At 36.5% G+C, this 72,089-nt stretch overlaps 1 pseudogene; it reads left to right on the top strand.

The window, feature by feature from the left end:
• The first annotated feature begins 1,569 nt into the window (after positions 1 to 1,569).
• Positions 1,570 to 34,115, top strand: LOC136125360 (large ribosomal subunit protein eL6-like; annotated as a pseudogene).
• The last annotated feature ends 37,974 nt before the right edge of the window (positions 34,116 to 72,089 follow it).

Below are 72,089 nucleotides of genomic sequence, written 5' to 3' on the forward strand. Positions count from 1 at the left end.
CTAATTAATTTTATTATTCTTAATGCAACTCTGATGTGAGAAGCTGTGTCTTGGGAGGAGGGAAGTCTGGAGGTAGGTTCATAAAAACATGTCAAAGATCACTGGAAAGGAAATCACTTAATGTTCTTTCTTTGTGTGTTATTTTTATTTCTCTTGTAAAAGAAAGAATGTTAGTCACTTGATTTCTCCTTTTCTGAAGAGAGGCTTCCATTTGGAAAGAGTGATGTTTTCCCAAAGGGTGGTGGGGGGAGGAGTTAGAAAGGAAGATACAAAAGGGAAATAAGTCTATTGTTTTGTTTTGTTTTACCTTCAGAGAATGTAGAGCATTAAATCCCATGCTTTCCGAATGTCCTGGGAATCTTACGTAAGCCCACCATAAACTAAGGTTCATACAAGTAAACATCCATCCCTTCCTTAAGCATTAGATTAAAATGCATTAAAAAAAAAAAAAAAAAAAAACTTTGTCAGCGGTTCTAATGGTGGAATGCTATGGATCCCAGCCAGTGGGTCCTTGGGAATGCCATCACAAGGGGACCCATCCAGCTGAGTAACAGAGCAGTGGAATCTGCTCAGAGTAGTCTTGTTTGGACTCAAGCTTGAGTCCAACTAAATGTGTGGGGGGATAAAATAAATAAGGCTCCCCTCCACAGGAAGAAAGAAAGGAAAGAAAGAAAGAAAGAAAGAAAGAAAGAAAGAAAGAAAGAAAGAAAGAAAGAAAGAAAGAAAGAAAGGAAGAAAGGAAGAAAGGAAGGAAGGAAGGAAGGAAGGAAGGAAGGAAGGAAGGAAGGAAGGAAGGAAGGAAGGAAGAAAGAAAGAAAGAAAAAGAAAGAAAGAAAGAAAACCAGTAGGGGTTCAAGTTAAAAAGGAAGGCCAAGGGGCTTCCCTGGTGGCGCAGTGGTTGAGAGTCCGCCTGCCGATGCAGGGGACGCGGGTTCGTACCCCGGTCTGGGAGGATCCCACGTGCCGCGGAGCGGCTGGGCCCGTGAGTCATGGCCGCTGAGCCTACGCGTCCGGAGCCTGTGCTCCGCAACGGGAGAGGCCCACGTACGGCAAAAAAAAAAAAAAAAAAAAAAAAAAAAGGAAGGCCTTATAAACACACCTGATTTGGTCAGCAGTAGCAGGATTCGTGAGGGCCATGGCTAGGTAGAAATGAAATAGGCCATGAGTTCCCCACCAAATTCCTGTGCAAATAGGATTCTGGTGTTTCTACTAGGGCTTTCTTTGTTCTTCAACATCATGATAGCCAAGCCACAGGATTCTAGAGCCCTCGGTTAAGAGAATTAACACAAACCTATGAACATGCCAGACCCACACTTAATAGTAAAAGGCATCCATTGGGCTTCCTATTAAAGCACTAGCGCATGAACCGTTTTGTTACACATTTTCCCACAGTAAAAAAGAAAAATGATGTATTGTCTACGTTTTTAATAAGGTGGAGAAAATCATCCCATCTTTCCATGATTTGGGCTTTGGGACCAGTTCTGAAAATGTACTACAGCCAGTCTTCTTAAAGTCAAAGTGAGGTTGAGGAGAAGCAAGATGACATTGCAGGGTTCCTCACAGGCATAGATGAAGCAAAGCTGCCAGAAGGAGACTGTCTTAGTAGGTCATACAGGGTGCCTCACAGAGGGACTGCAGGAAGAACCAGTGCTAAAAGCCCTGCTGGATAAGGTGAGTCCCCATGTATGAAATCTGACTTTGACAAACTCAAATTCTTCAAATTGCTGCTGAATCTATCCCATTCAGCTGCAATTCAGATCGATGATTCCGAAACTTAAGAACAGATGCACATTTCTGAAGATTCAGGACTTTTCTGCATTGCTCCTCATCAAATCTGATTTGAACTCATAGGAAGATTGTTAAAAACTCTTCCAGTTTAAAACTATCCCTCTTAGAGATATTTTAAGATAGCATTGCTGAGCAACTTGGTAACAGTTTTTACTTATTTTGCGAACCATTATGTATGTAGGTGAGCTAAAGGTCATTTAAAAGCAAGATACTATGTGATCTCATTTTGCATCCCGAATCCTTATTTTTACCTGCAATGCCATCTATCCTGGATCCACCCCATCACCTGGCAATTATTACCCAAGGGTCTCATTTTTTAGGACACACAAGGCTACTTCTGTTATAAACATACCAGTGCGGACAGACTAGAGACACTGAGGAGAAATAAATGATAAAATGGCTGATGTCCCCACCTAAGACTAGAAGCCCTGCCCTTCTGAAGTGGAAACATTTAAGATTCATTTTAAACCTACTGGTAACCTCTGAAGATATCTGTGTATGTTGTCTCTATATAAAGAGAGTTCCAGGAATAGCCTGGACTCATGTCAAACATTGTAGCAAAAACTATTTCCTACTAAGTCCTCCTTGAGAATCTGAAATATGCCTCCAGAAATACCTCAGAGGCTTTTTCTATAGGAAAAAATCTTCCTCCCAAACTGCCAATAAATTGTTTTAATAAGTAAACAAATGCTGGGATGTAACCAAGTTGTAAAATTCTAAGTATTGAGTTGTTTTGCCTTTAACTATCCATGATTACTATCAACTCAAAGGAAGAAAAAAGTAAGGGACTAGATGTTCCCTCAACATATAGCATCTGTGAAATGGTCACATTGGCCAAAACTGTTGGAACAGAGCTGCTCATTTCTGAAGAATGTTGAGGCACAGAGGGCCTGGCAGGAGGTATTGTGTCAATGGAGTCAACGAGAAACCTCCTTGAAAACCTAAGATCAGGTCTGTGCTCTGTGACCACCTAGAGGGGTGGGATAGGGAGGGTGGGAGCAAGACGCAAGAGGGAGGAATTATGGGGATATATGTATATGTGTAGCTGATTCGCTGTGTTATAAAGCAGAAACTAACACACCATTGTAAAGCAATTATACTCCAATAAAGATGTTTAAAAAAAAAAAAGCTTTCCTATTTTCAGGGCTGCCTCTATGTTCTGTGTGTGTCTTCAGTGGATATGTGGCCAAGACTGAAATGCTCTGTCGGTACCCTCTCAAGAGGGAAACCCTTTAATTTTTTCTTCCTTAATTTTTTCTTCACCTTTTCCTCCTGTGCTTCCTGCTTCTCCTCTTCTGCCTCTGTATAATCCTTCTCTTCCTCATTAAACTTTCTGGGATTTTAAAGACAAGGCTGAATGTGGTTTAGATATTTGAAACTTGAAAAAGATTGCTTTTGTTGACTTTTATTTTCTCATATGTTTGGGGTGATCCATGGCCTTGCAAGGGAGTGTCACTGTGGGTAGGAATGGAATGAAGAGAGAAAATAAACATTTATTACCTGTTAGCTAAGTGCCAGGAATAGACTTAGTCATTTTACTATTACACTGAATAATCACACCAACTCCATGAGGTAAATATTATTTTTTTCCTTATCGAATGAGGGAAAATTTCAAAATAACGATGCCCAAGATCATGCAGTTTGTAAGTAACAGAGGTAGATATGAATCCACTTCTGTCCAACTCTGAAGTGCATGCTCTTTCAAGTAAATATACATGGGAAGATAAGGCTTATATGAGTTTTCAGACAAAGGAATTTGGCGGGGGGCAATTCCATGAAATATGTCACTTTGTATTTCTCAGTATAATAAATATCTTAAGTTCTGCTTATATTCTGTGCTTTGTGCTAATCATTAATGTAGTGTTGAAATTACGAGCTTACATACTAGTAGGGTAGGCAAAGAATTAATCATTTAAAATTTAATTATTAGCAATTAATTGATCAATTTTTGATCCTAATAGGAAGTAAACAAAGTGAGATGCTAGACAGTAATTGGGAGCGGAGGGCAACCTAATTATATTCAGTGTCCAAGGAAGGCTTCTTTAAGGAAGTAACATTTAAGCTGAGACCTGAAGGATAAAAAGGAGCTGGCTTTGCCAAGAATGGGAAGATGAGTGTCCCAGGCAGAGAGAACAGAGACTAGGGTGAAAGGAACATAGTAAACTAGGGAGAGAGGTGAACACAGAGATTGGAGAAATTGGTGGGAGTCTGGTGATGCTGAAATGTATGTGTACATTAATACACTTAATTTTTATTCAAAATGTAGTGGAAAGCCATTGAAGGGTAAGATACAGAGGAGTGATATGATATGATTTACATTAAAACAGAATCTATTTGGTTGTTGAATGCATCTCTCCATCTAGTCTGTACTCTAGGAAGTGAAAATGTATCTAACAGCTCCATACTATGTCTGAGAGGACGGGGCCAGATAATTAGTTTTACTTTCTTTCCTTATTCCAAATCCATTGCTTAATTAGAATGCCATTGCTTTTCTCTTATCTATAGGACAGTGGACAAGCAATAGTTTTATGACATTTGAGATTACAAAATTTAGTTCAGAATGTCATTGTCTCTCTCTTATTTGTGTGAGAGTGGATAAACAAGAGAGATCACCTTTCTGTTGGTCAGGGGCTCTGCAGGATCCATGGGAAAGAGGCCCAGGAGTTGTTTAGTGCCATGGTCCTGCCAATAACATTATTCAGTGGTTAAAACATTATGAGGCATGGTTGGTAAGAGAATGGTTCTGGAACTACACTGTTTTATTTTGAACCCTGGCTCTACTATTTACCAGGTGGGAATCCTTGGGTGACTCACTTAACTTCTCTGTGTCTCAGATTTCTCACCTCTCATGTAGGGATGATAATAGTATCTACTGCATGTGATAATTGTGAGAAGGAAATTAATTAAAACCTACGTAGCCCTTAGAACAGTGCCTGGAACATACTAATGAACAAATAAGGGCTAATTGTATCTAAAATTGTCAGATTAGAGCAGGGATTAAGTTTAGTCTTAGAGGTAGTCTACCAAAATTTGTTTCATCCATCCCTTTGCAAGTGGGAAAGAAGGTAAACACCACACTTCTAATATGTGTGTATTAATGAAGTATTCGTAGGTTAAGGAAGTTGCAGATATTGGGAGAGCTACTTGAAAGAAAGAGAATAAAAAAAAACAGGATTCTTGAGAACATCAATATTTAAGAAAAGAAAGAGGGGCAATAAAACTAGGCCATCAGAAGGAATGCTAACAAAAACTCTACAGACAAAAAGTGCTGGAGAGGGTGTGGAGAAAAGGGAACCCTCTTGCACTGTTGGTGGGAATGTACATATTTTTTTTTAGAGTTTTATTTTTTTAATTTATTTTTATATAGCAGGTTCTTATTATTTATCTATTTTATACATATTAGTGTTCATAGGTCAATCCCAAACTCCTAATTCATCCCACCACCACCCCCATGCTATCCCCCACTGGTGTCCGTATGTTTGTTCTCTACATCTGTGTCTATTTCTGCCTTGCAAACTGGTTTATCTGTACCATTTTTCTAGATTCCACATATATGTGTTAATATATAATATTTGTCTTTCTCTTTCTGACTTACTTCACTCTGTATGACAGTCTCTAGGTCCACATCTCTACAAATGACCCAATTTGGTTCCTTTTTATGGCTGAGTAATATTCCATTGTGTATATGTACCACATTTTCTTCATCCATTCATCTGTCAATGGGCATTTAGGTTGCTTCCATGACCCAGCTATTGTAAACAGTCCTGCAATGAACATTGGGGTGCATGTGTCTTTTTGAATTATGGTTTTCTCTGGGTATATGCCCAGTAGTGGGATTGCTGGGTCATGTGGTAATTCTATTTTTAATTTTTTAAGGAACCTCCATACTGTTCTCCATAGTGGTTGTATCAATTTACATTCCCACCAACAGAGCAAGAGGGTTCCCTTTTCTCCACACCCTCTCCAGCATTTGTTGTTTGTAGATTTTCTGATGATGCCCATTCTAATTGGTGTGAGGTGATACCTCATTGTAGTTTAGATTTGCATTTCTCTAATAATTAGTAATGTTGAGCAGCTTTTCATGTGCATCTTGGCCATCTGTATGTTTTCTTTGGAGAGATGTCTATTTAGGTCTTTTGCCCATTTTTTGATTGGGTTGTTGGTTTTTTTCATATTGAGCTGCATGAGCTGTTTATATATTTTGGAGATTAATCCTTTGTCCATTGATTCGTTTGCAAATATTTTTTTACCATTCTGAGGGCTGTCTTTTCATCTTGTTTATAGTTTCCTTTGCTGTGCAAAAGCTTTTAAGTTTCATTAGGTCCCATTTGTTTATTTTTGTTTTTATTTCCATTACTCTAGGAGGTGGGTCAAAACAGACCTTGCTGTGATTTATGTCAAAGAGCATTCTTCCTATGTTTTCCTCTAAGAGTTTTATAGTGTCTGGTCTTACATTTAGGTTTTTAATCCATTTTGAATTTATGTTTATGGTGTTAGGGACTGTTCTAATTTCATTCTTGTACATGTAGCTGTCCAGTTTTCCCAGCACCACTTATTGAAGAGAGTGTCTTTTCTCTATTGTGTATTTTTGCCTCCTTTGTCATAGATTAGTTGACCATAGGTGAGTGGGTTTATCTCTGGGCTCTCTATCCTGTCCATTGATCTATATTTCTGTTTTGTGCCAGTACCATATTGTTTTGATGACTGTAGCTTTGTAGTATAGTCTGAAGTCAGGGAGTCTGATTCCTCCAGCTCCATTTTTTTCCCTCAAGATTGCTTTGACTATTCAGGGTCTTTTGTGTCTCCATACAGATTTTAAGATTTTTTTGTTCTAGTTCTGTAAAAAATGCCATTGGTAATTTGATAGGGATTGCACTGAATCTGTAGATTGCATCAGGTAGTATAGTCATTTTCACAATATTGATTCTTCCAATCCTAGAAAATGGTATATCTCTCCATCTGTCTGTGTCATCTTTGATTTCTTTCATCACTGTCTTATAGTTTTCTGAGTACAGGTCTTTTACCTCCTTAGGTAGATTTATACCTAGGTATTTTATTCTTTTTGTTGCAATGGTGAATGGGATTGTTTCCTTAATTTCTCTTTCTGATCTTTCATTGTTAGTGTATAGGAATGCCAGAGATTTCTGTGCATTAATTTTGTAACCTGCAACTTTACCAAATTCGTTGGTTAGCTCTAGTAGTTTTCTGGTGGCATCTTTAGGATTATCTATGTATAGTATCATGTCATCTGCAAACAGTGACAGTTTTACTTCTTCTTTTCTAATTTGTATTCCTTTTATGCATGGCTAGGACTTCCAAAACTATGTTGAATAGTACTAGCAAAAGTGGACATCCTTGTCTTTTTCCTTATCTTAGAGGAAATGCTTTCAATTTTTCACCATTTAGAATGATGTTTGCTGTGGGTTTGTCTTTTATGGTCTTTATAATGTTGAGGTAGTTTCCCTCTATGCCCATTTTCTGGAGAGTTTTTATCATAAATGGGTGCCGAATTTTGTCAAAAGATTTTTCTGCATCTATTGAGATGATCATATGGTTTTAATTCTTCAGTTTGTTAATATGGTGTATCACATTGATTGATTTGAGTATACTGAAGAATCCTTACATCCCTGGGATAAGCCCCACTTGATCATGGTGTATGATCCTTTTAATGCACTGTTGGATTCTGTTTGCTCATATTTTGTTGAGGATTTTTGCATCTATATTCTTCAGTGATACTGGTCTGTAATTTTGTTTTTTTGTAGTATCTCTGTTCGGTTTTGGTATCAGGGTGACGGTGGCCTCATAGAATGAATTTGGGAGTGCTCATTCCTCTGCAATTTTTTGGAAGAGTTTGAGAGGGATGGGTTTTAGCTCTTCTCTAAATGTTTGATAGAATTCACCTGTGAAGCCATCTGGTCATGGACTTTTGTTTGTTGGAAGATTTAAAATCACAGTTTCAATTTCAGTGTTTGTGATTGGTCTGTTTATATTTTGTATTTCTTCCTGGTTCAGTCTCAGAAGGTTGTGCATTTCTAAGAATTTATCCATTTCTTCCAGGTTGTCCATTTTATTGGCACAGAGTTGCTTGTAGTAGTCTCTTATGATGATTTGTATTTCTGCAGTGTCTGTTGTAATTTCTCCTTTTTCATTTCTAATTTTATTGATTTGAGTCTGCTCCCTCTTTTTCTTGATGAGTCTGGCTAAATGTTTATCAATTTTGTTTATCTTCTCAAAGAGGAAGCTTTTAGTTTTATTGAACTTTGCTGTTGTTTTCTTTGCTTCTATTTCATTTATTTCTGCTCTGCTCTTTATGATTTCTTTCCTTCTACTAACTTTGAGTTTTGTTTGTTTTCCTTTCTCTAGTTCCTTTAGGTGTAAGGTTAGATTGTTTATGTGAGATTTTCTTTTTTCTTGAGGTAGGATTGTATTGTTATAATCTTCCTTTTTAGAACTGCTTTTGCTTCATCCCATAGGTTTCGGATCATCATGTTTTCACTGTCATTTGTCTGTCGGTATTTTTTGATTTCCTCTTTGATTTCTTCAGTGATTTCTTGGTTATTTAGTAATGTATTGTTTAGCCTCCATGTGTTTACGGTTTTTACATTTTTTTTTCCTTGTAATTGATTTCTAATCTCATAGCATTGCAGTCAGAAAAGATGCTTGATATGATTTCAATTTTCTTAAATTTACTGAGGCTTGATTTGTGACCCAAGATGTGATCTATCCTGGAGAATGTTCCATTTGCACTTGAGAAGAAAGTGTAATCTGCTGTTTTCAGATGGAATGTCCTATAAATATCAATTAAATCTATCTGGTCTATTGTGTCATTTAAAACTTGTGTTTCTTTATTAATTTTCTGTCTGGTTGATCTGTCCATTGGTATAAATGAGGTGTTAAAGTCCCCCACTATTATTGCATTACTGTCGATTTCCTCTTTTATAGCTGTTAGCATTTGCCTTATGTATTGAGGTGCTCCTATGTTGGGTGCATATATATTTATAATTGTTATATCTTTTTCTTAGATTGATCCCTTGATCATTATATAGTAACCTTCCTTGTCTCTTATAACATTCTTTATTTTAAAGTCTATTTTATCTGATATGAGTATTGCTACTCTGGCTTTTTTTGATTTCCATTTTCATGGGATATCTTTTTTCATCCCCTCACTTTCAGTCTGTATGTGTCCCTAGATCTGAAGTGGGTCTCTCGTAGACCGCATATATATATATATATATATATATATATATATATATATATATATATATATATATATATATATATATGTGTCTTGTTTTTGTATCCATTCAGCGAGCCTGTGTCTTTTGGTTGGAGCATTTAATCCATTCACATTTAAGGTGATTATCAATATGTATGTTCCTATTACCATTTTCTTAATTGTTTAGGGCTTGTTTTTGTAGGTTCTTGTCTTCTCTTGTATTTCCCACTTAGAGAAGTTCCTTTAGCATTTGTTGTAGAGCTGGTTTGGTGGTGCTGAATGCTGTGAGCTTTTGCTTGTCTGTAAAGCTTTTGATTTCTCTGTCAAATCTGAATGAGATCCTTGCCGGGTAGAGTAATCTTGGTTGTAGGTGCTTCCCTTTCAACACTTTATATATATGGTGCCACTCTCTTCTGGCTTGTAGAGCTTCTGCTGAGAAATCAGCTGTTAACCTTATGGGAGTTCCCTTATATGTTATTTGACATTTTTCCCTTGTTGCTTTTAATAATTTTTCTCTGTCTTTAATTTTTGTCAATTTGATTACTGTGTGTCTCGGCATGTTTCTCTTTGGGTTTATCCTGCTTGGGACTCTGCACTTCCTGGACTTGGGTGGCTATTTCCTTTCCCATGTTAGGGAAGTTTTTGACTATAGTCACTTCAAATATTTTCTCGGGTCTTTCTGTCTCTCCTCTCCTTCTGGGACCCCTATAATATGAATGTTGGTGCATTTAATGTTGTCCCAGTGGTCTCTTAGGCTGTCTTCACTTCTTTTCATTCTTTATTCTTTATTCTGTTCTTTGGCAGTAAATTCCACCACTCTGTCTTCTGGGTCACTTATCTGTTCTTCTGCTTCAGTATTGATTCCTTCTAGTGTATTTTTCATTTCAGTTTTTGTATTGTTCATCTTTGTTTGTTTGTTCTTTAATTCTTCTAGGTTTTTGTTCTTTAATTCTTCTAGGTCTTTGTTAAATATTTCTTGAATCTTCTCGATCTTTGCCTCCATTCTTTTTCTGAGGTCCTGGATTATCTTCACTATCATTATTCTGAATTCTTTTTCTGGAAGGTTGCCTATCTCCACTTCATTTAGTTGTTTGGGGTTTTATCTTTTTCTTTCATCTGGTACATAATCCTCTGCCTTTTCATTTTGTCTATCTTTCTGTGAATGTGGTTTTCATTCTACAGGCTGCAGAATTGTAGTTTTCCCTGCTTCTGCTGGTGGGAATATAAACTGATATAACCACTATGAAGAACAGTATGGAGGTTCCTTAGAAAACTAAAAATAGAACTACCATATGGCCCAGCAATCCCACTACTGGACATATACCCTGAGAAAACCATAATTCAAAAGGACACATGTATCCCAGTGTTCTTTGCAGCACTAGTTACAATAGCCAGGACATGGAAGCAACCTAAATGTCCAATGACATATTAATGGATAAAGAAGATGTGATACATATATACAATGGAATATTACTCAGCCATAAAAAGGGTCGTTTGTAGAAATGTGGATTTGCCTAGAATTTGTCATACAGAGTGAAGTAAGCCAGAAAGAGAAAAACAAATGTCATATATTAACGCATATATGGGGAATCTAGAGAAATGGTACAGATGAACATATCTGCAGGGCAGAAATAGAGATGTAGATGTAGAGAATGGACATGTGGACACAGCAGGAGAAGGGGAAGGTGGGACGAATTGGGAGATTAGGATTGACATATATACACTATCATGAGTAAAATAGATAGCTAGTGGGAACATGCCATAAAGCACAGGAATCTCAGCTTGGTGCTCTGTGAAGACCTAGATGGGTGGGATGGGGGGGTGGGAAGGAGGTTCTAGAGGGAAGGGATATAGGTATACATGTAGCTGATTCACTTCATTGTATAGCAGATACTAACGCAAAGTTTTAAAGCAATTATACTCTAATTTTAAAAAAGAAGGAATGTTCTAAAAATGTAGAAGAATAGGTGAAAGTAGGTAATAGTGGTAAAGAGATCAGCAGAATGAATAGTGAAAACAGATCCCCATTGATTGTGCCATTAGGACAATATTCACCTTTGTTCAGTTGGTCTTGGGGTAGACTTGGAACAAGAAGTTGGTTTGTAGCCAGTGGTTAAAACCTATTTATGAAGTGAATTATAAACAACTCTTCTAACAGGAAAAATGAAGAGAGGGGAAGTGATAGCTTTGAAAGGAGGCTGGAATTGTGTGTGTGTGTTTGTGTGTGTGTGTGTGTGTGTGTGTGTGTGTGTGTGTCTGTGTGTACCCCCAAAATATATGGGGGAATGAAAACTTGTTTGTAATATGTGAATATAATGTAATGGAAAAGAGAATGTATACATCTAAATTTAAAGACATATTGAATTGAATGAGTTTCCTAAAGGAAGATATAATAGACTCATTATAAAAGAGGCAATTAAGAGCATCCTGACTGAGTTTGTATCTTATCTCCAGCATTTCCTAGTTGTAGCCATGGGCATATTGCTGAAGCTCTCTGTGCCTCAGTTTCCACATCTGTAAAATTGGGCTAATATTAGGACCTACCACAGGTGGCTGGGGTCATGTGCTGTGCCCATATGCATCCCAAGCATATAGTAAGTGCAATAGAAGTAACAGCTATTTTTGTGAAGGAAGGGAGGTAACATCTTCTTTGAGATTGAAGAGTAAGTCGGGCAAAGTAGTAATTGAATTGTGAAAGATAAGGGAGGGAATTAGAAAAATTTCTTAGAAACCCTCTACTTCCTCAATAAATGAGAAGAAAAGTTCTCTTCTGAAAATGAGGAAGGCAGGCATGGGGTCTGAAATTTAGAGAAAGTGGTAAATTTTGAGCATAGGTTCTGGAAAATGGCAAAGAAAGATGAAATAAAAAGATGATCAAGAAGGACTTAGGGACTAGCTAATATGAATACACTTGTCAAAGAATCAGTGTGCCTCCTCGTGAGATTTTCTCCAGCAGGTTTTACCAGCTGGTAGATGCTGTAGTTACCACCCTACACAGACTCTGCAGGTCAGAAGGAGGTAGAGATTTAGTAAGGGATCTGTTATCACAGTCATTCATTAAGTCATTCCATCAGGAATGCTACCATGTTTAAAAATGTTTTATTATTATCATTTTCAAATATTCTACTATTTTTAGTATTTATTTTTTTCCTTGTAGAAAAATATATGCAATATAAAATTTAACCATTTTCAAGCATACAACTTATTTGTATAGTACAAGTAAGCTATAAATGTAGCATTTCATACATTTACACTGTTGTGCAACAATTACTACTATGCATCTCCAGAAATTTTTTTATCATCCAAACTAAAACTCTGTACCATTAAAGAACTACTCTGCATTACCCTCTTCTCCCAACCCCTGGTAACCACTCTTCTGCTCTCTGTCTTAATCAATTTGACTATTCTAGGTACCTTATATAAGTGGAGTCATACAATATTTTTCCTTTTGTGTCTGGTTTATTTAACTTAGCATAATATTTTCAATTATTTTCATAATATTTAACTTAGCATGGTATTTTCGGATACCATGTATCCGAATTTCATTCCTTTCTTAGGCTGAATAATATTCCATTGTATGTATGTGACATATTTTTTTATGTGTCACATCTGTATCACATCTGTCCATGAAAATACAGGTTGTTTCCACCTTTTGGTTATTGTGAATAATACTGCTATAGATCTATATCTATATCTATATATCCATCAGGAGCAATTGGACTTTATCACAGAAATGCAAGGTTGGTTCAACAGCCAAAAATCAATCAAATCATTTCACCATATTAACAGAAAAAACAAAAATAAAAACATATGGCCCTTTCAACAGATGCAGAAATAGGCTTTGATCTAATTCCATACTCATTCATGAAGGAAAAATAAAAACATAGGAAACTAGGAATAGAAAGAAACATCTTCAATCTGATAAAGAGCATACACATAAAAATCAACATCATTTTTATTGGTAAAATATCGAATATTTTCTACTAAGATTAGGAACAATAAAACAATCTTACTTTAACTATTTCTATCAATGTTTTTTATTAGAGGTCAGAACAAGTGTCATAAGGCAAGAAAATAATAGAAAGTGTGATGACTGGAAGGGAAGAATAAAACTGTTTCTTTGCAGATTATGTGATTGTATTGTAGTAAGTCCTAAGGAGTCTACAAAATTTTACTAAAAATAATAAGTGATTTTAGCAAGTTCAAGAATACAATTCACTAAAACCGATTTTATTAATTAAAAAATAAAATATAATTTGTATTAATAATTATTTAAAAATTTGGAATAAAATTAACCAAAGACAAGTAAAACCTGTACCTCAAAATCTCCAAAATGTTGCTGAGATAAATTCAAAAGGATATAAAATATTGAGAGATATATTGTGTTACTGGATTGGAAAACTCATTGTTGTTAAGATGTCACTTTTCCTCCAATAATTTGTAGATTCACTTCAATCCAAATAAAAATCACAGTGGGCTATTTTGTAGAAATTAATAAGATGATTTTAAATCTTGTATGGAAATACAAATGATGTATCTAGATTAGTTGAAACAATCTTGAAAATTGTGAAGAAACAATCTTGAAGAACAAAATTGCAAATTTCATATTATCTGATTTTAAGAATTATTTTAAAGCCAACCTAATCAAGATTGGGTGGAATTTGCATAAGAATAGAGTCACAACTCAGCTGAACAGACTAGACAGTCTAGAAATAAATCTACACATAAATGTCAATTGATTTTAGACAAAGGTGTGAAGGAAATTCAATGGAGAGAGAATATTCTTTCTTTTTTTTTATGGTTGGGCAACCATCACCACCATCATTTTAGCATATTTCTATCATCCCCAAAAGTCTGCTGTCAATCCCTGCTCCTACTCCCACCATCAGGCAATCACTAATCTTATTTCATAAAGGAAATTCTTTTTCAACAAATGGTCTATAGCATCTGTATAAACACATGGAATGAAATTTACCATGTCTACTTCGCAATATGCACAAACATTAGAAATGGATCATATACCTGAAAGTAAAATCTAAAGCAATAATCTTAAAAAAAAATGTGAGAATACCTTTATGACCTTGGGTTATGTGAATATTTCTTGGCAAGGAAAAAAAAAGCAATAGACATAAAGAAGATTAAATTTTAAAATGAATTTCACCAAAGTGATTTTTTTTAAAGTGTCCATCAAAAGATACCATTATGAAAATAAAAATGCAAGTCACAGGCTGGAGAAAATATTCATAATCCGTACATCTGACAGAGGATTTGCATCCAGAATACATAAATAATTTCTACAAATCATTAATAAAATGTTAACTAGCCAATATAAACAGGCTAGATAATTGAACAGCCACTTATCAAAAGATATGTCAAGCCAAAAGCCCACTGAACCATTCTCCACTTGGGTTAAATAAAAACCACTTCATGCTCATTTGAAGAACTAAATTAAAGACTGATAATACTAAATGTGATGATTTGGAGGAACTAGAACTTTCATATGTTACTGGTGGGGGTACAAAGCAATACACCCCTTTGGTAAACTGTTTGGCTGTTTCTTACAAAGTTAAACATACTCCATCAACCCATTGTCCAGAAATTCCACTCTTAAATATTTACAAGAGAAATGAAGCATATGTTCACAAACAGCAGTGTGCCAAAATGTTTGTAGCAATTCATAGTAGCCCCAAACTGCTAAAACCCAAATATCCTTAAGAGAAAAAAGGATATATTCTGATATATTCATATGATGGAATTCTACTCAGCATTTATAATAGAATATGGCACTGTATAATGAATAACACTGGAGAATTAAGCAACAACAAAAACAGCAAAACATTTGGTTGAATAAAAGAATCCAGACACAATAGAGTACATGCCATATGATACAATTTGTAAACACTTCAAATACAAGGTAAAAGTTGTATATATTGATTGAAATCAGAGCAGTAGCTGCCTATGAGTCCTGAGAATGATTGTAGGGCAGCATAAAGGAAATTTTTGGTATGATGGAAATGTTCTCTGCATTGGGTACAGGGTTGTATATATTAGTTAAAAATCATTGAATTATACACTTAAATGTGCACATTTCATTGTATATAAATGTTGTCTTAATTTAAAACAAATGTTACCAAAGTTGGTTAATAAATAAGAAGACCATTAACAGGAAGAGGAAGCACCTGTGTAAGTAGCATTGACTTTTTTGTGACTCCCTGAATACTATGCCCTTTCATAGTTCCTTACTGTCCTCCTTCAGCTCTAACTGGCCCTTCACAAAATTTTCCCTTATCTCTTTTGTATCCACCTCCTTTATAAGGCAATCTCTGCTCTTCTTTTTTGATAGCTCTCTTCAATTCTCCTCTTTCTCCATCTTAAGACCAATTCTGATAATCCTTATTCCTATTAAGGTGTGAGTGACAAATAGCATTGTTAAACTGTTGACTTTCTGCCAAATATTTATTTTTTATAAGTGAAATGTTAGAACTCAGTGTCAAAGAAGTAGCTCAAAATAATTTGCACTATCTCAATAAATTTAGAATTTTATCTTTTATATATATATATATATATATATTTTTTTTTTTTTTTTTTTTTTTTTTTTTTTGCAGTACGCGGGCCTCTCCCATTGCGGAGCACAGGCTCCGGACGCGCAGGCTCAGCGGCTACGGCTCACGGGCCCAGCCGCTCCGCGGCATGTGGGATCTTCCCGGACCGGGGCACGAACCCGTGTCCCCTGCATCGGCAGGCGGTCTCTCAACCACTGCGCCACCAGGGAAGCCCTATCTTTTATATTTTTAATCAGTTGCTCAACTAATACTGAGTTGCCAGAGAGTTTGATGAACCAGGGGATAAATTGAAGAGCTGTCAATCTGGGGAGAAGTGGGCAGATCTTAAGCAAATGAGGACTTAATGAATGTACATAAACAAAATGACAAATGTTTTTGAAAGGGGGGGGCGTCTTCTAGGACTCTTTCCTCTTCTTCTTCTCTTCCATACATTTCACTTTCTATTCTATCACTGAATGTTTGAAAAATCACTCTAGTGTGTCTCATCAATTCTGTGACCATTCCTATTCATCTTGCTCAAATTCTGCTGTCTCTCACTTGTCCTAAGATGTCACCTTATTCACCTCTGTGATTCCAATTGTGTCCACCTCCTTTCTTACCAATTTTCCCTCCCCTTTCATTCTTCATCCTCTTTTTAAAAAAAAAAAAAAAAAAATTTATTTATTTATTTTTGGTTGCATTGGGTCTTCGTTGCTGCACAGGCTTTCTCTAGTTGTGGCGAGTGGAGGCTACTTTTCCTTGCAGTGCACGGGCTTCTCATTGTGGTGGCTTCTCTTGTTGCAGAGCTTGGGCTCTAGGTGCGTGGGCTGCAGTAGTTGTGGTACGCAGGCTCAGTAGTCGTGGCTCGCGGGCTCTAGAGCGCAGGCTCAGCAGTTGTTGCGCATGGGCGCCGCGGCATGTGGGATCTTCCCAGACAAGGGCTCGAACCCATGTCCCCTGCATTGGCAGGCGGATTCTTAACCACTGCACCACCAGGGAAGTCCCCATCCTCTCATTGATTCTCTCCCAAATTCCAGCTACACTAAGTGTGGGTGGTTTGCAAATAGATTATACCCTTTCATGTTTCTGTACCTTAGCATAGACTATTTCCTTTTCCTGGAAAGTCCACGCCGCGGCACTGACTTCATTAAGATCCAAGTAGTTAACTAACTTTTTTCAGGAAGCCATAGTCTGCTCTCTCCTGTGCATGCTTCCCTTTGGTGACTTTTGCTTATTATTGTACATGCCATTTTTTCCTTTTGCCTGCTAGATTGTAAACTCCTTGAGAAAGGGATTGTGATAATCTAGGTATTCTATTTTCTGGACCAGTATCTGACCCACTGTAAGCATTCAATAAATATTTGTTGACCTAATGTTTTATGAGAAATATTTAAAAAGATAACTAAACTTTCTTTTCTTTCTGTTTGAAATGTTTGTGTGTATGTATATTTGCTTCAGTTTTTTTTTTGTTTGTTTTGTTTTAATTTTGGTCTTCTTCCTTTATTTACACATATCTACACACATGGAAAACCATTAACAAATGTTATTGAAGGAAGGTGCCAAAAGAAATTAACATAAATGGGTATATTCTCTGGAGTTGAACATTTTGCCATTTATTTTTCATGAGATAGCTTCTGAAACATCAGTCTTCACTGTAAAAAAACCTAATGAAGCAAAGCTGACTTTAGGAGCCATATTTGTAAAAGAGAAGTAAAAAGATTAGTTAATATTCTTTTAAGAAGATGATTTTCCTTTACCCAGTTTACTTATGTGCAAATCACTGACCCACTTTTAACATAATGAGGATAATAGGTAGGTTTGGGTAGGTATCAAAATTAAAGTCTAAAGTCTGCGTCTAAATTATGAGTTGCTTGCTTGTGAGAAATTTCCTAACTGGGACGGCTTCCAAAAGCACTTTACTGTAGCTTCATGGAATTTTCTCAACTGTTTTATTTGGTTCCTTCTCCACACCTCTTCCCTTGTGCATAGAGGCACATCTGTCTGTTTTCTGCCTTATCAAGCATGCATCTACATCTGTGAGGAAAACTCCACTTCCTAGGCTAAAAACCTGTATCTGATTGTGGTAATAAAGCTCTACTTCCTCAGTTCAAAACATACATCAGACAAGACCAATTACTTCAAATGACTCATAGTAACAGGCAAAGCAAAAGTTGTCTTTTCAAAGCCTTTGAACTTCTCCTGCTTCAAAGGTGTACTAAAACGTGGTTATGAGGTGATTGTCTAAAATTGCCAAATTACCAGTTTCCAAGCTTTGACATTTGCTATTTTGCATAACTAGACAAAGGAAATCAGTGAGATTACCTTCCAGGGGGAAAAGAGACCCAAAAAAAGGGCAGACAAAAAAGTAACTATGACATAGGTGAGGCTGGTGGCCATGATGCCTCTTAGGCAAAGGGCAGGAATTAACTATTGATAGAATCAGGTTACTAAGTTAAGCAAGCAGATATTTTTCATTCTTATTCTTGCTCTTAAAAACATAAAAAATATATTACTCTGAGAATGATCAGCGAATACGATTTTTCTTAAAGAAGCCACTGTCCAGAAGTTTTGCCTGATATTTTGAACTCTGGTGAAATACTTCCCGATACTCGCTTATGTGTCAAAAATGTCAGTAGCGGTAAAAGTAGTCAAAACTCATAATTGCCTGTCAGCTGTCTGGGGATTTGCGTGAATTGAATTTGTGGCCATATCTGTTTCTGTCCTTTCTCTAGAGTGAATTTAGTCTGACCTTCTTCAAGGGAAATACTTTCTATAGGTTTACTGCCTTCCTACCATACCTTTCAATAGCATAAAAGGCTTTTTATTTTACTTCTTGTAAACATCTTTAAAAATGTTTACCTTCTTTATAAAACTTCTTCCTAAGCACAGCAGGAACAGCTGAGCCCAATGGCTATGGGCAAGTTCTCTAGAGTCAGATGCCTCAGTTCAAATCCTGGTTCTGTACGTCCATTCACCTGGATGCCTTTAGATGGGCTACTGACTTCTCCCTGTCTTAATTTCTGCATCTACAAAATGGGGATAATGTTGGGAATTCCCTGGCGGTCCAGTAGTTAGGACTTTGAGCTTTCACTGCCGAGGGCCCAGGTTCAATGTCTGGTGGGGTTTAATCCCTGGTGAACTAAGATTTTACAAGCCTCGCGATGCGGCCAAAAAAGAAAAAAAAAAAACCAAACAAATGGGGGTAATGTAAAAGTACCTATCCCATGGGTTGTTATGAGTCAGAAATACATTAATATTTATAAAGCATTTCAAATAGTATCTGGCACATGGTAAGCCATATACGTGTTTTGTAAAATATTTTAAAATGATAACGTGTGTATATTTAATTTACTTTTCAGAGCTTGATTAAATTGAGAGCACAATGATTTTGTTTTTCAAAAGCGATATAATCTGATGAGAAAAAACGCTGAGGCCCACTGCCTGAGTCTAAGGAGAAGTACTTGGTAGTTGGAACTAGCCAGCTTCTCCCGTAATTGCCACCATACCAAGCCACTAAAGGGTTCCCCTGGCAGAAAGTTCAAACATACTACTGAATCCAGTGAACTAAGCCTTGTCTCCAAATATTTTTTCTTATTTTCTTAGTGTGTCACCCCTCTTAAAATAAGGAGCAAAAAATCTGCGACCCTTGAAAACATACCCTTTCTTAACAATGAGCAATAAATGAGCAATTTTGATTAGGTGATATTATTCACAATTTATAAATACCTAGCAGTCAGGCATGGTGCAACCACCAATTCTTAGACATTTAGATCAAGAGAGACACTTTAGATTAGTTAGTTCAAGAGTCTCACTTTACAGAAGAAGACTACAGTGAAACAGACACAGATAGGTTTTCCAAGATCATAGTCACAATTAGCAATGGATTTGGGTCATGCTGTTGGAGAGCCTGCCTTTGGAGTCAGGCAATCCTGAGTTCAATTTGCATCTCTCCCACTTCTATACCACTGAATGCATCTTAATCTTAGTTTCCTCAACCCCGAAAATATAGTGAGATGATACTTGTAGATGAGATAATAATTGTAAAGCAATTAGCATATTGGCTGGCTCATAGCAAACTCTCAATAAATCATACCTATTTTTATTGTTAGTCTTATTATTTCCTTGTCTCCTGTGTCTCTTCCATCATAAAACCAAATACCAGATGTTAAAATAAATACTAGTCTCCTCCAAATGATTATTGTCGAATCATACCCTCTATGATTTGCTGCCCTTCATAGTCTATCCAACACAGGTGGTTTGTAGATGCCCAGTTGGCACCTTAATTTGTAAGGCAAATAGTGACTGAGTCAAAATTTCATACTCACATTTATATATAGCACAGACCCTGTAAATAAACCTGCAGAGTCAAGTTTTATCTTGTCCACTTTGTGTCATCAAGCTCTTGTACAGGAAATGGAGTGTATTTAATATTGGTGACTCTGTATGTGTCATTTAATTGTCTCTATTGATTGGATTTCATCAGAGTGTGGGGCTTGGACAGAGGTTTGATTAGACTGCTAGTATTCTTGGCCGTTTTCTTTTACCCGACACCATATCAATGTACCTTCTGGTGTGGTATCACTTTCAAAATCAATATCTGAAAAAAGCCCTGCACACAGGCGCCCAGGAAGAAAAGGCAGTGCCTCTTAAGTCTCCTTATACACACAGATTAAACCTCTCCAATTGAAAAAGATTTATTGCATGTTTTAGAGCAGGATAGAGGAGAAAATAAGAACTGAAGGTGTCTCCATAGATTTCTTGTGTAATTTATGCATCATTTTATATTTAAAAGTGTCAAATTCTCCCTGTTAATGTTGGTTGACGTTTGAGAATGGATCATTTTTATCAATGAAATTTTACACTTTCAATCTAGTGCTTTTTTCCCCTAGATGTAATAATAGTCTATAAATATATTTTTTGGGCAAACTGATATCTTAGACAGACTATTCTTGCCCAAATTCATTTTGCATGGATTTAATTGCTGTGAAATGTCCACTGGGCCTCCAGACTAATCTTCCACTGAAGCAAAGTTTACTTTTCTATTTGCCAAAGTTGCTCCATCATGAATTCACAAAGCTCAGGCTCCAGATTTAAATAACACAAACTAAGTAGCATTAAGCAGCAAATGTGTCTCTTTATGCTAGGTTCATGGAGTTTGTGGTGGTGTCATTATGCTGACTGGGAAAGGGGCTGGGATAAAATGCTTATTTATCTCTCCTCTGAAACATGGAATTTTCTCAGAGGTCAGTTGCTGGGATCTTGGTAGTCAGGGTTGAACTGAAACTCCTAGGAGTAGATGAGGCAATTTGAATAACTTCAGACTATTTTAAGTATCAAAACCCTGGGGTTTGGAAATAATATATTCTATACCGTAAAATGTAAATTCCTAATAAAACAAGTTACCTGGCACCAATATACCCAGCGTTATACCCTGAGATGGAAGTCTTCTGCCATAGAGTGATAGGAATGAATGGATAAAGAGCATGAACTCCATTCTGTACTACCACTGTCCTCTTTTTTTGCAATACCTCTCTGTCTGTAACTTTATCATCTCCTCCTTCAGGTTCTTTTATCCTTGCCTTGTGCTCTTCCTTTTTGTCATATGTTACTTTAGAAAAGTGCTTGGCAAACTAAAGACCCTGAGCCAAATCTGGCAGCTTTGTTGTGTAGCAGAGACCATCTGGCCAGCAAAACCTAAACACTTGCTACCTGGTCCTTTGCAGAAAAAGTCTGTAGACCCCTGTATTAGAGCAACAAGTTTTCATTGTGAAATGACAAATTTTATGTGGGACGAGTTGGAGGGAAACGCAATTCCTCCCCAAAATACCATCCTGTTCTCTGATAATAATTGTATTTTCTGTATCTCATTTCTAAAGTTACAAGTATCGGACTGTCATTTCTACTTACATTTCTGTATAATGTTCTCAATGTCAGGAAATATTAAGATGCTGAAAACGTAGTTCTGTACATTTTGCTATCTTCTGTGATGACTCTCTCACTCTTATGAAATGGTTAAAGTGTGTGGTTGCCTCTGAAGAGAGAGAAAGTATATATTTATATACATATTTAATGTTTTGAATTGTGATTTTTATAAGCATGTGCACAAATATATTTAATACAGATTTTAAAATTAATTATTACTAAAGAGCTTTTCCCAGATTCTGGTCAATATATTATATAGAGACTTTTTCTACATTTAGAGAGAAATGATATATCAGGTAAAAATCAGTTTGTAACACAGTAATTTTCACATACATACTCACTTAAACTTTTTTACATTTATAATCAGGGAACCCCAAGCAAGAAAATTATAACTCAGTTGAACTAAAGCAAAGATTCTCAGGCATGACCTTTCCCAAATTGTTTTAGAACTTAATAGAAGTAGCCACCATTTAGTGAGTATTTACTGAGTATCAAGTGTTTTAGGTATAACGTGTCAGTTAATCTCCCTAACAATGCTGTGAGGAGGGTTGGAGATGAGGAGACAGAGGCCAAGAGTTTAGTCACCCTCAGTCAAAGGCAGACGTGTCAAGTCTAGAGCTCAAGGTCTTTCCACAACACCGGGTACTTCTAACTGAAGGCAGATCTCCATGGTATGCAGACTTCAAATACTTCTTGGAGGCCAGTTTCACTAGGGATTTGGGAACAGAGAGACCCAGACACTTTCAGAACAGCCCTAGGAGCTTTGATGAGTCCATTGAAAATCTAAGTAGTACACATTAGGAAAAGAGTGTGTGTTCTGCTTTTCAGTTCATCAGGGTGTGGAATCTTGGGGGAAAGATGTCCACTGCAATTCATGAGAGGGAAGAAGTTCCCCAAGTTCAGCTTTTATTTTCCAGAATCTGAATTCGGATTCAGAGCACTCATCCTTCTACAGCCTAGGGCTGAAGTCATCAGTGAAGATGCTGCTGCTATATCATGTAAAGAGTTTCAGTGACCCCCCAAGTCATGGAAACTTGTTCTTAAGGGCCCAGAGGGATCTGGGCTGAAAACAAAAATTGGGGCATATGTTCTTGATCTGCCCTCCTGACATGACGTATGCTGTGGTTAATTTTGCTAAAACTTTGTTCTGATCAGGTTACTTCCCTTTTCAACAACCTTGCCAAAACAATAAATATTTATTTCCAAAGAATATTTTCTCTGTGCATTTAAACAGTTTGCTATACATCAACGAGATCCTGGAGATGTGTGTATGGTGTGTCTGTGTCTATGTTCTTGTTGATCACATCCTGTAGGTAATAACAAACTGAAAACAGTACAGTCGTCCCTGGTATCTGCAGGGGATTGGTTCTGGGATCCTCCATGGGGACCAAAATCCATGGATGCTCAAGTCCTTTATATAAAAGGATGTAGTATAGTTGGACCTCCGTGTCTGCAGGTTCTGCATCCACAGATATGGAGGGTCAACTCTACAGGAGAAAGGATATGAGAAAAGAGTCTCACCACAGGATGGAGGTGGGACATGGAAAAGGGTTGGGTGAGAGTTGGGAGCTTGCTCTAGCCTGGGACTGGGAAGGTCTCACGGGTGATGTAACTTCAGATGAAAAACTCTAAAACTCTAGTATTGAAAGAGAGTCAGATCTAGGTTTTGTGGTGCCTGAAACTCATACCATTTGTGAGGGGGGATTCTTTAAGAAAAAAAGATACAAAACCACAAGCATAAAATCACATAGGAAGTCTTGAAAGATGCCTTAAAATCTTAGGTTTCCTTAGCTCATAGTAAATCTGTTTCAGGTTGGACATTGACATTGTAACCTGATTTTCTCGCTGGGAGCAAATGCCTCTGTCAGCAGATAAAGAGTATCTCTAGGAGCATTTCAGGCATCCTAGGCTGAGATCAAACTGAAGTTTTGTCCTGGACTGTTGGAGAGGCAATCGGGTCTCTGGAAGCTCATCCAGATGCCAAGGTTAAGATACACTAGAAGTCTCCTGGTTGAGGTGCTGGGCTGTTCTGTGACCTTGAGAAAGACTGGGATCCGGGCAAACTCATGCCATGTAAAGATCCCCAAGGATGAATGTAAGGTACAGCTGTGAGGGCAACCACAAAGGAAGCAGTGTTATCCTGCTGTTCTTCCCTATCGTTATCTTCAAACCAGGAGAAAAGTTGGGAAGACTGGCAAATTAACTTCTGTTGTTTTGTGACAATTCCAGGGGAGAGCCTGCTCTTCATTTAGGTTGTGTGGTGAAGAGAGAGGCTGTGCATTCCCCCTCAACATCTCAGTGGGTGTCTCTGAGGCAGCAACACCCTCACAGGTCCATGGGAAGCAGAGGCAGGAACAGGACATGAAGGATCCAGTTCTGAGTGGAAAGGATATGGCACCTTGTAGAAAATAACTGAGAAACACTCTGAAAGTGAACTGTTTTACCACTTGGAAATGTTCGGTCTCAAACTCACTTAATTGGTGTACTTATCAAGTGCATCAACAACCTTAAGAACAGGTTGGTGTTGCCTGGTAGACATAAAATCAAAGCAAATAAACACTAAATAACATGGCTATATTTCCTGTCACTGACCTTTGTTCAAGGGTTCCTTCCATCTTGCTTACCAACTGCTTATCCCCAGTCAATCTGTATTGGATGAAAACGACCTGTCCTATGAGGTCCAGCTCAACTGGCCATGGAATATGAAAACCTTCCCTGATTCCCCCAATCACAAACGGTCTTTCTATTTGAAGCATTATGTCTTTACATCTTTCTATGGCTCTACACACTTTCATCTAGAAGTGTGGTTACTTTAGTGAATATCTGGACTAGCCTCTCTTGTCTATGAGGATTAGAATGTTACTCAGGTTCTCTTAAATCTTTTGGGTTTCTGTTTGCTTAATAGTGTTTGTAACAAGGCAAAACACTGCACACTGAAATCTCATGGGAAACAAGAGATAGTCCTAGAACTGAGCTACCCAGATGGAAACAAAGTTGGGAAGTTAAAGGAACCTATCAGCTGTGGGTACAGCAGTCATCTTCATTCACCGACCCAGCCTCACATCATACAAAGCCTGTAGAAAGGAAGCTCATCTTGGTAGGTAGCAAGCCAGTACTGCGAACACAGTGGTTGATGGGGCACTAAGCACACAATGCCCAGATGGACTGAAGGTTGTCTGGGTTGTAGCATGAATGCGTTTCTTAGAGGAAGATACCATTCTGATAGCAAATGTATGAGCTTGGTTACCCATGTACTAAAAAATTATATTTTTCTCCTCAGCTCCTCTACTCCCTAGAGCCAAAATCCTTCCATTGAAGACTTTGTCATTAGGTACTATGACAATGCTTAGTTCCCAGACTCTCATAGGCCAGTCTCCATCTTACTCTCTGTGTATCCCTCAGAGCAAGACCTTTTGCACATAGGAGGCTCTCAATAAGTTTTGAATGAATAGGTGGCTAGAAATCAGCTGTAATATCCTTCTGCATATACATCATATGTAAGCTACCAGGGTTTGGGGATTTTTTCCCCTTTAATCTGTATTTTCACTAAGAGAAGGAGGGGAGTCATTATTCTTTGACACATGAAGTACCTCATTTTTAATGTAGGTAAACTGCCTGTTCAGAGGAAACAGTACATTGTGGTACTGAAAACAACTGTATGGCTCATGAGAGCTACCTTATTATCTGACTAAATTGGTTTATGTAGAAAAAACTAAAGAATAGAAAATATACTTCAAACATTAAGTAAATATCTTAAATGGAATCAAATTCTTGGAGAAGATATGAAAGCTCTCCATCTGAGGTCAGGATGAGGATGGGGGAAGGCTTGAATCTTTAGCTGATTTGTTGAAGAAAACTTAGCAGTATGTAGTACGTGGTGAAGAATAATCCTGAATTGGCACAAGCAAGAAAGGTAGGATTTGCCTGCTTCTTTGAACATTAGTTCATATCCTTCATATTCATTATACTGTAGACCATTAAGCTATTTTATGGGCATGAGAGAAGTTCAAGTACAGCACAAGTTGCCAAAAGGATTATGAATTTCATTTTGATTGATCAATAATTAACTGTACCTTGTGAAATTACAGGCTTGACTAACTGTGGAACGTATTGTAGTGAACAGCCCAAGCTGCCAGAAAGAACAGAGAAGACAGAAGAAAAAAAGATGGAAACTGAAACATCTGTCCCCTTTATGCTGCAAGAGCTGGTAACCAAGATCTCGCTGTTTCCTTCTCTATCTAAAGTACAAACAGCATAAAGCAGGGATTGGACTGATACAGGACACTACAGAAGATGTTTGCTTATAATTATTTCTAGCACTTTTTTGAAGCTCAGGGATAAAACATTTCCAATTATTCATCAAGCTCTTGGAACACAGGCCTCTATAAGAGGGATTTAGCAGAACACAAATAGCACACAAGGGTACAGATGAAAGGAAAGAATGTGAAGGGATTATTACCATAAAAAAGCAAATGACTATTTGATGGAATTACAATACAGGGAGTCAGAGAGGGATGGGAAAATAACGCTAATTGATAAATACATAGCTGTTTAGCATTAATTTGAATTATGTCATGGCTGTGAAATGAATAGTAACTGTCATTTGTTTTTCACACGTGAATATATATATATGTATATATATATATATATATATACACACACACACACATATACATATATATATATATATATAACTTTTGAAAGATAACTATTCTAGACTTCCGTTGCCTCAGTGGCTGCCTTAGAAAAGCTGTCCACTTTCCTTCAACCAATGAGAGCTCTAATTATTAAAATATTGGTGGAAATTCCCTTTACTAATATCTGACAGCCTTAGTTTACCCAAAATACACAATTCGTACTACCCATTTATGGTTTACATCTACGTACTTCTAAGCAGGTTTTTTTTATTTAGAAGATATTTCTTTCTTTTTGTTTGTTTGTTTAATTATTTATTTATTTTATTTTTGGCTGCGTTGGGTCTTTGTTGCTGTGCACAGGCTTTCTCTAGTTGAGGCTAGCAGGGGCTACTCTTTGTTGCAGTGCGTGGGCTTCTCATTGCCATGGTTCCTCTTGTTGTGGAGCATGGGCTCTAGGCGCGCGGGCTTTAGTAGTTGTGGCTCGTGGGCTCCAGAGCACAGGCTCAGTAGTTGTGGCGCACGGGCTTAGTTGCTCCACGGCATGTGGGATCTTCCTGGACCAGGGCTCGAACCCATGTCCCCTGCATTGGCAGGCGGATGCTTAACCACTGCACCACCAGGGGTTTTGAGTACTGTTTAATGTGGAAAAATGTTAAAATCTAAGCCAAATCTGAAACAAAGTATAGGACTGACTATCCCTGTTTCTGTTCTGTAATTCCTCTACATACTTTTCTTCCTTTGTTAGTACAGAGAAAAGTTAAATTATCTAGCAATAACAGCAATTTTAGCACAAACATGCTTTTAAAATTGCATTTGGCAGATTTATGGATGCTGGGGAATCTCAAAATAGAAGGTGAAATCACTTTCTAACCACAAATAGCTAAGCCACCCCAGTAACAGTATAGTTCAGACCTGGGAATAGATTACCTTTCAAAAAGATATTGAATTTAAGTATTTCTTTCCAGCTACCTCTGATCAGATAAAAGGATTTCTATTTATTTTTTAATAAAATAAAATACTTGGGAGAAAAGTACCAAAGGAATTCAAATTAAATGGCAAGACAGGATCTCTAAAACTCTTCTATTATCCCAAACTATAAGAACCCATCCATTGGTTGTTCCACTCAGGAATGTTGAAGTTCTCACAGGCCCATTCAATCATGAACTGTACTTGCCCCAGAGTGTCCTTCAGAGAGCAGAGAGGCACTAGATGGTTAGGTCTTTGAGGTTTTCTGTAGTTCTCTTTCTATTTTTGTTTCCTAAACTTTGTGTTACATACAACTCAAATTTTTAGTTTCAGACAAATAGTATACTTGCGGGTGTAGTTAAGACGTAAGATTCATGATGGCACAGCATAATAAAAGAAATCAGTTTTGCTACCTAATAATGTGCTTCAAAGAATAGAGAAAGTTTAATGTGCTGTTGAGGAAGGCACACATTTACAAGTTAAGATATATCGGTCACCAATGCACTCAATAAATATTAACGTCACAAATCTGCATAATTGTAGTTCTAAACACAAGAACCTTTTCTGGTCAGTTTGTGGGGAGAGAAGAGTAAAAACGGTGAGATACTATAGGGTCCTGGAAGAACTGAGACCTTCAGAATATCAGATAGGTCAAGAAATAAATGTGTATGAAATAGGATTGCAACATTTTTTTTGAACAGAGAAAGCATTTACCGATAAGGAAAAAAACAAAAGATGGAAAGGTATCTAGTCATTTTCTGTGTGTATCTCTTCTGAAATTGGGGATAGGAAAAATATTTCAGTTTTATACTGATTTTCTCATGGCTTTTGGAAATTATTTATTTACATTACACTAAAATAAATACCACAATAAAGTTTTTGTTTACTATGATTTAAAGTAAATGTTTCATGACCAGGATTTAAAGTTACATTTGTGACTGCAAATAATTCTTAGAAATGAATATTTCCTTGTTTTGCTTTTATACTAAACAAATCTGCAGCAAGTTACTTTAAAAATGAAATAAATCTTGTGTTCATAGTGACAGTCAATAACACTACAGCATAATAATCAATTGCTATTTGTAGCAGCAGGACTAGCAGTGGGGGCAGATCAGTGCAAATTACTGTCACTGTGTGCTGTCATGTATGCAGCCAGCCCGTAGAACCCAAGACAAATGAAGCTCGATACAGCAGAACGAGACAGTACTTAGTCATACCTGCACCACAACAGAGGAATGTGGGTTGGCATCAAATATAACAGGAAAGTGGATATAAATCTAAAACATTGATGGGTAAGAAAAATAAATTAATCCAGCTAAGAGTTCTGTTCCCAAGATTCAAAGTTAAATGCTCATACCTTTTTTTTCTATGAGCTGGAAATTGGTGGATTACAGGTGTCTAGGGATCTACAAAAAGGTTAGATGGCTTTTTAGTGAACGCCAGAGAAGTCTGTGCTGTACTTGACTCTGTTTCAGAGAGATGACTGACTCTAAAATCAGATATTAGGTGTAAATCACTAGTAATGGCCAATTCTAATGACAAATTTAAGTGATAATATATTCCACATACAAATAAGAAACAACTAAGAGGGGTGAAAACCACGTTTGTCAATATCATTGGGGTTAAAATATTTTTTTAATCTTTTCAATTTTTTTATATTTAATTCAAAGAAAGAAAGGAAGCCGCTGGTCTATCTTTGGGAAATCCTTAAATCTTTTAGCCAATCAAGTAATTTTAAAGCTAGAACTACTGATTTTCTACCTTAGTCTCTTTCTGTGATGAATCAGACGACTTGCCTTCTTTTTGCAGGTAAGTAATACAGAATACAGAGAGTATGGGGAGAAGGCAACCAGTATATTCAAATCCACGAAAGAAAGAAGCCGAGCAAATTGACAATAGCATAGTAATCCCTCCATTTCTAACACTCCCCGATAGTTAATGAAGTTTGCAGAGAGGTATAGTCACTCATTCAGGAGAAAAGGGCTCAGGACCAACCGTGTAATCTACTGCCCCCTGTTTTAAATGAATCTGGGGTGCCCCTTGTTCAAAAGTAATAAGAATTTCAAGACCACACAACAGACCACTGAACCAAGCGTGGGCCCTCTAAATGTGGGGCTTCCTCCAATGACCCAGATTGTGCACCCATGAAGCCAGCCATCGATGCGAGAGTTCATCTTCCTAAGCTTTGACCTCCCCACAAACACCAGCCTAGTTTGGTTTATGTTACTTAACCCTCAACAAATTGATCTCTAAAACAAGGGTTACAGATTGATAGCCTGCAGGCTGAAGTTGGCCCAGAGACATATTCTGGTCGACCTGATGGGTGACTCTTATAGGTCAAGACTGAGTAACAGCTGATCCCTTTGGATGAGACTTCTTCTCTCAGTCCCTATTATTTCTTATTCTTTGACAGTGAGCCATTTTTGCCCCTTACATACCTTCCTAGCCCCTGTTAACATTTGAGTTTACCACCCATAAAATGGTAATGGAAATCTTTAGCTAGCTTTCCCTGATCCTAAATAGCAGTGCAAATAATAGTAGTAAAAGCATCATGCTGAAAAAACCTACATGGATCTTTTTTTTTTTTTTTTTTTTTTTTTGCGGCTCCGGACGCGCAGGCTCAGCGTCCATGGCTCACGGGCCCAGCCGCTCCGCGGCATGTGGGATCTTCCCAGACCAGGGCACGAACCCATGTCCCCTGCATCAGCAGGCGGACTCTCAACCACTGCGCCACCAGGGAAGCCCTCTACATGGATCTTAAGAAAACATTAGTTAAAGCAAAAATAAGTTAATAGTATTGATGAAATGCATATTCTATAAACTATGCTCTCAGGAAAAATTTGCCTTAACTCACTACCTCCTTTAATGAAAACCTGTTAGGAAGAAATGCCACTCTCTACTTTCACCCTGTTTAATTCACTGATCTAGATGGGGGGAAAAAAAAAAAAACCTCAAAAATTCACTTACCAATACGTTGAGCCATTTACAATTCTGAAATCACATTAAAAGCAACTAACAAACACCAAGGGGAAAGGGGCAGAAACACTTAAGTACAATTAAAAGAAACTGAAATGACCCTCGGAAGGAAACTGTGATGAATGAAAAATAGTAACTCTTTTCCCAAGTAAAATGACTTTATCAAAATGACAGCATGATGCCTAAAATATGTACATTATTTAGAAATGTGACAATTCACTCAATTGTTAAACATGGTGGTGATAAATTGTAGTTTTCTAAAAGGGACGAAATGACCTGAAAAATAATGCACCTATGATTTAAGAAAACATTTCTGCCAAATATGATAATGCTTTGAGTTCAATACAGTGACTTTCTTATTGATAGTTCATGTTATTAATGGCTTAAATATATAACTCTGTCTTATAACTCTATCATGGGCAGAATCCAACTGCAAACCCAGTGTGTATTTTTATTGCTTTCATCTTGCTAGATTATTTTCAAGATAGAAAGTCTACACCAATTTAATTGTGATTAGACTTAACTTCTAGACTAAGCTCACATATAAGAAGATGAACAAATCCTAGAATGTCTTTTTGACTACTGCTTCAACTTCCCAACGAACGGAATGAAGAACTTAATATAAATTTTTGGTCTCTACTGTATTTTACTCTGTAGTTTTGGCTCTGCTGTATGAAAGCCATTTGCCTTATTTGCAGCATGTGGAAAAAAGAAAGCACACAGCAATACTCTTGAGTCCAACTTTTGCCACAGTCAGCCACTGTTTCTGAGATTCAGGTCTGTATAAGTATATTAGAGCGGATTTTTTTCCTTCATTCTGCCTCTATTCCCCAAACTGTAATTCCATTCAAAGAAATATTTGTCATGTAAGTCAGCAAGGATTAGAACTATCTTTAAGAGATTGCTTTTAGAATATTATTGGTGTTTACCTGGCAGAGAACAGATAAGGCTACTGCTACCATTATTGTAATTTTACTGAAGATGTGCCTTTTTTTTTTTTGGCGGTACGCAGGTCTCTCACTGTTGTGGCCTCTCCCGTTGCGGAGCACAGGCTCCGGACGCGCAGGCTCAGCGGCCATGGCTCACGGGCCCAGCCGCTCCGAGGCACGTGGGATCTTCCCGGACCGGGGCACGAACCCGTGTCCCCTGCATCGGCAGATGGACTCTCAACCACTGCGCCACCAGGGAATCCCTGAAGATGTGCCTTTTTAATGATGAAAACCGTGTTAGGACTTTGGAGAATGGCTTTCTCTGTTTAAAATATATGCTGCAGAGCTCAAACCTTAAACTAGATGTGTTAGATATGAGATTTCTTTTTTAACAGAATAAATTTAAGGTGGAGCATGATGTGTCACTAAAAACGTTTCCCAGGAGAAATCTATCTCATGAGGGTGTGATTCATTTGGCCCAGGGAAACTATAAAGCTAGCACCACTAGCCCATACTTCTGAGTTGTTTGCTCTTCATGAAGTAGTCTAGGTATTATCTACTGACCTTTCTTCATTGTCATTTTTCTACAGCGATCTCCTTTTACAACCGGTGAATTCCACTTCATCTTTTCTATAATATCCACACATCCCTTGAGTAAGAAATATGGCTTATGGAAAAATGAATAAGACCTGGGCTTGACAACAATGAGATTAGCACTAAGTGGAGAGGTTTGCACACATTCTATCATTCTGTATAACCATCCGGAACAAAATGGGTCAGGGATGAGGCAGATTTGGCACTTTTATGGTTGACTAACCTGCACAGATTCACGTGCCTAATAAGTGTCAGGGCAAAGATTTGCACCTATGCTTAAAAGTCCCAGCTCTTTTCATTGTGCCATGTTGTCTTTCTTCAGGATCTATGGGTTACAGGCCTCTGTACCTTACAAGCCTTATCAATAAATGAACCAGATGACATTTTTGAGGATTTTTTGGATTGCATTAGAGGTAAAGTTTACAGAACTGGGAATCCAAAATAAAAATGACTGCCCTTTCCCTCATGACTCTTAAACTAAATTAAAACTGGAATAATTTTTGAATCCTAGAGTCTCAAGAAAGAAGCAAATACCATATAAACGAATTGATAACAAGAATTTTTTGAAATGTCTTTCCCATGATATCATGTATTTGCCAAAAGTTGAAATTTAGTAGAATCTTCTGAATCATAAGGTAACTACCAACCTTTATTTTTTATATTTTTGGTGTTAAGAATTTTTTAGTATTTAATTCTTTGAAAAGCAGTTATTTATTCACATATGTGTGTGAAGGTTTAGTATACATATCAATACAACAATGAATGACAAATGTCTTATCCTCGGTTTGCTTAAAATGATTAATAAAGTACCTGTGCAATACTTCTCAGTTAGCTAAAATACTAATTATATAGTTCTGTACCTGAAACCTTATGAACATATACTAGTAAAGAACATTAAAAATACCACATGTGGAGAAAAAAGACATTCAGTTATATTAAATAGCAGGTATAAATACCATTCTCATGACTATCTCATACATGTAGTTTCATTTTTGTGTCTGTACTTAAAAAATATAAAATGCAAACTCAGTATTATAACAACTTTGTCAATTAGCTAATTTTACAATGTGTAATTCCATCACAAACTTTCCAAGTACTATAAACACTAGTTATTTTTGATGCCCTTTCTATGTTTTCTGCAACATAGAAATAAATAGCAGGGTATTCAATTCCATCATTCATTGGTATTCCTGTTTATTATAGAGAGAAAAAAGGAACTCTAGAAAATCCCATTTATTTTATGTAGCATGTTTATGATACAGAGCATATCAAGATTTCTATTAAAATAGAAACTCACATTGAATGTTTGCTTGCAGTGCTGACCAACCAACTGTTGGTTCCAGAAAACACTGTTAGGAATTTTAATGATTTGAATTGTAAGAAATGCATTAGCATTAACTAAAGGTGATGAAAAATCTCTGCTTCTAGTTTTTAGACTCTCCCACCACCCCCCTTTTTTTCACTATTTCCTTTCCTTTCCTTACATTGGATTTTGTCATATGTATAGGTATAGCCATGTGGGGAAATGTGAGATTGATTGCATAGCAGTAACATAATATAAAGTGAATGGATCTAAGAGTCAAGATTTCACCAAATGAAATATTTTTAACTTCTATTTTTTACTAAGAAAAAGAAAACTAGATGGAAACTATTGTATCAATATTACTACTTAAAATTCTAATTATTTAGAATTGTAAGATGAAAAAGACTCTTAAAAATTGTATTGTGCTCTCCTGTCATGCAAGATGGTGGTAAAATAAAGCTGGAAACCCAGACATTAAGGAGGAAAAAGCAAAGGAAGGGTGATGTCAGTGGCAAGGTTAAGAAGGAAAACCACAGGGCAAAAATGCCTAAGAAAGGGAAACCCACTACAGCTGAAATTCTGTCTTAGTCAGAGGGATCTGCAGGCATTCCCCATCCAAGGAAAGCCATGTGCAAGAGGAAAAGTTCGGCAGTTAAATCCAGCATTGAGAGGCAAAAGGAGATGGTTCTTGCTACTGTCACAAGCCAGTTGCTGGTAAGAAGAATGGTGGCACCCAAGTGTTCAAACTTGGCAATATATCTAGTTATTATCCTACTGAAGAGGTGACTGAAAAGCTGTTGAGCCACTGAAAAAAGCCCTTTTGTTACCATGTGAGAAAACTTAGAGATAGTGTCATTTACAGATCAACTCTACTGGTCACCGCAGAGGCAAAAATGTGGCTTTCCTGAAGCAGCTTGCTACTTGTAATTGAATCTCTGGTTAGTTTCTCTATGCTGAACACAAAAGAAATTTGTCATTTTCCCCTCCACCAAAATTGAAATGAAAATACCCAAACATTGCATTGATGCCTACTTCAAGAAGGAGCTACATAAGCCCAGTCACCAAGATGAGATTCTTGACACAGAGAAAAAATTACCAGGTTACAGAGCAGTGCAATATTCATCGGAAAGCTCCGGACTCTCAAAGTATGCCAACAATCATAGCTGTTCCCAGCTCCATGATTATCTGCGTTCAGTGCTCTCTCTTACAAATGAAGATTATCCTCACAAATTGGTGCCCTAAATTTCTAACACAGAGCACTAATTAAAATAACCGAAACATTAAAAATATAGTATTGCTTTAAACATCATTCATACCAGCATATGTTTTCAGTTCAATTAATTAATATTGATTAATTAATATTTTGAGGTATTGGTACATAGAGAAAATATACATTTGATCAAAAATAAAATTTTTATGATAGCCAATTTTTCAAAATCTTTCCTTTTAAAATTAGACATTTCTGTCATTGAAAAGTTTGATTCTATATGCAAATTGTAATTAACAGGTAATAAAAAGCGAAGTAACTATTCAATACAAATAATAACTTAGTATTATTTTTCCCCAGAAATAAAAGTAAGGTTTTTAAAAAATATAATACTACCTCATTAAAGTCATAATGCTATTGATATACATGAAGTTTTCAGTGAACCTGGATTTTATTTTTTACTTATCATATATCAAATGATGTGAATGTAATGGTTCACAATTTTAAAGTACAATGATTCTATTTATAGAAATAAGAACAGACACTAGTAGATAAAATATATATGTTCCATATATAAGAAGACTTATTATTAAATAAATAGTAATAAATATTAAATTTTTCTTATTTAGGGGAAAAATCTAGATTCCATAGAGCATAGATACAATGCTTGAAATAAAGAGTAATGCCCAGCTAATGGAGGACTCTGAGGGAAAGGGGCCTGCCTAATATTTAGGATATTATTGTAGCTAGAATAGGGTTAGTTTATCAGTGTTGCAGTTTGGAAAATTAGCAACCATGTATAAAACTTACAGGAAAATTGATAACCAACTATCCTACCATCAGAAAAGTGACTCATTTCTCGAAGACGTCCATTGAGATATTTTGCAGCACTGAGGGTTCATCAAAGTGTAGCGTTTGTAATATGGGAAAATAGCCTTCAATAATAACCTTTCCCTTAATATGGTGGCAATTGCCAAGGGCCTAATATAATTTGGCAAAAAGTGCCTTGTGTACTTAAATCAAGAGCTGATTTAATCTTATTACAAAAACTATAATGGTTTTATTGAACTTCTATCTAGTCTCTATTGGTCTAGTCAGGTAGATAGAAATTCACTTCCTCTCTTTGTTCTTTTAACTTAAGATGTTTTGGAAAAGGAAATGAAATGTATCAAGATAATGTAGTTGATTCTAACAACAAGAAAACTTTGAAGTTAAAGTAGTTTAGTTGGGGAATGTCAATGAGGCTTCCATGGAGTGCTTAGATGCTTCGTACCAGTTATAATGGGCACCCTTCTCCCGAAAGGTAGGAAAATAGTATTTGTTTCACATTATCTTTAACATCTCCAGTAAGCTATCCTTCGTACACAATTGCATAATTCATCTAGCACCACTTCTCATGTATGGGTGGTTGTATACACCTATCTGAGAGATTGACAAGCTAAAAAAAAAATAACTTTGATGAACATTTATACTCTCAGATGAAAAAGAAAGCATTAAAGTTTACGTATGATGCACACATAACTGAAAAATTTTGGAGATATAGTGAAAAGTGAATTGTAGACATTGAATCCCAAGGGAGGGTAAGTTTTGAGATTCTCCAAGAAGCTATTCCTTAATTATCTCTTTGTGCAATAAGAGGGGCTGGAAGAATGATTGATTATAATAGGAAAGATCGTGGTGAGCTTAGATGCCTTTGCACACAATCTTTCAATCCCCAGAGTTATCTCACTAACCTCTCAACTTCAGTCACAAAACTGGCTTGGTGTCTGGAATAAATCTGGTTCATAGGTGGAAAAAAATATGATGTCTCAGCATCAAACAAATCTTATTTTTGTTTGGAATATGCAGTTCCTGTAACTAGGCTTAAGACTATTTGAAATTAAGTTCATGTCTTACATTTCATTTTTTAGGAACTTGACACACACAACGTACCCTTGTACATTGCACAGGGGTACCCAGTGCCATGGTCCCTCTGTGACAGAGATCTTTCTCTCCCTGCTGCAATTTTCTTAGTGTTTAGAGACATGTTTTTGAATCTTAGTGCTTGTGACTGGATTCCTGCTACTCATTCTTAGATCTACTCATCCTGACAGGGTTCTTGCTTGGAATTCTGCCTGTTTTATGAGAAATTCATTGGCTTTTATCACTGAATAACTCAGACACGATTAACCACCTAAAATTTATTTATTGAATACTCAATATGATTCAGTAACTGTGCTGAATGTAGAGATACAGTAGTAAATAAAACAATATTTTACCTATCTCCCCGGGATTTACAAGCTAGTGGGGAAGCTGGCATTAGACATGAGCTCAGAATGATGATTTATGTTGCAAACGGCCATGACAAAGAGCTATGGAAGTGTATGTCCAGGTATCTAACCTGGTCTGGATGATCAAGGAATGGCTTCTCATGAAAGGATGTTTGAATAGTGACCAGAAAAGAATTAGCAAAGTGAACATGGGCAGAAGAATATTTAAGCAGAAGGAAACATGTATATAAAGACCTAGCAGCATAAAAGGATGGTAGATTAGAGAAAATAAAAATCATGATGTCTGAACTGTAAATGGGATTGTACCTGTCTGACTTTTTTCTAACTGCCCAGGACTTGCTGTGATTACCTGCCCTGCCTTATTTCGAAGTACGTCCACTCCACTATTTTTTACTACATTGATGTCTGAGGCCATGGTCTGAATATAAGGTGACTTTGAGGCTAATCAGCAGAGAAACAGGAGTCAAAAGCAAGGTGTGATACCTGAAACTAGCACAACATTGTTAATCAACTATACTCCAATATAAAATAAAGATAAAAAATCAGAGTGTGATAAAAGTAAGATGGATTAGATCAATGAATAGGATGTGCTATAGGATGCATTCTATGGAAGATTTAGCAGTGGACCTTCACTGTGAGGAACAGAGTGGGGAATGATGAGGGTTGAAGAGAACTCACCAATAGTGATGTTAAGCAAGAGAGAAATTAACAGACAGAAATAACTATTTCCAGTCACATCTTCGTTTGGAATAGAATGTTCACATTTAAGGTTAATATTTGTTTCTAAATTGATTCTTAATGTATCTCTTTTAAAAAGTTAAGAATATTATCAAGATGTTGGGCTCAATTGCATAATATTGTCTGGACATTTTTGATTGTGATATTTAGATTAATATTTATGTTGTACACATTATGAGTGACAACAATTTGACTCAATTTTTACTAATCTTCCTTATTCAGAATTAGGCACAAAAAAGCCCTTACCGTCACTCCGTGCTTATGCACTTAAGTTCTCCAAATCATCGGAGAAATTGGTGTGGGAGACAAGTGTGGAATCGCTGTTTCAAGTCCTCTCCAGGATGACCAGGGTGGGACAGAAGATGCTGCCTGGGGCAGATGGCAGCTGCACAGCGATGGTGTGATTCAAATTGCTAACCTGGACAGAAAGCCTTGGTGTAGGTTGGAAGAGGAGTCAGATTAAGAAAGGGAAGTAAGTTTGTCTCTGCCCAAAGCCCAGCTCTCATCTTGAAGCTTTCATAGTAATTTAATGTGTGTGATCTTTTTAGCCAGGCACAGACCTATCCCATATTTAAATAGACCCAAATTAAGTCTTTTGCTAATCAAAAGGCAGAAGAGTAAGCTGAAGTATCAAATTCAGAAATATTGGAGAATTCCCCAAAGCATTTTCACAAACCTGAATCGATCTGGGTCTGCTTGATTTCACCTTAAGGCTATTTTATAAAAAGGTTTCATATCTGAGAGAAACACAGACACAACTTCAAACACCTTGAAGGGGTAGCAAGGATAGGTATTAGGCAACCTCTAAAATGACCCCCACTGATCCGTGCCTCCTGCTATGCATGCATTTTTGTTATAAATTCCCTCTGAGTGTGGGTAGATCTAGCAACTCACTTCTAACAAAAAGAATACTGCAAAAATGTTGGGATATTTCTTATAAGACTAAGCATGCAATTAACCAGAAATTGCACCACTAGGCATTCATCCCAGAGAAATAAGAACTTATTATCACACAAAACATGTACACAAACGTTTGTAACAGCTTTATTCATAATAGTAAAAATCTGACATTAGCCTACATGTCCTTCAAAAGGTTGATAATTAAACAAACAGTGTTACACACCTTCCCTGGAATACAAGTCAGCAAGAAACAGGAACAAACTATTGATACATACTGCTTGATGAATCTCCAGAGAATTTTATTGAGTGAAAAAAGTCAGTCCCAAAAGGCTGCATACTGAATCTTCCATTTATATAATAATTTTGAAATGACACAATTACAGAAATGGAGAAGAGATTAGTGGGTGCCAGGAGTTAGGGGCAGAGTAGAACGGGGAGAAAGAAGTGGGTATGATTATAAAAGAGCAAAATGAGAAATAATTGTGTGGATGAAACTGTTCAGTATCTTGCTATGGTGGTGGTTACACAAACGTACACATGTGATAAAATTGTCTGGAATTAACTACATATGCAACAAAATACAAGTGAAACTGGAGAAATCTGAGTAAGATTTATGGATTATGTCAATGTCAATATCCAGGATGTGATATTTTACTGTAGTTTTGCAAGATGTTACCACTGGGGGAAACTGGACAAAGGGCCCATGGGATCTTTCTATATAATTTCTTACAACTGCACGTGACTACAATTATCTCAATAAAAAAATTCCATAAAAAACTAATGGAATGTCACCTATGAAATTAGCTTACAAAAAGACCTGATCTGTCTGTTTCTTGCTGTCTCCCTCTGTCCCTTTCTCTTAGCCCTTGCTCTGAGGGACACCAGCTGCTGCTATGTTGTGAGTAGCCCTCTAGAAACTTCCATACATCAAAAATTGATGTCTCCAGCCAACAGCCAGCAAGAACCTAAGTCCCATGAATGGCTATGTGAGTCATCTTAGAAATGGATCTTCAGAGGTCTGCCCACAGCCACCTGAGTGAGCTAGACAGAAGATGCCCCCCAACCTTGTCAAGTCTTGGGGTGACTGAAGCACATGCCCATGCTTCAGTGCAGCCTTGTGAGAGACACTGAGCAGAGGCACCCAGATAAGCCAAGCAGGATTTGTGACCATAGAAACTGTAAGATAATAAACATCTACTGTTACATTATTTACAATAGCCAAGATATGGAAGCAACCTAAGTGTCCATCAACAGATGCATGGATAAAGAAGATGTGAGATATATATATATATATATATATATATATATATATATATATATACACACAACAGAATACTACTCAGCCATAAAAAAAGAATGAAACTTTGCCATTTGCAGCAACATGGATGGACTTGGAGGGCATTATGCTAAGTGAAATAAGTTAGAGAGAAAAAGGAAAATACTGTATGATATCACTTACATGTAGAATCTAAAAACTACAACAAACTAATGAATATAACAAAAAAGAAGCCGACTCACAGATATTGAGAACAAACTTGTGGTACCAGTGAGGAAAGGGAAGGGAGGAGGGGCAGTATAGGGGTAGCAGATTAAAAGGTATAAAATACTAGGTATAAAATAAGCTACGAGGATATACTGTACAATATACAATATAGTCAGTATTTTATAATAACTATAAATGGAGTATAACCTTTAAAAATTGTGCATCACTATATTGTACACCTATTAACATATAATATTTTACAGCAACTATACTTCAATTAAAAAAAGAGTGAAAGGGAAAAAAGTTAAACATCTGCTGTTTTAAGCTGCCGTGTTTTGAGGTAATTTGTTAGGCAGCAGTAGATAACTAAGGGAAGAATCATACACCTGACAGTGATAGATCCTAAAAAGTCTCTTCATTTAGTTCCTCACAATGTCTCACAGGATGGCAATGCCCCCATTCTCCCTCCACCTTTCATCCCTCTTACAAAAAAAATAAACAAACAAGCTTTAGACCCATGAGATATTTGTCCACTTCAGCCTTACTCTAGCCTGCTCTTAACTTACAAGGCTAACGGGTGGGAATCCCTTGTTCTCTGGCTTTTGTTGGGTTGGGCCAATGAGAAGGCATCTCAGGTGACCAGTGGGCAGGAGGGGAGTGAGGTTATTTTTGTCTTTCCTGGCTCCCTCCCTGTAAGGTCACCTTGAATAAACACTAAGGCTGATCCATTGACAGAAGTTTCTCCCCTTCTTCAAGCAGCCTGAGGTCCTGGACTCTGAACTCTTCTTCTTCCCCTCAGGTCCAGGGGCAAACAGCATCCCTGAGGCTGTTAGCACTGCATTCTTGTATCGATTCCTTGTGGTTTCCCTACGCTCCAACCACACCTCTGCACATAGATAGTCCTTGGCAAATTATCCCACTTTGATGATGTCATGTGCTTCTTGATGCTCAATGGTTTTTCCATCTTACTCCCCTTTCTCTTCCTTCACACTCTTTTTATATCTTTGGAACCTTTCCTTCAAGATAAATTTTTTCCCTTTCTCTTTTTTCCCTGGATTTACCTTGTCTTTCTAATGTTAATCAATTTAACCTTTCCGATTTTCTTTCAGGACTCAGAACTAGGCACCACAAAGATTATTATTAGAAAGCAGAAATTGGCAAGCAGTTGCAAAGGTGTTAATTATTTTTATTTAGGACCACCTTTTACAGTTGTGCAGCTTTTGTGTGGCAGAAAATTCTCCAGGCAGAGGGAGCAAAGGAGGTTTGAAATCCATACTAGACCATGCTCCACCTGCCAGATCTTGGAGCAGGACAGCCCCTGACTCAGGAAAGTGGCACATGTATTTTCTTCTAAAGGCACCTTCTGCTGGCCTAGTTGTGCTCCCAGAGGGGTCTCTCTGCTGCCTAGCGAAGACCCTCTTTCTAAATAACACCAAGGACATTCTGTGCTCTCTGAGGCTCTGTTTTGTCTCTGTCACATTAAGATTATCATTTAAAATATCCTGAAAATATGAAAGAAGAGTTTGTGAATCAGGGTGTGTGATTTTTAGTAACAGGAAGCTAAAAAGGACATTTGTACTCTGTTTAGGTAAAAATAACCAGCGTGTTTCCTTTTAGTTGGCAAATTTTCATTCATTTGTAATATCCCTGTATTCATCATCTATCAGATTTCTGTAGCCTATTGAATGGCAGCCAGCACGACTGGGCTTCAATGAAAACATAAAATTAAGCGATAATGTAAGATATTTTTAAAGCTAATTTGGCACCTCAGTTTCACCAAAGCCCTATGTGTTTAGAGATCCTCTCAGCTGAATAATGCACCCTCACGATTTATCAGTTGAACAAGATTCAAATGCAAGTGACAAACACACACATGAGCTAAGCACGCACATGGAATGTCATCTTTGAAGTGTTAAGGAGTCTGGATAAAAGCTGATCTGTGAATTATCCAGAAACAACATCTCTCATTCACTCATTCATTCATTCACAGCACGAGCTCTTTGACTATCTTAGGGGATCCTTCATTTTGAGGTTCCTGAGTCTGCGTGTTTTACTACTTTTTTCGGCACTGGGTATGCAGTGCAGGGAATGATGACAGCCACTCTCTGGGAAGCTTGTTTCTACGAATGATATCTCTAAAGTTGCCCTGTGACAAGGCTGTCTTGGTGGAATTGAACCTTTCCCTATGCAGCCTAACCAAAAGGTACTGTGAAGGTTCTGGGCAATGATTTAATTCGGTGTGACTATGATGTTTAAAATGAATCCGTATCAGCTTTTCTTGAGTTTAAAATATGGCACAGTTTTACTTCTACTAAATATTCTCTGTGTAAACGTTTAATTTCTTGAAGTTCTAAATGTTGGACGTATTCTCATTAAAACTGCACTTTCATATCATCTCTGCTGTGTTGATAAATATATCACAAAAATATCAAGGTTTGGAAAGATCATTTTAATCTATGATGTGTATTATTTGAAATATCTGACTTGTAAGGTAGATAATGAGAAGATACCATTTTGTATTTTACTGTAATTTAAATAGCGCTTTTTATCAAAAATAAATAAATATAAATGGGAAATGGGGCAATCATTGAGAGTAAGATGTTTCTCAAACATAGAATATAATAAAGCTCCTTCAAAATATGTGATTTTATTTTTCTACTAAAGAAATATATTCTCTCCAATAAACATCTAGCTTTTTTAGATAAAATAAGGTAGTAGACAGAACAAACATTTCATGCACATAGAGCTTTCAAGATTTTTATGGACATTTATTTATAAATATGTGCAAGCATTCTTTTTTCTATATTTTCTCCTTGCTGGCCAATTGCAAGCTGATCACTTACAATTGTACTTGAGTGCTTAGTGACCAGAAAATTTACAAATGCTTCTGCTGCCAGAGAAACTGAAAGTGCACAAGCAGATTGAAGGAAATACTACAGGCAAAAATTAGGCATCATTAGTTACCCCTGCTAATATTGCAGAAAATTGGAATGCTTGCCTCGCTGAGAATTGGAAAACATTCCTGAAGTTTATTTAAAACGACTGAAAAGGCTTTTATGTATACACAGATATCATGATTTTGGGACATTGTGTTGTTATACCTTGTAAGTACATTATAAAATTCATTTGCACTTAATAGATCTAAGATACTTTTTTAAAATTCCAAACTTTTTATTTGTATTTTATGACTATACATTTAAAATCTTACGTAAAGACAAAAGTTTTAGGACATAAATGTTAGAATTTATGACTAGTTCTATACTAATATAATTGTCATATTGGTATTCTAGGATAACTGTCAACAAAACTTACGTCACATTCAAGATCTTTCTTCTGAAATTTTCCTTACTAAATCATCTATAAACCATTAGACAATTGGGGTTTTTTTCAGTAGACTGACTAAACTTAGTATTACATTTTAATACTAAGATTAGTATTAAATCTTAGTGTTGAAGATTTAATACTTAAATTAAAATTTAAGTATTAAATTCTTAAATTAGTAGATTCAGGTGGAAAACATATTTACTGAACACATACTATGTTTAATAGCATTATTTTAGGTGTTACAAAGAATTAAGAAATAGAGGACGTATATTATCTAGTGAGGGAGACTTACATATCAATAACCAAAATACCAATCAGATGTTTTAAATATTCTGATGGAGGTTAAATGCATGCTGACAACATTAAGAGAACAGTTATTTTGTGTGGCTTCATATATATCCTTTGTCTTTGTAGGTTTTATTTTTGCCATGTAATGACCTCCCTCTGTCTCAGACCTCCCTCTCTTTCTCCGTATTTGAGAATGAATAAGAGAGAGAGAGAAAGAGAGAATGAGTATTGTGAGGCAAAATAAACGTCTTTAAAATATGTGTGTGTGTGTGTGTGTGTGTGTGTGTTGTTGTTGTTGTTGTATTTGTTTTGGGGGAGACCACAGCTGATTCCTCCTATACATTGTTTTTTCTTCTTTCTTGTGCCACTAATGGCTATATACTTTTCTTGATATTTTCAGTGTTTATGCTTACATATGACCTTATTGTTAATATCTCTGTCAAGTACATTTCCTCAACACCTGTTATAAAATGCTACAGGCTTCCATGCACATGCGACACCATATTGGAATGATCCAGTTCATTTGACATAATGCAAATAGGTAGAGTACATGTTGCCTAACATATTTAAGCACCGTTATATTTTGATCAAGGGAGACTTTGGGAAGATTTTGGATGGCATAACAGATAAAGATTCTTTCAGCACGCTTGTTATTGAAACCAATCAACGAAAGAGATGCTATTGAGAAACGTGCCCTTTTTGGTTAAAGATAATGCTGAGACATATGATAAAAGATGTGTAATTAAATTAGGGTTTTCACATGGCCATCACACCTTTATCCATAAATATAAGTGGGTATGCATATTATTCTGTAAAGTATATGGATTTGTAGTTTACTTTAAATCCTTTCTGAAGAGTTTTTGATTCATAAATTTCTTTAAAGAAATAAAAATGGGCACACATAAGACATTCATTTGTAACTTTTATCTTTGAAGCATGTCCTATATATAGAGGAACCACGAAGCATTTAACACCATTAGTATGGAACTGATAAAAAGTTTTATCAGCCATTCATTTCTCATGCTGTTAGTGTGGAACAGAGTCAGCATAATATAGAATAGAAAGAAAATTTAAGATTAATTAAATTACTTCATTTATTCAATAAATCTTTTATGTGCCTACTATGTACACTGCCTTTGTTTGGCCTTGTTGATTTATAACTGAGTAGGACCCAATTCCTATCTTCAAAGAATTTTTATCACACACACACATACACACACACATACACACCCATCTAGCAAAGATTTTTCTTCCAGTTCAGGCATAAGATGGTAACCAGCATGAAGACACGATTATTTGGGAATAAACAGTTAAAAAAAAAACAACAACACTGCCAAAAAGTATTTTTTCTTTCCTTTTCAGATTGTAATTGCATATCCTTTTTTATTTTTTTGACAGCAAGGGGAGTCCAAGAGACAGGTAAGATGCTTGGATGCATAGAAATAGCCAGAGAATGACAGGTATATGAATGTCTATTTGTTGCAAGCCAGTAAGGTAGGTACTTAGCACAGTATTACTTTCAGATAGACACTGATGATAATGATCACCATCCTTAATAAAAACCATATGACAAGGACAGCCTTCACTATAAATGTTATATTCTTCCCGAGTTTAGGGCCATGATTCTTTTACTTCTGTATAAAACAATAATATATGTATTCATGGCTTCCCTGGTGGCACAGTGGTTGAGAGTCCACCTGCCGATGCAGGAGATACGGGTTCGTGCCCCAGTCCGGGAAGATCCCACATGCTGCGGAGCGGCTGGGCCCGTGAGCCATGGCCGCTGAGCCTGCGCGTCCGGAGCCTATGCTCCGCAATGGGAGAGGCCACAACAGTGAGAGGCCCGTGTACAGAAAAAAAAAAAAATATATATATATATATATATATATACACATATGTATTCCATTATGTATAGTAAGTGCTTGTGTTGTATGACTAAACTTATTTTATTTTATTCATCTTCCTGAAATAGCCTTTTACTTTGTGTTGCTAAAATTTAAGCCTTCAGTTTGTAATATGTTACTTTTCATTGTTCATTGAAAAATAAATTTTCAAAGCCTACTGAATATAGTTTTATAAAGATTTCCACCTGTACAAGTGATTGCTCAAATTATAGGTTTCTGATGTCAAGAACTCATTAATTTTTTTTAAATTTGCAGAAGTTAACCCAAGTGAATGGTCAATACAAATTATCTAAATATTTCTAGTAAATGTGGCTTTCCACTGAGTGATTATCAGGAAAAGGAAAGCCAGCATCTACTGGAAAGGCACAGTTCCACTGTAATATGACATGCTCCCTGAGCGTGGCTAGTCCTAGTTCTTTATTTAGTCTTTGAGAGTTAACAAAAATGCAGGCATGGCTATAACGCGCATCAAATAACAAACTCAGTAGGAAGGAACAAAAATAATATTGGATTCACAAGCTGCACTGCTATCGTTGTTTATACACAGGGCTTAGACTTGATTAGGTGGCACGGGATGATGCAAATGGCATAACAAATCTCTATTAATTGCGAAAGATTTCTCAGAGGATATAGATTTTAAATTCCCCTCCAAAGGAGTTGAGTAAGAATGTTGGAGAAGAAACTCTTCCAGATATGATAGCTTGTTTCCATACAGGAGTAAGAGAAAATTAGGTATGTTGGAGAGGAATTGCACTTCAGGGGTTTAGTGAGAGGCCCTGAAGCCTGTAAGTTAAGATTACTGTGTACGTGGTGTGACCAGAGAAGATTAGGTTAGGGTCTGGGAAACTGAGTGGCTGCTGTGATGGCAACATCATTTAAGGGAAGCAATCTGAGATGGAAAGTCCAATGAGATGATAATAAGATGATCATGGTGATGATGGTGATAATACACACATATATAACTTATTTACATATATAATATATATGGATATGTTTATATATATATGGATCTCAGTTTATAAAATTCTCCTTTTTTGCTTTTAATTTTCACTAAATCCTGTGTTTAAGGCAATTATTAATACATATTAAAAGATAAATAAATGTTAAATGACATGTCAAAGATTCAGAAATATGTAATGGAGAAGGGAACTGAATCCAGATTTTCTGATATCTGGTCCAAGGCTCTTTTGGAGAGAAAATAGCAATGCTTGCTAGTGAAGCAGCTGGGTAAGATGACTTTTCTAAGGTTGGTGATTCATTTATTACTGTATAATGTGATTATCAGCCAAAGATGCCTTGCTATCTTCTTGTTAATTCAAATTCGTCTGTTTAGAAATCTGACTAGAAGAAAACTTATTTTAATTATTCTCTGGAAGAAAAACTTGGGTAAATTATAAAATTTTTCACTTCACGAAGTTGTTTTTGCCTACTGGTATAAGGACTATTGCAAATGTGCACATTGTATGAGTTTTCACCAAGGACAGCCTCCTAAGCAGTGTTATGACAACCTGATTGTGCTAAGCACTGATGGCCATGGGAAGTTTGACTGAGTGAAGACTGGAGAATCAGACCCAAGCTCTTGAGTACAGAGACTATAATTGGTAAGAGACCTTAGCTCGTGAAAGGCAGTAAAATATATGTTTCAGAGTTTTAAATAAATATATCACCATTTCAGGTGAATTAATAAGGTATGCCTTGAGTTGTAGTTAAATATATGGTCACTTGAGACTATGTGTAGTTTCTTTGGATGTAATAGAGGAGAGATTGTCATTGAAAATATGCTAACCAACAGTTCCTGCCCAGGGTAATTTTACTTGTATTTTTAGTTCATGATTTTTATCATCAGAAAACTGATAACTACTCTTTTAGACCCATCCATTCAAGAGAACGATGTTCTCACTGATTAGGATGGTTGCATAGAGGAGATTTGTTGTCTATTCTGAGGGTGAGCTATTCCAGCCTTGAAATATTTGGTGTAGCGAGAACAGTACATGGTTTATGGGCTCATTCTAATAGAATGCAGCTCCATCTCTCATTTTCCACTGATAGTTAAACCATTAAAGAAACAGTTCACAAGTACCAAATTAAAAGAAGTCGACTTGAATCCAAAGTGCATCTAAACCGCTTTGGTTTCCAGCTACAATTCATTCGAATGGCTAAGAATCAAGTTTAATTTGATAATTGGTAGAGGAAGTACATATTTAGGGCCATCTCCCACTAGTTAGACCTTTAGTTCAGTAAATATCATCTGCACATTCTGGCAGATGCTATCTGCAATGACGCCCAAATGAGAAAAATCCCCCTCTTCAGTCACAAATTTACTAAATGATATTATGGCACTTGAAGGGTTCTTAGTATGAATTCACCTCAAGAAAAGTCCAAAATAAGGCTGACATTTTGTGCTAAGAAACAGAAAATGAGCTAATTATTCAGCATGGAATGACCAAAAATATTGCAAAGCATTTCTTGCAAATCCAGAATTTAATAGGGTGTATTGTTCATTACAAAAGATCATTGTTCTGACTAACTTTTCCAAAGTTGTATAAGCTTAAGGATACTTGTGTTCACAATCACAGCCCTTCTGTTGTCCACCACGAGTTCAATTCTATGCTACTCTTTTGGAACTTTGTTTTTTATCATGAAGTAATCAGTTAATAATTTACATTTCAGTTCATTGGATCTTAAAACCCATGCCTTGCTGATTATAGAAGCAATATTCAGGACGAATAGAAAACAGGGAAATCGAATCCAAGCTGAACAAAAGACAATTAAAAATAAGATGATATAAATGACAGGATTTTTTAAATTCTGGAATACCCATCTCATGGATATTGTTTAGAGATATTTCTGTAATGACTCAGAGATGCTTGCATGTCCTTATGCTCAATCAGAGCTGTTTATTTCATACCGAAGTATGAGCTACACATGATTTTTCAAGTTTTTTTTTCTGCTAGATATTTAACAAAACCTGGTCACAAATAAGCTTTGGAGAAGAGTATTTTTCTTATTGGTGATTTAAATTGGCTGAGGAAACAAAGGGTAATTTATAACTTTAATTTACTAAAAGCATGTGAATTGAATATGCTAGGATTCAATAACGGTACTGTGATGCTTAACTCCAGCTGTATCTATCTTTGCGAATGGTGATTAAAAAAGGCAAATTTGCTTACATCTTTCCTTGCTGACACTGAGGTCATTACTTTATGGGTTTGCTTTCATTTGCTCATCCACAGTATTTCTATTTTTGGCTACTTTTGCAAAAAAAATCAGATGCCCTGGATCAAAATAGATATTCTCATAGTGCAATTATAGCACCAGGCAAAAGCTACTGTATATGAAAAAACAAGAAGAAAAGGAACATGCCTGGTTTTATCATAAAACATAACCAATAACTTTAAGATATTTAACGCAGAAAAAACATTCCCCACACTGATCTTTCTTACCACATAAAAATGCCTTCATAATGGTTATTCCTTGACACGAGGCGTTTATAAAAGAAATAATTTATTGCCTTACCTGTAACTGAAATAATGGCTAAATCATTAAAAAAAAAAAAAAGTCTAGTAGCTCCTTCAGAGTAAATCTTCCACAACTTGCTACAGTGCTAATCATAAGCATGTTATACAGTAAGTTAGCCCGAAGCTAAGTTAAGCAGGCAGATTAGGACTGTAATATAGTATCAGGACTCATAAATCAAGTGTGCTTGCAGATTTCCTTTCACTTTCTGCTCCTTCTCACAGTTCAGACAAGTCATAATTACACATCAGTAGGCATTGTGAACAGAGGAATGAGCTACAACATAACGCACAATAAACCCTGTCATATAAAAGCAAACTGGATAAAATAACAGAAGCAATACTCCATTTTACAACATCACACTAAAGAATTACACTGTGTCATTGTGTATTATTCTGATCAATCATGAATCCATCCACAATTGACAGCTCAGTGGGCAAAAATTTACCATTGAAGGATAGTTTCCAGTTTTATTATTTTCTTGTTTGATTATACACATTAAACACAAGACTGTGTGTGATTCTGAAAAGCCACAGGTACATAATATAACACTGCCCTGCACACATTGCAATTAAATAAATTCTGCTAATGCTCTTTTAAAGCTTTCTTTTATTAGACATGCTTAAAATAATTCATACCGGATGAACTGTAAGTGGTTCTTTATTCATGTTTTATTAGTATTATAATTTTGAGTAATTATTCAGGTATTCTTGTTACCTTAGACCAAAGAGATGTTGACTCTGAAGTCTTTTCTGTTATTTTCAGGCTTAGATGATATTACCACTAAGCTCAAAGGACCCTCCTTTATCACTAGGTTTGAGCCGAACATTGAAAATGGGATTTAATGAAACATGAGCAAATATTGGTTGTTTCAATTCTAATAAAACATTTAAAAGAACTAATAAATGTAAGGTAATTGTTGAATGCTAATCTAAAATTGCTACTACCAGTTTTATTTTATAGTTGGAACTCAGCAGGTGTTGAGGGGATGTATTTTTCACATTACTCATCAAATGAAGTTTTGAGAGGCACCAAGGTGTTTTTACCTACTCCACATTCATAAGAATTTAATTACAGTTAATATATTAAAGATATCAGAAATATAGAGAAAATAATCTTAGAGCCAGAGAGTAAATTATATGCCACACTGGAATTTCCTTCCAGATGCTACTGGGGCCATATTTTAACTATAATTCATGTGTACATGAAGGAGATTCTTTTGAGAAATGTGGAGTTCATATAACTACTTTTATTTAAATTACTGATTTAAAAAATTTTTTTCTCCATAGGACTGTTTTAAGACTGTTGGGATTTAAAGGCAAACAACGAAATCAATGATTGGAGGGAGATTGGAAGAACTAAAGGGGGTGAGTGTGATTTAGTCTCATTTTATGCAAACACCAGTGACCTTGAAACTACAAAGCCTGAGCTGAGACTTCAGTTGACCTAAACTCTACCATGTCCTTAAGGGGCAGAGCCACATATTTGATGTCTATTCACAGAATGTAATACTGTATTTGGGGCATAATTATTTTTTCCAGGAAAAAATCCCCTATACCCTTATGCTCCCAGAAGATTCTGTGCTAACCTCTAGCATAGCAATTAACTTGTTGCATAGTAATCGTGTGTTTACTCGTCTTTTTCTGAGGTCAAAACTGTCTTATTTAACATTTCTATGCCCACGGTTAAAGGACATATTTGATTGTTATAGAATTAAAGCTCAAATATTCGTTTAGCCTTGGCTCAATAATAATGATATTAATAATATTTATTGATGGTGTAGTATATGCCAGGCACTGTGATATATGCTTTATAGACTAGATCTCATTTACTCTTCAGAAAAATTGGATGTCTTAACCCAGCAGTCCAACTCCAGAGACTCTGCTGTCAACTATGCTCCACTCCCTTTAATTTCAGGTCAGCTTCTTCATCTTTCCTAATCTTAGTAAATTTAATTCCCCCCTCCATGAAGAAGTTTCTATCAATATGGTTGAGGTCAAAGTTTAAGTCTGGGCAAAATCCCACGCTGGTCAGGGTGGAATCCCACAGGAACCTGTACTGAGAATGTCTTAACAGAGGGCCTTGACATGGCCAGATCCACTGGAACACCTCTTCTAGGATTTGCTTACACCTTTGCTTCCTAACCCTGGGGACATCGCTTTATGGGTTTGCTTGTATTTACTAATCATCTAGTGTTTGTTTGTATTTTATTTTATCTTGTTTGGTTTTGTTCAAAACTTCTGAAACAATCATAGACAACCTTCCAAGAAGCTAATTATTTCTCTAGCATGAAAGCCTGGGTCCTCTTTGAGTTCCATGGTTGAAAACTGCAAGATTAGGCCAGAATAATTTCCTACATTATTGCCTTGCTATATTGAAAACATGGGCATTACTTTCCTACATTATTGCCTTGTTATATTGAAAACATGGGCATTGCTTTCCTACCCCAAGTACTGTTTAATTGAGATTGGATCCACTAGTCCATTTAGGCTCTGTCAGTCAATTAAGTGGGGATAAGGGTGAGAAATTAGTAACTTGGCACTATGTCCAAATTAAAACTTCGTTGTTCAAGTAGTTAACAGCTTATCTTTTAGTTTGCTATTGTTGAAACATGACCTTAAGGGAATGAAGGAATCCTATGAAAGCTGAGCAGACTTGGATTCAAGAGAGGCAGGAGCCTTCAGATAATTCTGAGTAGGAATTCTTAAGTGTGTATAATTAAAACGTTTTATAGCCCTAATATTTCATTTTAGCAAACAATTTTCACCTCTTTCCTATTGTGAGGCCTTGATGTCAGCTGTTGGTAAATATCCCCAAAGAAATGGTAACTTTCTTATATAAATCTTATATTTGTTGTATTAGTGAAATTAATACAAGGCGAGCAGAAAATGGGAATAAATGGGAATAAAAAGGGGGCAAAAAGACCTTATTATGTCTTACCGTCTACAGACTGGGAGTACAACACCTAAATCATCGAGAAGCCTCTCTCTCTTCATACACAGGCCCAGAGTTAATTTATTGGAAATTACACTTAATACCAAGGTCAGCAGCTTAAGTTTCGAACTGTTTGACTCTTCTCCATTAAAGTGTGGATCAAGTCAAAAATTTATGACTTAGTTACTTAAAATTGACAACAGATCAGGCATTTCCCAACAAGGAAACAGAGTAGGTTATGAAGATCTAAAAATCCTCAAATGTAGAAACTGAGTAAAAAGGGATTAGCAGCTCTGTCAAGCTGAGAGGTGGCAGAGGGTAATTTTGTCTTTATCTTGAAATGTTGCTAACATCAGGAAGAATTAGTATAAAAAGTCTTATATGAGACATCTGTTAACTTGGTCAGCCAAATTAGAAAAAAATTCTTTAAAATTTCTAAATAGTCATCACTTTTCAATGGGTATCAATGTGGACAGCAAAACTGCATGAAATACAAATACAGTTGAACTTCAACTGTATGAAAAAGACATCTTGGCAATAGCAAATATCTGTTGGAATATATAGATACTGAAATAATGAGTAATTCATAGTTGATTTGCAGTTTGGAGATTATATAAATATATGCAGCCGCACGGTTAAAAAGGCTTTTTCTTCCCCATTTATTTTCTTAGAAAGTGTTATTATCTAGCCTGTTTAAATAGCAACTATGCAAATTTCTCATGCTTTATAAATGTTTCACCAAAGAATTCTCAACCAATCAATTAATTCTTTTTTTTTTTTTTTTCCTGATTGTCAGCAGATGAGTATCTTATGAGAATGGTTCTTTTTTTTCTAAGTTGGTTTCTGTAGAACTCTGACTCCATTTCCTGTAGAAGTCTTTTTTGGGAAGGGAGAAAAAAGATCATATGAAAGAAATTGTTTTCTCTTCACGGAAGTTAACCTTTTATTTTTCCTACCTCTCTCTCCTTTTGACTAGAATCCAGAGGAGAGAAAAACATAGGATAATAGCTTTGATGTGAAAATCTGGTTTAAGAAGGGTTACTTAGTAAGTATTTAGATCATTAATAGGCAGTTGAGTTTATATTCATGTCAAACTGCCTCCAACTTTTATTTATATAAGTGTCTGTAGGTGCAGAAGACTGGAATTAAATCTCTGAAATGTAGAATCTCAATTTTAGAAGGACTGTTTTAGAAGGAACATCCACTTACAGGTGATATTTAAAGCCACGAGCCTGAATGAGGTCTTCAAGGGAGTGAGTATAGGCCAAAGAGAGAATCAATTCTATGAGCAAGTCCTTTGGCAAGCATTATGAAGGTGAAGAGAGGAAGAAAAACTAGTAAGAGACTCTGGGAAGAAGGAAATAGTGAAGTCAGAGGAAAATCAAGGGAGTGGGTGTCTGGAAGGTGAGTGGGGAAAGTGCTTTCAGATCAACCATGCTAGAAACTGAGAACTAGGCAATGCAAATGGCAATATGGAGATAATTCATGACCTTGACAAAGCAGTGTTTATGGTGTTTCTAATGGGCTTCAGGGAGGATGGGCATAGAGAAACTGGTGAGAGAAAGTTTGAACACTTATAGGAAATTTCCTATAAAGAGGAGCACAGGTTTAGATTAATAACTGAAAAGGGAAATAGGGTTTAGAGAGATTAAGATGGAAAAAAATAACAGCATGTTTATAGGATAATGGAACTATGTAGAGGGATAAAATGATGTTTGTAGGAAAAAATTGATGGTATATGTTGGAGTGGGAAAGAACTGGATCTAGTATACAAATGGAGGAGTTGACTTTAGTTAGGAACACCAGTTATATCTATAACTGAGCTCTGTCTAGATCCATCCATACCCAGATTTCTCTTATCTTTCTACATATGAATCTATATCACACACATAAATTATTAGTAACAGAGCTAGATGGTTTCAGTTGCTGGTAGGTGGGTAGATGTGGTATTCAGAGTTCGTGAGAATTCTCTTCTCACTGCTTCAGCTTTCTCAATGGAGTGGGAAGTCTGGTAATCCCCTGGACATAGGATTTGGGGCAAGTGCTGGAGTTCGGGGTAGAGAGAAGGCTGCAATAAACTAGGAGAGTGAGATGAGAAAAGCATAGCATGTGTGTCTGACAACATTAAGGATCTTGTTTAGAATTTAAGGCAAGAATAAGTTGCAGGTTTGTGTTTTCCTCCAGCCACGGGCAGGCATAGAGCAGGGAGAGAGTTGTATTGACCTACTGTTGTGATTTGTCAGAGTGTACAATAAAGCAGCAAGAGAGGCCAAGGAGTTGGGATTGTAAGCAAGGGAATAATTACACTGATTGACCTTGTAATTCAAGCTGTGAAGGACTGGTATGACCTCTTACAACATCTCCCTAAGTGGCATCCTTGGTTGCTTTCTCCTTTTATCCTTTATGCTGCCACAAGTTACCTATACTCCATAGCACAAAATTGCTTATTCCTCTCTTTTTTCTTAGTAGCCTCCAAAGGCTACCCATTGTCCTTAGGAGAGAGTGTAAAGGTCTTAGCATGACATTAAATTCCAGCCTTAGTTTGCACCTCACTTCCTTATGCCCTAGTCCATTCTCATCATTACCCAAGTAGGGCATGTTCTTTCAAACATATTCTTTTGCCATGTGGTTCTCTTTGTCAGAAAGGTCTTTCTCTCAGGCTTCTAGCCCCTATTCATCCTAGAAAACCCTAAGGGAATTCACTGCTTTGTAAAATTTTGTCATTTTTCTTTCAAGGCACAGATAATTCTCCTTCCTTTATTCCCATTGCACCTGGTTAATATTTTTTAGGATGCTGACTTTGTATTGCAATCAAGTATTGGCTAACTTTGTATTGTAATCTACTACTGACATGTCTGAATCCCTAGGATTGGTAACTTTTAAAGTTATGGAATGGGTATTACTCATATTTTTTATTCCTGTGACTCAAATCATTCCTGTCTTATAATTACCTATAGGAAATTTTATGAACGGTTACATAAGCAAACAAACGAACTGAAATGGGAACATATGGTGGTGCCAAATGTCTTTACATATCTGGTAGAAAATGGAGGACTTTGAATTGAATATGGTAGACATAGCTCTTAATCAAAAAAAGAAAATAAGAAATATAAGGTAAAAGTATGACTGTTCCATTTTGGGAAGAGTGAACCACAGTAGCTAAGAGGGAAAAGGGGGAGCATGCTAATTCTAAAGGATAATGAAACAGACCTGAGAAGTTAGTAGAGAATCATCTCTGGCCTAGTAACTAAAAATAAATTCAGTATCATGAAGCCATTACCACCGTTAAGTTGCTACTGCCACCCCATTCAATGGGATTTGTGAATTTTTCCCAGGTTGTTTTAGCATCCAGATACCTTAAGCATGTATGTGGCTAGTTACCTGTTCATCTGGCAACATTCACGGTTTCTTCTAATGCAGTGCCTCCCATCCATTGTTCCTCAGTTTCCTTTCAGAAGAGTGGTGGTGATATTTCTTGTTCTGCCTACAATAGTTGGGGAATATAAGTAAGGTCATGGCGAGGAATATCTTTGAAAGTGCTAGATGAATACAAGGCTTTATTAATTGTCTAAAATGAGAAAGAAAATCTCAAATATTAGTTGTGTTGTGAGAAATGGAAAGCTAGGCTTTCATTGGCTTTATTTCCTTTACAAATGACCACTAATTTAACGGACAAAGTAAATATTTATGTAAAATCTTTTTACTTCAGTCCAAAAAATGTACACCGAGGGAAAATGAATAATTTCAAGCTTAAGATATTGAATAACTATGGAAAATCTGGTAACAGCAATAATGATTGGAATGTTCCCACAGTATCAGTCAATTTTTTATGGCATACAAAACAGTGAGCTAACAACATACTGAAAGCTTTTCTCAAATAAGGGAGAGTTTAGGCTTTGAAAAAAATTATGTTACTACATAGTGATGAAATAACCTAAGCAAAACCCAGACCAGAAAGAAAGCCAGGAAAAGGAGGTGCAGAAAGGGTGAGAGGATGTTTTCAAAAGCTGGAGAACTGATAGGAAAAGAGTGGGAGACAAATGAGCTAAACTGCCAAAGCAAATTCACTCAGGACTCTAGGCCTGTAAGGTCTAAAAGAAAATATAGTAATCTGAAAGTCACCCAGGCTGCCCTGTGGCTTTGTCACTAGACCCATCCTTAGGATGTTATGTATGGTAATTGCAAGCTAAACTTTTGTGTACTAGTTGAAAGAGCTGTGAACAACTCTAGTTTTGAACCTGTGGTCTAGTTGTTTGCGGACTTCTCACTATGGCTGACATATGTCTGAGTGAAGTCCTTGATTATGTGTCTGGCATGTTGCATTTTCAACCTAAAGTCTTTTAATTTGTCTTTGATCTGGGTATACATCTGAAAACAGTAAGAGGTAAAGCTGGTAAAAAGGATTGTTGCCTTATTTTCTGAACTAAATAAAATGTTTAATATGGATAAGAAGACACACACATAGCAAGAAAAATCTTTAAGGGTACTGGTTCTCATTAGGAAATTGTGTTTAGAGGGAGTCATAAAAGAAAATAAGTTTGAAATCATAAACACACAGTTTTAAAAATACATTTATTTTCCTGTATGATATCTTCAGAGAATTTGGTGCTATTTGATGTAAGGGGAGGAGAACCTGTAAGCAGAGGAGGTTTTCAGTTATAAACACATGGAACTTTTGCTAGACCCTATGCTGTAACTCTACCTTATAAATGAGATTGCCTCCAAACAAAATTTACTTACTAGATGCCTCTGTGCCAGATATGGGCACAACAATGGCACATCTGTAAACCACAGTAACTCAAAAAATACTGAATTGATTACAAACATTTAAAAATTCAGAGATTTCACGTTTTAAAAAGTCTAAATTTCTAGGAAAAAAAAATTCTTAAGAGCTGGTAACAGTGAACACACATTGCTACTTGGCAGCAAGTAGGTGGGCTTCATAGCAGCTGTCCTTCCAATTTCGTATTCATTCTCCTGATCCCTGAGATCTTCCTCACCCCCTATTGGTCTTGTAACAAACAGACTTCATTCAAATTTAAGTTTGCTGACTGGCACCTGTTGGCATCTGAATCGGAAACTCCGCCCTTAATGAGGTCCTGACCACCCTTGACAAAACTTGACTGAATCTCATTTCGTCATGTTAAAACTCCTATCATATAATGAGGGCTCAGTGCAGCTGCAGAGATAAGAACAAAATTTTATGTATCAATTATAATTAGCACCCCACCAAGAGAGTGACTTAGTATTTTAATCATATTAAGAGTTATTCCTTAAGCAGAAATGAGGAGCTTAATCCAGATTATTTAATGTTAAGACTATTTGCATCGACTAAAACAACATCAAAGTTGAAACTGGACCAGCACTTGACAGTAAGAAAAATGGATCATTTAGACATAAGAAATAAGAAGCTATTAGAAATAGTGAGATGTAAACAAAGAAAACATCTTAGTAAAATAAATTCTTTAAAGTACCTGTACCAAAACCTAGACAGAATTGTCTCAAAGAAATAGCATAGATTTAAAAATTGCCACAATACCATTTCTAAATAAAATAAAGCATATTTTTAGAAATATAAAAAGATCACGTTATTTTTTCCCATTTGAACCAGACTTCTTGGATTAAATTGCTATTTAAATTGAATTTGATAAAGATAAAATCCATAAATGTATGCAGAATATATTCATAACAATATTGTACCTTGCAGAAAAAGTAGATGAAGTAGATAATATGATATTTTTTATTGGACCAATAAATAAAAGGCAATTCTCAAGCCCCAAAGTCTCAAGCACATTTTCACTTTAAATGAACACATTCATGAAGCATTTTACCGCAACATTTTCTTGTGGCAATATATAGGTAAATGGCTGCAATGATGTGAAAGTGCGTCGTAAACTGTAAAGCTCTATTTAAAAATTCTTCACGCTCCTAGCATACAGCTGGACCCTGTTGTGACTTCTATGTGTGCCATGATTAACATCTATCTTACAGAATTAAAATGAATTGTAAGAGAAAGTATCAGTAAATATTTCATCACAGGGGGAAAACGACTGAAACTAGTATAATGAAATTGTTGAACTAGTAGCAATATCAATAAATGTAATTATATGCTAATAATAGTAATTTGTGTAATTGTTATATAGTTATATGTTCAGTTATATAATTGGATTTTCAATAGCTAACATTTACTGAATGCTAACTATGCACCAGTAAGTACTTCATATGTGTTAACTAATTTAATCCTCAGTCAAACCTGGGAGTTGAAACTATTACTTGCATTTTAAAGAAGGTACAACTGAGGCAGAGAGAGGTTAAGTAACTTCTTAGAGATCACACAATTAGGAAGTAGCAGAGTTGGGACTTGAACCTAACCAGTCTTATTCCAGAGGCTGTGCTTGATTAGTTGAAAAATCTCAGGGCAGAGACAATGACTTATTATGATGATAAATCCATGTTCTGCCTTTCTCAAAGTGTGTGCCTTTGGCAAACTCCTTAACTTTTCTGTGTTAGAGTTTGTTCGCTGCATATAATACAAACACATCCACAAGTTTGCAACAAATATTAAGTCAACTATAGGAAGCATGTAGCAGTGTATATCCATCTAAGTGCCCAAGAATAGGGCGTCAGCTATTTTTATTATTACAGTTTATTAACAGTGTTCTCATGATTATTAATACTCATAGTAATTGATTAGCACCTAACATGGTGATTTACAAATGAAAAGATTATTCACTTCTACAGAAAAAGTTGGGGAGGGGGATGTTAATACCCTTCTGATCTATAAGATCTTGTCTTTACAGCCAAAAGTAAAATAAATGTTTAGATGTTGTTAGTGAGTCTAAATAAAATATCAGTAATCACATTTTTGAGTATTTGAACAAAAATTAACTACCAGTCTTTCAGAACATAGTCTTTAAAAGCTAGTTCTCCATACTAAGAAACTTTTTTTAAAATCACATTTTATTTGAAAAATTATTTTATAGTCATTTTCATGATCATAAATCATTTCATACAATTAAATTAATGCTCCCTAAATACAAATTTACAGACATTGATTATGAAATAAAACTTGTCCAATTGTACATGATGGCACTGGCCTTACAGATTTGCCCCATGAGACAAAAGTATCAGGGTATCAGTGTGGATGGCTGGGTGGGGTACCGGAGATAAAAGTGTCTGATGATGGTCAGCCACAGAGAATAGGGCATCCTTTTCCATGTCCCTGTGCAGGTACAGAAATTGAGGGAAGGGTGGGGTGAGGTTAAGTGGGGTGGGAGGGAAAGAACAAGAGAGAGAGACAGAGAGACCAAAGGCATCCCAAATTTATCATGTTGGAATGTACACACAGATTTGCAGCATACACCATATGATTAAAGACAGAGGGATCATGGAACTTTTAAGCAATAACCAGAACACCAATGAATGGGGAATGGTTGTTTCAAAAGGTGTAAGCAGAGAACAGATGTCTCAGAATAGGGGCTGCCCCGTTACTTGATATCATATGGGACTCTCTCAACAATATAGTGAAGGAAGGGGCAAAACATGAGTTGGGTGAGTTTAAGCCTAGATAAAGAGAAAGCACTGACATGTTTGAATTTATCAGAAACTAGGTTAAATACTCTTTCATTAGGTTGCATGGGATCTTAAGAGTTATATTTTTGGCATGTCTAATTATAAATCCCTTGAAAATTACACTTATAGTGTCACTAGAAAACCTAGGTAAATCAAGCATTAAACAATAATACCTAAAAATGAGACTTTTGTATGTGACATATTAAAAAATTTATTTTCAAAAATAGTCATCCTGTATTTCAAATAAAAAAAGGAAACCAATTAATATTAGTTAACATAAGTATATAATATACCTAGGGATAAAAACTAAGTGTGCATGGCCCAGACTTCCCTGGTGGCACAGGGGTTAAGAATCTGCCTGCAAGTGCAGGGGGCCCAGACTCGTGCCCTGGTCCGGGAAGATCCCACATGCCGGGGAGCACAACTACTGAGCCCATGTGCCACAACTACTGAAGCCCACATGCCTAGAGCCCGTGCTCCGCAACAAGAGAATCCACCGCAATGAGAAGCCCATGCACCGCAACGAAGAGTAGCCCCTGCTCACAGCAACTAAAGAAAGCCCGCACAGCAAAAAAGACCCAACACAGCCAAAAATAAATTAATTAAAAAAAAAAAAGGTGCAAGGCCCATATGAAGAAAACTATGTACTTTTATTGAGAGATTGAAAATTAAATAAATGGAAGAGAAGTCTATGGTTTTGCATAGGAAGACCATGCTATCAAATCATCCTAATTTAATGTAATTCAATTCAAATTAGAAACACTTTGTGTCCATTTGGGAAAATGTTCTAAATATTATTTGAAAACTAATCGGGTAATAAAAGCTATGAAATTCTGAAAATGAAAGAAAATGAATGGGGGAATCTCACTACAAACTATTGGAATATACTAAAAGATAACAATAGTTATCATAGTGAAGAACCGGTACCAGAATAAAAAAGGGATGCACAAATTAATAGATTGACATATTTGACCATATAAAGTTTGTTTTTCAGATTTGCAAAACACAACACAGAAGTCCTACCACAAAATGAAAGACAAATGACAAAATGGAGAAGTGTTTATTACATGTGTAATGTATCGTAATTTCTTTAATGTATAAAGAAAACTCATAACCAAATAACGACAAAATAAATACAATAATAGAAGAGTAGAAGAAAGCATATGAAAAAAAGTTCAAATTTCTGTGCTAAGAATATATTGGTTTTTGGTTTATCAAATTAACAATTTTTAATGATAACTTCTATTTTGGTTTAAGATAAAACATTTACTCTAATAAACTGCCAGGAGTAAGGTAAATTAATACAAACTTTCAGGAGGATAATGTAGTAATATACTTCATAAGGCAGAAAAAAACCTATTCCTTGACCCAATAATTCCATTATTTTTAAGGAAGTAATCAGTTATACAAATGATTTTCATTACAATGTTATCTATGATAATAAAAAACTTAGAAACAACCTAAATGTCCAACAATAGTGAAACCAATAATAGTAATATCACTTGAAGTGATATTGATCTTTTGACATGGAAAAGTGTGTCTCTGTGTGTGTGCATGTGTGTGTGTGTCTATTTGTGGTATATAACTTTAAAAAACAATTTACAAAAATTATATATACACACAGTCATACAGAGAATATATATATATATACACATAAATACACATATATATGCTTGTATACACACATACATACATCCACACATAAGACATGTTTAAACCTCACATGGACAAATAAATTAATATATACATGCATATATGTATACATACTATAACTGTATATAGTCTTTTATTTATCATACATTTTCATGTCATATATATTTATTTATCTGTGTATATGTGTGTATATATTCTCAAATAATACAGGCCATAATTAATCATGGTTATCTCTGTGTGATAGGCATAATGATGATTTTTATATCTTCTTTATGCTTCTCTATATCTCTAAACTTTTCTAGAATAGGTGTATTGCTTCATAATTAAACAAAGTGAATAATTTGCTTATCATGAGTTGGTAACAACTTGCTTCTTTGACATATGTGATCAGTGCAATTCTGATTTGATTTTGGGCTTGGGTAAAAATAAAAGTTCATTCCTCATTTTTATCAAACCTTGCATTAATCTGTGGCAATAGTTGGGTGTGCTGAACTGTTCTGTCAGTTATGTTCCTGTGGAAGGTAACCATTTTCCCACAATTGTCATGTCCCTGGACAACCACCTCCTGATACTGGGTGGTGATTCATTAGCCTTCTTCAATAAGGTACGATTTGAAAACCAGAAAAGGAGAGTTTAACACTGACATAAAGTCCCAGTAATGAAGTGCAGTCGGGTTTTTTTCCCCAAATTACAATGAGGAGAGCTCTCTGGATTTATCTTAAATTCTTGGTGAATATTCTCCATTAACAACATACCATCTGTCTTTGACTGCAGAGCATGTCATCCTTGCCTAGTGGGAACCAAAATTTGCTTTAAATTGTCAAAGTGCTCATTATGGAATGCTTAGTAGCTAGAGTTTGTACATAATATTTGAAAATCAACCTTAATTTTTCTGCCTGAGATGAACACTTGGATTCCACAGTAAGCATAATCAGAGATTTACAGAAACCTAGTGAACTCTGTTTATTATACTTGCCTGGAATAGCTACAGAAAAGGTCAGAGGTCCAATGTCTTCATGCAGAGACAGATCATGTTCTAGCTGGTTCTGAGGAGGAAAAAAACAGTAGGTGATGCTTTAATGAATAGCTTATCATGTGAAACACACTATGTGATAATAGCAGTGTTGGTAAGACAAGAAGGGAGCCTTTTTTCTTTCTTTTTTTGTAAAGGTTTAGTTAGTTTTACATTGCTTTAATGCTTACATTTCAATAGTAACAAACAAAATGGTTCACTGAGAAACTGTTAAATTCTGCAGGGTCCTAAGCAACTTTGAGTTCATAAACTGGATTGAAATTTCCTATTTATTTTATTATTTTATTTTATTTTATTTTATTTTATCATAGCTGACATTTTATAAAATTAAGTACCTGGGTTGGAACATTTTTGATTTCTTGAATTATGGTTTTCTTTTATTCTTTTTTGTTTGAGTTGACTTAGTGAAGGAAACAGAAGAGAAGCCTCATAGAGGTCAAAGTTTTATTGTAAAAAGTGGTCTTATGGTACAAGAGGATTTTCTGGAATGACAGCAGAGATGTGGAGAGGCATTTTTTAAGTGCCTTTCTCAAAATGCAGTAAACCAACGAGGAAATTTAGCTAAGCAGATCCTCCTGACCTCAGCATACTCTCCTCTCATTCAGCCAGCAAAACAAGAATTCTCTCAATGGCCAAAAGAAACTTATGGACCAATTCCCCTCGAACTTAAATGCGCATATGGCTAATGAAGAGATTCTGACTAAGTAGGTCTGTGATTCTGCATTTCTTTTTTTTTTTTAAAGATGTAAAGCCATTTAATTCACTTCATGAAGCAAGTATACAACTGATTTCAAAATATCACAAAGATGGCACATAAAAGGAAACTATGAATCCAAGAGATTTGTGAGTATTCAAAATAAAATGCTAGTAAATAAATCCAACAGTGCATCAAGAGACTAATGTACCCCAAAAAGTATTGCAAATATGATGTATTAACTTGGAATCTAAATCATATAATAGATCAAAAATAATTATTCCAATTGATTACTAAAAATTATTTAATTAAGTTTCAACTCTTATTCTGATAAAAATATAGAAATATAAAAATTACTCTGAAAAATTTTAATTATGACATCTGAAAATAATCACATCAAAGGTAAAGGAGATACACTCAAAGACTAACCACTAAGAAATAAGGATAAATTGTGCACCATTATTTTATAATGAAATATTTTGTGCATATAAAACTATAATGTACATATAAGATAATTTGTACATTCAATACCATGAAAGAAAAGGAAAATAACTATTTATATTAAGAGGGTTTCACTCAGATGTGATTTCCCTTTTTTTTTTAACATCTTTATTGGAGTATAATTGCTTTACAATGGTGTGTTAGTTTCTGCTTTATAACAAAGTGAATCAGTTATACATATACATATGTCCCTATATCTCTTCCCTCTTGCATCTCCTTCCCTCCCACCCTCCCTATCCCACCACTCTAGGTGGTCACAAAGCACCGAGCTATCTCCCTGTGCTACGCGGCTGCTTCCCACTAGCTATCAGTTTTACATTTGGCAGTGTATATATGTTCATGCCACTCTCTCACTTTGTCCCAGCTTACTCTTCCCCCTTCCTGTGTCCTCAAGTCCATTCTCTAGTAGGTCTGCCGCTTTATTCCCGTCTTGCCCCTAGGTTCTTAATGACCTTTTTTTTTTTCCTTTTTAGATTCCATATATATGTGTTAGCATACGGTATTTGTTTTTCTCTTTCTGACTTACTTCACTCTGTATGACAGTCCCTAGGTCCATCCACCTCTCTACAACTAACTCAGTTTCATTTCTTTTTATGGCTGAGTAATATTCCATTGTATATATGTGCTACATCTTCTTCACCCTTTCATCTGTTGATGGACACTCAGGTTGCTTCCATGTCCTGGCTATTGTAAACAGAGCTGCAATGAACATTGTGGTACATGACTCCTTTTGAATTATGGTTTTCTCAGGGTATATGCTCAGTAGTGGGATTGCTGGGTCATATGGTAAGTTCTATTTGTAGTTTTTTAAGGAACGTCCATACTGTTCTCCATAGTGGCTGTATCAATTTACATTCTCACCAACAGTGCAAGAGGGTTCCCTTTTCTCCACACCCTCTCCAGCATTTATTGTTTCTAGATTTTTTGATGATGGCCATTCTAACTGGTGTGAGATGATATCTCATTGTAGTTTTGATTTGCATTTCTCTAATTAATGATGTTGAGCATTCTTTCATGTGTCTTTTGGCAATCTGTATATCTTCTTTGGAGAAATATCAATTTAGGTCTTCTGTCCATTTTTGGATTGGGTTGTTTGTTTTTTTAATATTGAGCTGCATAAGCTGCTTATAAATTTTAGAGATTAATCCCTTGTCAGTTGCTTCATTTGCAAATATTTTCTCCCATTCTGAGGGTTGTCTTGGTCTTGTTTATGGTTTCCTTTTGCTGTGCAAAAGCTTTTAAGTTTCATTAGGTCCCATGTGTTTATTTTTGTTTTTATTTCCATTTCTCTAGGAGGTGGGTCAAAAAGGATCTTGCTGTGATTTATGTCATAGAGTGTTCTGCCTATGTTTTCCTCTAAGAGTTTGATGGTGTCTGGCCTTACATTTAGGTCTTTAATCCATTTTGAGTTTATTTCTGCATATGGTGTTAGCGAGTGTTCTAATTTCATTCTTGTACATGTAGCTGTCCAGTTTTCTGAGCACCACTTATTGAAGAGGCTATCTTTTCTCCACTGTATATTCTTCCCTCCTTTATCAAAGATAAGGTGACCATATGTGCTTGGGTTTCTATCCTGTTCCATTGATCTATATTTCTGTTTCTGTGCCAGTACCATACTGTCTTGATTACTGTAGCTTTGTAGTATAGTCTGAAGTCAGGGAGCCTGATTCCTCCAGCTCTGTTTTTCTTTCTCAGGATTGCTTTGGCTATTTAGGGTCTTTTGTGTTTCCATACAAATTGTGAAATTTTTTGTTCTAGTTCTGTGAAAAATACCAGAGGTAGTTTGATAGGGATTGCATTGAATCTGTAGGTTGCTTTGGGTAGTAGAGTCATTTTCACAATGTTGATTCTTCCAATCCAGGAACTTGGTATATCTCTCCATCTATTTGTATCACCTTTAATTTCTTTCATCAGTGTCTTATAATTTTCTGCATACAGGTCTTTTGTCTCCTTAGGTAGGTTTATTCCTAGATATTTTATTCTTTTTGTTGCAGTGGTAAATGGGAGTGTTTTCTTAATATCTCTTTCAGATTTTTCAACATTAGTGTATAGGAATGCAACAGATTTCTGTGCATTAATTTTGTATCCTGCTACTTTACCAAATTCATTGATTAGCTCTAGTCGTTTTCTGGTAGCATCTTTTGGATTCTCTATGTATAGTATCATGTCATCTGCAAACAGTGACAGCTTTACTTCTTCTTTTCCAGTTTGGATTCCTTTTACTTGTTTTTCTTCTCTGATTGCTGTGGCTAAAACTTCCAAAGCTATCTTGAATAATAGTGGTGAGAGTGGGCAACCTTGTCTTGTTCCTGATCTTAGTGGAAATGGTTTCAGTTTTTCACCATTCAGGATGATTTTGGCAGTGGGTTTGTCATATATGGCCTTTAATATGTTGAGGAAAGTTTCCTCTATGCCTACTTTCTGGAGGGTTTTAATCATAAATGGGTGTTGAATTTTGTCAAAAGATTTCTCTGCATCTATTGAGATGATCATATGGTTTTTCTCCTTCAATTTGTTAATATGGTGTATCACATTGATTGATTTACATATATTGAAGAAGCCTTGCATTCCTGGGATAAACCCCACTTGATCATAGTGTATGATCCTTTTAATGTGCTGTTGGATTCTGTTTGCTAGTATTTTGTTGAGGATTTTTGCATGTATGTTCAGCAGTGATATTGGCCTGTAGTTTTCTTTCTTTGTGACATCTTTGTCTGGTTTTGGTATCAGAGTGATGGTGGTCTTGTAGAATGAGTTTGGGAGTGTTCCTCCCTCTGCTATATTTTGGAAGAGTTTGAGAAGGATCGGTGTTAGCTCTTCCCTAAATGTTTGATAGAATTCGCCTGTGAAACCATGTGGTCCTGGGCTTTTGTTTGTTGGAAGATTTTTAATCACAGTTTCAATTTCAGTGCTTGTGATTGGTGTGTTCATATTTTCTATTTCTTCCTGGTTCAGTCTCGGAAGGTTGTGTATTTCTAAGAATTTGTCCATTTCTTCCAGGTTGTCCATTTTATTGGCATATAGTTGCTTGTAGTAATCTTTCATGACCCTTTGTATTTCTGCAGTGTCAGTTGTTCCTTCTCCTTTTTCATTTCTAATTCTATTGATTTGAGTCTTCCTTTTTTTCTTGATAAGTCTGGCTAATGGTTTATCAATTTTGTTTATCTTCTCAAAGAACCAGCTTTTAGTTTTATTGATCCTTGCTATTGTTTCCTTCATTTCTTTTTCTTTTATTTCTGATCTGATCTTTATGATTTCTTTCCTTCTGCTATCTTTGGGGTTTTTTGTTCTCCTTTCTCTAACTACTTTAGGTGTAAGGTTAGGTTGTTTCTTTGAGATGTTTCTTGTTTCTTAAGGTAGGATTGTATTGCTATAAACTTCCTTCTTTGAACTGCTTTTGCTGCATCCCACAGGTCTTGTGTTGTCGTGTTTTCATTGTCATTTGTTTCTAGGTACTTTTCCTCTTTGATTTCTTCAGTGATCTCTTGCTTATTAAGTAGTGTGTTGTTTAGCTTCCATGTGTTTGCATTTCTTACAGATTTTTTCCTGTAATTGATATCTAGTCTGATAGCATTGTGGTCGGAAAAGATACTTGATACGATTTCAGTTTTCTTAAATTTACCAAGGCTTGATTTGTGACCCAAGGTATGATCTATCCTGGAGAATGTTCCATGAGCACTTGAGAAGAATGTGTATTCTGTTGTTTTTGGATGGAATGCCCTATAAATATCAATTAAGTCCATCTTGTTTAATGTATCATTTAAAGCTTGTGTTTCCTTATTTATTTTCATTGTGCATGATCTGTCCATTGGTGAAAGTGGGGTGTTAAAGTCCCCTACTATGATTGTGTTACTGTCGATTTCCCCTTTTATGGCTGTTAGTATTTATTTGCCTTATGTATTGAGGTTCTCCTCTGTGGGGTGCATAAATATTTACAATTGTTATATCTTCTTCGTGGATTGATCCCTTGATCATACTATAGTGTCCTTCTTTGTCTCTTGTAATAGTCTTTGTTTTAAAGTCTATTTTGTCTGATATGAGAATTGCTACTCCAGCTTTCTTTTGGTTTCCATTTGCATGGAATATCTTTTTCCGTCCCCTCACTTTCAGTCTGTATGTGGCCCTAGCTCTGAAGTGGGTCTCTTGTAGACAACATATATACGGGTCTTGCCTTTGTGTCCATTCAGCCAATCTATGTCTTTTGGTTGAAGCATTTAATCCATTTACATTTTAGGTAATTATTGATATATATGTTTCTTTTACCATTTTCTTAATTGTTTTGGGTTCGTTACTGTAGGTCTTTTCCTTCTCTTGTGTTTCTTGTCTAGAGAAGTTCCTTTAGCATTTGTTGTAAAGCTGGTTTGGTGGTGCTGAACTCTCTTAGCTTTTGCTTGTCTGTAAAGGTTTTAATTTCTCCATCACATCTGAATGAGATGCTTGCTGGGTAATTTTGGTTGTAGGTTTTTATCCTTCATCACTTTAAATATGTCCTGCCAGTCCCTTCTGGCTTGCAGAGTTTATGCTGAAAGATCAGCTGTTAACCTTATGGGGAGTCCCTTATGTGTTATTTGCTGTTTTTCCCTTGCTGCTTTTAATATTTGTTCTTTGTACTTAATTTTTGCTAGTTTGATTAATATGTGTCTTGGCATGTTTCTCCTTGGATTTATCCTGTATGGGACTCTCTGTGCTTCCTGGACTTGATTAACTATTTCCTTTCCCATACTAGGGAAGTTTTCACTATAATCTCTTCAAATGTTTTCTCAGTCCCTTTCTTTTTCTCTTCCTCTCCTGAGACCTCTATAATTCGGATGTTGGTGTGTTTAATGTTGTCCTAGAGGTCTCTGACACTGTCCTCAATTCTTTTCATTCTTTTTTCTTTATTCTGCTCTGCAGTAGTTCTTTCCAGTATTTTATCTTCCAGGTCACTTATCCATTCTTCTGTCTCAGCTATTCTGCTATTGATCCCTTCTAGAGAATTTTAAATTTCATTTATTGTGTTTTTCACCACTGTTTATTTGCTGTTTAGTTCTTCGGGGTCCTTGTTAAACGTTTCTTGTATTTTCTCCATTCTATTTCCAAGATTTTGGATCATCTTTACTCTCATTACTCTGAATTCTTTCAGGTAGACTGCCTATTTCCTCTTTATTTGTTTGGTCTGGTGGGTTTTTACCTTGCTCCTTCATCTGCTGTGTGTTTCTCTGTCTTCTCACTTTGCTTAACTTACTGTGTTTGGGGTGTCCTTTTCGCAGGCTGCAGGTTCATAGTTCCTGTTGTTTTTTGGTGTCTGTCCCCAGTGGCTAAGTTTGGTTCAGTGGGTTGTATAGGCTTCCTGGTGGAGGGGACTAGTGCCTGTGTTCTGGTGGATGAGGCTGGATCTTGTGTTTCTGGTGGGCAGGTCCTCGTCTGGTGGTGTGTTTTGGGGTGTCTGTGGCCTTATTATGACTTTAGGCAGCCTCAGTGCTAATGGGTGGGGTTGTGTTCCTGTCTTGCTGGTCGTTTGGCATAGGGTGTCCAGCACTGTAGCTTGCTGGTTGTTGAGTGGAGCTGGGTCTTGGCGTTGAGATGGAGATATCTGGGAGATTTTCGCCGTTTGAAATTATGTGGTGCTGGGAGGTCCCTTGTGGACCAGTGTCCTGAACTTGGCTCTCCCACCTCAGTGGCACAGCCCTGATGCCTAGCTAGAGCAACAAGAGCCTGTGCTCCACACAGCTCAGAATAAAATGGAGAAAAAAAAGAAAGAAAAAGAAGAAGATAAAATAAGGTAAAATAAAAGTTATTAAGATAAAAAATAATTATTAAGAAAAAGGTTTTTTAAGTAATTAAAAAAAAAAAAACGGACAGACAGAACCCTAGGACAAATGGTAAAAGCAAGCTATACAGATAAAATCACACACAGAAGCATACACATACACACAAAAAGAGAAAAAGGGGAAAAAATATATATCGTTGCTCCCAAAGTCCATCTCCTCAATTTGGGATGATTCGTTGTCTATTCAGGTATTCCACAGATGCAGTGTATATCAAGTTGATTGTGGAGATTTAATCTGCTGCTCCTGAGGCTGCTGGGAGAAATTTCCCTTTCCCTTCTTTGTTCGCTCAGCTCCCGGGGTTCAGCTTTGGATTTGGACCCACCTCTGCGTGTAGGTCGCCTGAAGGCATCTGTTCTTTGCTGAGACAGGACGGGGTTAAAGGAGCAGCTGCTTTGGGGACTCTGGCTCACTCAGGCGGGGGGAGGGAGGGGCATGGAATGCGGGGCGAGCCTGTGGCGGCAGAGGCCACCGAGACGTTGCACCAGCCTGAGGCACGCGTGCGTTCTCCCGGGGAAGTTGTCCCTGGATCCCGGGACCCTGGCAGTGGCGGGCTGCACAGGCTCCCGGGAGGGGCGGTGTGGAGAGTGACCTATGCCCGCACACAGGCTTCTTGGTGGCGGCAGCAGCAGCCTTAGCGTCTCATGCCCGTCTCTGGGGTCCGCGCTGATAGCCGCGGCTCGCGCCCGTCTCTGGAGCTCCTTTAAGCGGCGCTCTTAATCCCCTCTCCTCGCGCACCAGGAAACAAAGAGGCAAGAAAAAGTCTCCTGCCTCTTTGGCAGCTCCAGACCTTTTCCCGGACTCCCTCCCGGCTAGCCGTGGCGCACTAACCCCTTCAGGCTGTGTTCACGCCGCCAACCCCAGTCCTCTCCCTGCGCTCCGACCGAAGCCTGAGCCTCAGCTCCCAGCCCCGCCCGCCCCGGCGGGTGAGCAGACAAGCCTCTCGGGCTGGTGAGTGGTGGTCGGCACCAATCCTCTGTGCGGGAATCTCTCCGCTTTGCCCTCCGCACCCCTGTGGCTGCGCTGTCCTCCGCAGCCCCGAAGGTCCCCCACTCCGCCACCCGCAGTCTCCGCCCGCAAAGGGGCTTCTAGTGTGTGGAAACATTTCCTCATTCACAGCTCCCTCCCACAGGTGCAGGTCCCGTCCCTACTCTTTTGTCTCTGTTTTTCCTTTTGCCCTACCCAGGTACGTGGGGGGTTTCTTGCCTTTTGGGAGGTCTGAGGTCTTCTGCCAGCATTCAGTGGGTGTTCTGTAGGAGCTGTTCCACCTGTAGATGTATTTCTGATGTTATATGTGGGGAGGAAGGTAGCCTCCGCGTCTTACTCTTCCGCCATCTTGAAGCTCCTCCTCATTCTGCATTTCTAACAAGCTCCCACGATGGTGATGCTGCTGGTCATCAGATCACTCTGTGCAGCAAGGTGGGTACAAGTGAACAAAAAATTAATAATGGAAAAGATAACTCCATAGTACAGTAGATTAATAGAAAAAAATGCAATGAGAAGAAAGAGGTTCTAATATAATAAGTTAGTAAATGATAAAGGTGAATGCTTAATGAGGAAAGAAGAATCTTGTCCATCATTGGTGTTGGGGAAATTATTTAGGTCTTTGATGCAAGAAAAATTGCATTATTGTCTCCCATCGATACCAAAGTCATTGCCAGGTATATTGAGGAATTTTGTGGAAAATTAAATCCTATAAAGTAAATCAAATTATAAAACTATAAAATAAGTGTAAACTCAGAATAGGGGGGATTATTTTAAATGTAAAACAGAAGCAGAACTCTAAAGGAAAAAAACATATATTTGACAACATACATGTAATGCTTTTTTTATATTAAAATAAAGGGTAAATAATAAGCTGTGGTATGTTTGCTAAGCATCACATCTCTATCAACTAAGTGATTCTTAAAAGATTCTATCTTCTGACCCAGTAATTATACTTATTTTGGAGATATGCATAGAGATGTTTTCATATAGATATTAATCACAGCATAAATTATAGCATTAAAAAGTAGAACATTTCCAAATTAAACAGTCAGGAATAAGCTAGAAAATCTAGGCTATGAAATACTATAAAAATATTCAGTGATAGGTTAAAGATGTATTTAATATTATGTATACGGAATTCTCGTGGCTTATTTTTAAGTGTAAAATTATCAAATTCTTTAAAATGTATACATATATGCAGATAATATGTAAATGTAATTACGCATATGTGTGGATGGATAAACAATAAATAGGTAGATAGCATATAGATACAAATATATACATATCCACATGAAGTAAGAAAATATTTAAAAAGGCAGATTTTACAATATTTTTCTCCAGTTGGTTGGGAGCGAAGGTGATGTTTATTTTATTCATCATACCCTCTACATATCCAAATTTTCTGCAACAAATGCATTATTTTTATAATCATCAAAAGGACTACAGTAATTTTAAAAAATAAAAATAAAAAAGGACTATGAGTCCAGAAAGAATGTGTTTTCCATGCCACAAAAATTTTAGTCCTAAGAAAACCCAGATCAGAGAAGGCCCAGAGCGTTTTGTGTCCTGGTAGCCTCTCTTCTGACCCCTAAATAATGCCAAAGGGACTCCAAGGCGAAATGCAGGGTCCAGATTCTTCTTCATTTTTTATATATTTGTCGGTCATAAGCCATTATAAAGCATCTATGATATATCTAGCACCCTATTAATATATCTTTGTAAGAATATCTTAACTATACATACTGATAATAAAAGTTCTCTTCTACAGTTAAGGACACATTTTCACTTTGAGATTTTTCAACTTTATCTGAAAATACTGTTGTGTCAAGGAATTAAATAGTTTTCATTTAAAGAGGACACAACATGTGATGGTCACTGTGCATACATTATATTTAATATTCATTAAATCTTTTGTAAAATGGATATTATTGTCCCTGATTTAACACAGTCAGCAATTGAGACGTTCAAAATCATAGAGGGAAGAACCCAATCTGTTTAGGACTGTAGCCAATATTTCTTTCCTTTTTACATTACCTTTATTCAGGGATTTTACTTAATAACCAAGGAGAAGTAAGAAAAAATGATGTACCATCCTACACTATTGCTCGTTATGGACTTGCAACCAGGGGCTTGGTCTCTACAGCTTCCGGGGACAGTCTGTCCAGATTTCTAAGCCTAAAGGTCCTCCGTCCGGTCCGTGAGTAGGAAGCAGGCATTCATTGAGTTATTTCAAGTCTGTTTTTGGCTATGAATGTCCCCAGGTGTTAGTGCCCAGTGTGTTCTGTGAGCATCAGTTACTTATTAAACTTCCTACACACTAGAGAACCAGTAAACAAACAGGAGCAAATTGTAAGGGAGGAAACAAATCCTTACAGTTTGTCCTAATTATTTAAAAAGAGGTTAAA

Source organism: Phocoena phocoena, chromosome 7 (genome assembly GCF_963924675.1).
Source record: "Phocoena phocoena chromosome 7, mPhoPho1.1, whole genome shotgun sequence".
Classification (NCBI taxonomy): domain Eukaryota; kingdom Metazoa; phylum Chordata; class Mammalia; order Artiodactyla; family Phocoenidae; genus Phocoena; species Phocoena phocoena.